Consider the following 72089-nt stretch of genomic DNA (forward strand, 5'->3'; position numbering starts at 1 on the left):
GGGTGGTGGGGTGGAGAGGAGAGAAGGCAAAGTAAGTATTGGTGGTGACAATGAAAGGAACATTGGCGTTACAATTGACTGACAGCACATTGTGTTAATTCGATAGCCCCACAATATCTGTAGTAACTGTTATCCAAAGATTCAGGTTACTGCTTCAGTCAACATTTCTCTGCCCAATACCAAGCCTCCCAGCGATGCAAGTGGAAAGTCTAGCCCTCGATAACTAAAGACAGATTGTTTGGAGTGAAAGAATATTCCATTTTAATCGAGCACACTCAGAATTTCCTCCGTCCATTCCCAGATTCTTTGTGCATCCCCTAAATTACCCAAAATGTCCAAAGTCTGCAGCAGTGTCTGCACTCACTGCTGGAACTAGTATCAGCACTTCACTGCTTGCCAGTGTTTGATTTTGGTCACATGCAACATTACAGCTTATTTTGAAATGAACAATAGCGCAGAGATTTGTGTTCGTAGTGCTCCCCTTCTTCATCTATATTAGAGAAAACGCTCTTGGCAGACACTTCAAACGTGTTCCTGTTACCTTGGTGGCAGCCTTGCTCCCTCCCTGACTACTCTGGCGACATCAGTTCCAGGAAGACTCCCTACAGACTTGGGGCGAGAACAGGAAGTGAAGAAAACTGCTGACCTGCTGTGGGCTACTCGGGCACTGACTGACCCTGGGGACGCACATAGTGGGAGGCAGATTTCCCAGCCTGAGTCAGCAGCTGAAGTCACAAAGCAACAGAGCCCATGTGCAGATAGCCAGGGATACTCCCTGTGATCCACACCGCCAGGGCACTCAGACAGAGATGGAGGCTCCACTGGGGAGTCTCCGTGACATTAATCAAACTGATTTTTATTTATATATTCAAGTTTGAGAAGTGCCCTGAGTTTAATTGCCCTTTGTAGTCACACAGTCGGGGAAATGCAGACACTTACTACAATGCCGTACTGCCCCCAGGCGATGGTATTGGCCCGTGTTGCTGGTCCCCGGATGTCTCCCAGCCTTTTCATCCAGCGCCTGGGCTTCTTGTAGTTTGGGACTTTATTAACGAATTTCAGCTTTGGCTTCTCCGGAATGATCACATCTGAGAAAACAAAGCCACAACCGTCCAGCAGCTCACTGCGTCCCAATAATCAGCAGCCCCTGTCCCCTTCCACATCTCCACGACTCTTGTGTTATGGTCAGTGAGAATTAGAAATATTTACCAGAGAACCCACTTTCCTTCCTTCCTTCCTCCCTCCCTCCCTCCCACACTGTGTCCAGGAGTAATTCCCTATAAACTGGGAACAAGAACAGGAAGAAAAGATAACTTCAGACCTGCTGTGGGCTGCTCAGGGGCTGATTGACACCATTTTTTTTAAATAGTGTCAGCTTTGGCTCAGTTGGTAACACCCTCGCCTCGGAGTCACAAAAATCTAGGTGCAGTACTGAAGGAGTGGTGCACTGTCAGAGATGCCGTCTTTCGGATGAGTCATTAAACCGAGGCCCCGTCTGCCCTCTCAGGTGGACTTAAAAGATCCCATGGTGCGATTTCGAAGAAGAGCAGGGGAATTAGCCCCTATGTCCTGGCCAATATTTATCCCTCAATCCACATCACTAAAAAAGCATTGCTGTTTGTGGGAGCTTGATGTGTGCAAAGACAGCCCCTCCGACAGAGCAGCACTCCTTCAGTACTGCACTCGAGTGCCAGCCTACATTATGCGCTCAAGTGGAGCGGGAGTGGGACTTGAACCCACGACCTTCTTTCAACAATTTATTGAAGGCAAGTCGTGTTTAACCAACTTGATCCGAGTTTTTTGATGAGGTAACAGAGAGGGTTGCGGTTGACGTGGTGTACATGGATTTCCAAAAGACGTTCTACAAAGTGCCACATAATAGGCTTGTCAGCAAAGTTGAAGGCCATGGAATAAAAGGGACAGTGGCAGCATGGATACGGGATTGGCTCAGTGACAGGAAACAGAGAGTAGTGGTGAATGGTTGTTTTTCGGACTGGAGGAAGGTATACAGTGGTGTTCCCCAGGGGTCGGTACTGGGACCATTGCTTTTCTTGATATATATTAATGACTTGGACTTGTGGGCACAATTTCAAAATTTGCAGATGACACAAAACTTGGAAGTATAGTGTACAGTGAGGAGGATAGGGATCGACTTCAAGAGGACAGAGACACGCTGGTGAAATGGGCGGACACATGGCAGATTAAATTTAACACAGAAAAGTGTGAAGTGATACATTTTGGAAGAAAGAATGAGGAGAGGAAATATAAATTAAAGGGTACAAGTGCACAAATCATTGAAGATGGCAGGGCAGGTTGAGAAAGCAGTTAAAAAAGCTTATGGAATCCTGCATTTCATCAACAGTGGTATAGAGTACAAAAGTGTGGAAATGATGATGAACCTGTATACAACACTGGTTCAGCCTCAACTGGAGTATTGTGTCCAATTCTGGGCACCGCACTTTAGGAAGGATGTGAAGGCCTTAGCGAGGGTGCAGAAAAGATTTACGAGAATGATTCCAGGGATGAGGGACTTCAGTTACGTGGATAGACTGGAGAAGCTGGGGTTGTTCTCCTTAGAGCAGAGAAGGTTGAGAGAAGATTTGATAGAGGTGTTCAAAATCATGAAGAGTTCAGACAGAGTAGATAGAGAGAAACTGTTCCCATTGGCGGAAGGGTCGAGAACCAGAGGATACAGATTTAAGGTGATTGGCGAAAGGCGACATAAGGAAACACTTTTTTACGCAACGAGTGGTTAGGATCTGGAATGCACGGCCTGAAAGGGTGGTGGAGACAGACTCAATCACGGCTTTCCAAAGGGAATTGAGTAAGTACCTGAAAGAAGCAAATTTACAGAGCTACAGGGAACGGGCGAGTTGCTCTTGCAGAGAGCCGGCACAGGCTCGACGGGCCAAATGCCCTCCTTCTGTGTTGCAACCATTCTATGATTCTAACTCAGAGACGAGAGTGCTACCCACTAAGCCATGGTGGATACCTGACACAAATATTAAAGACACTTCGGAGTTGTACTCACGACAAAAGGGCAAGTTTTCATATGCCGTTTGGTCTCTGATCTGAAACTCAGGCCTTACCCAGATCAGGGACTTGACTTGACTGAGGTGTCAACCACTAGAGATTATATGGGGTGTCCAGCATATTCACCTGATGTTTGAAAGGTGGGAACTACCACACCAGCAGACTGGCTTTTGTAGCAGAGGAGCGGTGAGGGATTGTGGCGGAGGTGCGGCGAATGTTTTTGTGATGGAGGAGCGGCGAAAGATCGTGGCGGAGGTGTGGCGAATGTTTGTGGCAGAGGATTGGCGAGTGGCGGAGGTGTGGCGAATTAGGGTATGGGGCCCAGAAGAGCCGAGGGCCCAGGGGCAGCACGGACCAGCCCACACTATGATATGTGTGCGCACTAGGTCCGTGCAGCAGAGCTGGTCTCCAGTCATCCTGGTTAACCCTTGCCACTGGATAAAGGCCTTGCTCTGTCAAGCCCGTGTGGTGGCTGGTGTGCAACGGTCACCACACGTTAAAAAAATCCACGCAGACATCTTCCACCCCCTCAATTGGAGTTCAGGACTGGAACATCGGGTACTTCTTTGAAACATCTGTGAACTCATTGGAAGCAAGTCATCCTCGTTCGAGGGACCGCCTTTGATGATGAGACTGATGCATCCAAGTGAATGCACAGAATCACAGTAAAATAGAGTACAATACACGGAAATAGTGCACGGGATAAAAGCCGTTTGTAGGCTGCATTTCTTACACAGTTTGATGAAACACAGAACTTTTGTTCTAAAACAACCTTACATAGACCTTCACAATACAATGCTGCACATGGATGGTGGAAGTTTTCCATCCATGAAATTCAGATCTCGAACCAGAACTGAAGCTGGGCAACGAGATATACTAAGGGACGTCCTTGAGGGTTAGATGACTTCCTTGCAGTAAATTGACAGACCTCACAACTTGAGGAATTGTGCCAAGTGATAGGAGGATGACAAATATCACATGCCTGTTCAAAGAAAATGAGAAGGTTAGCCAGGAAATGATATGGCAATCGGTCTTACTTCGGTTGTGGATAAACTTCAAGAGTCCATAATATGGGATAAAACTGGAAAGGTAAAACGCTATTTTGGTAGCAATATCTCGCCTGAGTCAGAAGGTTGTGGGTTCAAGTCTCAATCATAAGATTCAGCCTGACACACCAGTGCAGTACTGAGGGAGTGCTGCATTGTCGGAGGTGTTGCCTTTCGAATGAGACGTTAAACTGAGGCCCCAACTCAGGTGGATGTAAAAGATCCCATGGCACTATTTGAAGGAAGGGCAGGGGAGGACTCCCTGCTGACCTAGCCGATATTTATCCCTCAACCAACATCACGAAAACAGATTATCTGGTCATCATCACATTGCTGTTTATGGGATCTTGTACACAAATTTGTTGCAGTATTCCCCACACTACAACAGTGTCTACACTTCAGATGTACTTAATTGGCCATAAAGCACTTAGGGACATCCTTGTGTCGTGAAAGGCATTATATAAATGCAAGTCTTTCTTTCTATTGAAGGATTTTCAACGTACACCTGTAAAGGGCAGATGCGTTTTGACTATTTGAACTGATATTTAAAAGGAAATATCAGAGTGATATATGGTGGATGTGTATATGGATTTTCAGAAAGTGTTTGATAAGGTGATACATAAGAAATTGGTTACAAGACCCAAGGTATTAAAAGGAATGAACCCATGTGGATTGGGAGCTAGCGGGGGACCAGGAAGCAAAGAGTAGGAGTAAATGGACATTTATTTGGGTTAACAGGGTGTTGCCCAGGGATTGGTACTAGGACCACTTCTGGATTCTATTTATATAAAACAATTTGGTCAAAGCCACAAGAGGAATAATATCGATATTTGATGCTACCAAATTAGACAACTGGCAGACGGTGAGGCAGGGTGCGGGAGAACATACGACAGGTTAGTGGAGTGGGCAGGTGCAGATCAATGTTGAGAGTAGCAGCAACAACGTGTATTTATATAGCGACTTTAGCATAGTGAAACGTCCCAAGGCACTTCACAGGAGTATTATGAGACAAAAGATTTTACACCGAACAACATAAGGAGAAATTAGGGCAGATGACCAAAAGCTTGATTTTAAGAACATAAGAATTAGTAGCAGCAATAGGCCATTGGCCCCTCGAGCCTGCTCCACCATTTAATAAGATCATGGCTGATCTGATCTTGGGCTCAGCTCCACTTCCCTTCCCACTCCCCATAACCCTTCACTCCCCTATCGTTAAAAAATCTGTCTACACTGCCTAGTCTACCTGTCTGATACTGCCCAGTCTACCACTGTCTGTCCCTGCCCAGTGTATCTCTGTCTGTCCCTGCCCAATCTATCCGGTCTGATCCTGCCCAATGTATCTCTGTCTGACCCTGCCCAGTGTATCTCTGTCTGTCCCTGCCCAATCTATCCGGTCTGATCCTGCCCAATGTATCTCTGTCTGACCCTGCCCAGTGTATCTCTGTCTGTCCCTGCCCAGTCTATCCGCTGTCTGACGCTTCCCCGTTTAGTCTCTGTCTGACCCTGCCTGCTCCACTTCCCTGCCCACTGCCCATAACCCTTCACTCCCTTATCATTCAAAAATCTGTCTATCTCCACCTTAAATATATTCAATGACCCAGCCTCCACCGTTTGCTGCGGCAGAGAATTCCACAGGTTTACGACCCTGAGAGAATAAATTTCTCCTCATCTCAGTTCCAAATGGGCAACCCCTTATTCTTAAACTATGCCCCCTAGTTCTAGATTTCCCCCACAAGTGGTAACATCCTCTCTGCATCGACCTTGTCGAGCTCCCTCAGTATCTTATATGTTTCGATTCTTCTAAACTCCAATGAGTATAGACCCAACCTGCGCAAAGTTTCTTCAAAAGTCAACCCAATCATCTCAGGAATCAACCAAGTGAACCTTAGCTGAACAGCCTCCAATGCAAGTATATCCTTCCTTAAATAAGGAGGCCAAAACTGTACGCAGTACTCCAGGTGTGGTCTCACCAATGCCCTGTACAGTTGTAGCAGGACTTCTCTGTTTTTATAATCTATCCCCCTTGCAATAAAGGCCAACATTCCATTTGCCTTCCTGATCACTTGCTGTACCTGCATACTAACTGTTGTGTTCCTAACACAGATGAGGCTGCACACGGAGGTTAAAGTAATAGGTCCTTCTGTAAACATAGAAACATAGAAAATAGGTGCAGGAGTAGGCCATTCGGCCCTTCGAGCCTTCACCACCATTCAATAAGATCATGGCTGATCATTCCTTCAGTACCACTTTCCTGCTTTCTCTCCATACCCCTTGATCCCTTTAGCAGTAAGGGCCATATCTAACTCCCTCTTGAATATATCCAATGAACTGGCACCAACAACATTCTCTGAGTGAAGAAGTTTCTCCTCATCTCAGTCCTATAAATGGCCTGCCTCTTATCCTAAGACTGTGTCCCCTGATTCTGGACTTCCCCAACAACGGGAACATTCTTCCCGCATCTAACCTGTCCAGTCCCATCAGAATCTTATATGTTTCTATAAGATCCCCTCTCATCCTTTTAAACTCCAGTGTATAAAGGCCCAGTTGATCCAGTCTCTCCTCATATGTCAGTCCAGCCATCCCTGGAATCAGTCTGGTGAACCTTTGCTGCACTCCCTCAATAGCAAGAACGTCCTTCCTCAGATTAGGAGACCAAAACTGAACACAATATTCCAGGTGAGGCCTCACCAAGGCCCTGTACAACTGCAATAAGACTTCCCTGCTCCTATACTCAAATCCCCTAGCTATGAAGGCCAATATATCATTTGCCTTCTTCACCGCCTGCTATACCTGCATGCCAACTTTCAATTACTGATGAACCATGACACCAGGTCTCGTTGCACCTCCCCTTTTCCTAATCTGCCGCCATTCAGATAATATTCTGCCTTCGTGTTTTTACCCCCAAAGTGGATAACCTCACATTTATCCACATTATACTGCATCTGCCATGCATTTGCCCACTCACCTAACCTGTCCAAGTCACCCTGCAGCCGCTTAAGAGTCCTCCTCATAGTCCACACTGCCACCCAGTTTAGTGTCATCTGCAAACTTGGAGATATTACACTCGATTCCAACCTCTATATCATTAATATATATTGTGAAGAGCTGGGGTCCCAGCACTGAGCCCTGCGGCACTCCACTAGTCACTGCCTGCCATTCTGAAAAGGCCCTGTTTATCCCGACTCTCTGCTTCCTGTCTGCCAACCAGTTCTCTATCCACGTCAGTACATTACCCCCAATACCATGTGCTTTGATTTTTCACACCAATCTCTTGTGTGGGACCTTGTCAAAAGCCTTTTGAAAGTCTAAATACACCACATCCACTGGTTCTCCCTTGTCCACTCTACTAGTTACATCCTCAAAAAATTCCAGAAGATTTGTCAAGTATGATTTCCCTTTCATAAATCCATGCTGACTTGGACCAATCCTGTCACTGCTTTCCAAATGCGTTGCTATTTCATCCTTAATGATTCTGTACTCTGTTTCGATATAGTGCCATGGGATCTTTTACAACCACCTGAGAGGAGAGACAGGGCATCCGATTAACGTCTCATCCACAAGACAGCACGGCACCTCTGATAGTGCAGCACGCTAGTACTCTACAGTGGGACTTGAACTCATGATCTTATGACTCAGATGCAAGAATGCCAACACTATGCCATGGCTGGCCAATGGAAACAGATATCAAGAGCTGCAACCCGGCTGCATTTTTAACTCCTCTAGCGTACAGAACAACTGCAGTGTCCCAAAATACAGCCCAGTTTGGCAGTCAAAGCTGGCAACTTCTGGTCTATGTGGCTCAAAACAACACTCTGTGGTGCACTAACCCACCAAGCTATTGGGAGAGCAGCAGACACACTATTATATCCACAACTCTGGTAAGCAAGCTTTTCTTCCTTCCTGTTTGGTACAACTGTTGCTGCAACTTTAACTACAGCCCTTCCCTACAACAGGCAACAGGATAAAGTGCGGAACAAGGTTGTTTCTAACTCACCATTATAACTGGGAGGATGCCCATATGTCTTCAGTCCAACTGAAAGAACATTTGTATAATTCTGATATGGACCTGTAATGAAAGATGATGTTATTGAGTGTGGAATATTGAATTGTGCTCACTGCGGGCACAGCACAGACTCTGGGACACCCAGCCCACTGTGGGCACAGACCCCGCACCCAGCTCACTGTGGGCACAGACCCCGGGAACACCCAGCTCACTGTGGGCACAGACCCCGCACCCAGCTTACTGTGGGCACAGGCCCCGGGAACACCCAGCTCACTGTGGGCACAGACCCTGGGAACACCCAGCTCACCGTGGGCACAGACCCCGCACCCAGCTCACTGTGGGCACAGACTCCGGGACATCCAGCTCACTGTGGGCACAGACCCCGGGACACCCGGCTCACTGTGCGCACAGACCACGGGGCACCCAGCTCACTGTGGGCACAGGCCCCGGGACACACAGCTCACTGTGGGCACAGAACCCGCACCCAGCTCACTGTGGGCACAGATCCCGGGGAACACCCAGCTCACTGTGGGCACAGACCCCGCACCCAGCTCACTGTAGGCACAGACCCCCGGAACACCCAGCTCACCGTGGGCACAGACCCCGCACCCAGCTCACTGTGGGCACAGACTCCGGGACATCCAGCTCACTGTGGGCACAGGCCCCGGGACACACAGCTCACTGTGGGCACAGATCCCGCACCCAGCTCACTGCGGGAACAGACCCCGGGACACACAGCTCACTGTGGGCACAGTTCCCGCACCCAGCTCACTGCGGGCACAGGCCCCGGGAACACCCAGCTCACTGTGGGCACAGACCCCGCACCCAGCTCACTGTGGGCACAGACCCTGGGAACACCCAGCTCACTGTGGGCACAGACCCCGCACCCAGCTCACTGTGGGCACAGGCCCCGGGGCACACAGCTCACTGTGGGCACAGACCCCGGGAACACCCAGCTCACCGTGGGCACAGACCCCGCACCCAACTCACTGTGGGCACAGACTCCGGGACACCCAGCTCACTGTGGGCACAGACCCCGGGACACCCAGCTCACTGTGCGCACAGACCCCGGGGCACCCAGCTAACTGTGGGCACAGACCTTGGGACACACAGCTCACTGTGGGCACAGACCCCGCACCCAGCTCACTGCGGGCACAGACCCCGGGAACACCCAGTTCACTGTGGGCACAGACCCCGCACCCAGCTCACTGTGGGCACAGACCCCGGGAACATCCAGCTCACTGTGGGCACAGACCCTGCACCCAGCTCACTGTGGGCACAGACCCCGGGATACCCAGCTCACTGTGGGCACAGACCCCGGGACACCCAGCTCACTGTGGGCACAGACCCCGGGAACACCCAGCTCACAGTGGGCACAGACCCTGCACCCAGCTCACTGTGGGCACAGACCCCGCACCCAGCTCACTGTGGGCACAGACCCTGGGACACCCAGCTCACTGTGGGCACAGACCCTGCACCCAGCTCACTGTGGGCACAGACCCCGGGACACCCAGCTCACTGTGGGCACAGACCCCGGGACACCCAGCTCACTGTGGGCACAGACCCTGCACCCAGCTCACTGTGGGCACAGACCCCGCACCCAGCTCACTGTGGGCACAGACCCTGGGACACCCAGCTCACTGTGGGCACAGACCCTGCACCCAGCTCACTGTGGGCACAGACCCCAGGACACCCAGCTCACTGTGGGCACAGACCCTGCACCCAGCTCACTGTGGGCACAGACCCCGGGACACCCAGCTCACTGTGGGCACAGACCCTGCACCCAGCTCATTATGGGCACAGACCCCGGGACACCCAGCTCACTGTGGGCACAGACCCTGCACCCAGCTCACTGTGGGCACAGACCCCTGGACACCCAGCTCACTGTGGGCACAGACCCCGGGAACACCCAGCTCACAGTGGGCACAGGCCCTGCACCCAGCTCACTGTGGGCACAGACCCCGCACCCAGCTCACTGTGGGCACAGACCCTGGGACACCCAGCTCACTGTGGGCACAGACCCTGCACCCAGCTCACTGTGGGCACAGACCCCAGGACACCCAGCTCACTGTGGGCACAGACCCTGCACCCAGCTCACTGTGGGCACAGACCCCGGGACACCCAGCTCACTGTGGGCACAGACCCCGGGACACCCAGCTCACTGTGGGCACAGACCCCGGGAACACCCAGCTCACAGTGGGCACAGACCCTGCACCCAGCTCACTGTGGGCACAGACCCCGCACCCAGCTCACTGTGGGCACAGACTCTGGGACACCCAGCTCACTGTGGGCACAGACCCTGCACCCAGCTCACTGTGGGCACAGACCCCAGGACACCCAGCTCACTGTGGGCACAGGCCCTGCACCCAGCTCACTGTGGGCACAGACCCTGCACCCAGCTCACTGTGGGCACAGACCCTGCACCCAGCTCACTGTGGGCACAGACCCAGCTCACTGTGGGCACAGATCCCGCACCCAGCTCATTGCGGGCACAGACCCCGGGAACACCCAGCTCACTGTGGGCACAGACCCCGGGAACACCCAGCTCACTGTGGGCACAGACCCTGCACCCAGCTCACTGTGGGCACAGACCCCGGGAACACCCAGCTCACTGTGGGCACAGACCCAGCTCACTGTGGGCACAGACCCCGGGAACACCCAGCTCACTGTGGGCACAGACCCTGCACCCAGCTCACTGTGGGCACAGACCCCGGGAACACCCAGCACACTGTGGGCACAGACCCCGCACCCAGCTCACTGCTATCACAGACCCCGAGTCCCTGGCCCACCCTGGCGAGGAGGAGCCGACGGTTCGCGGCCCACCTCACACCGCACCCCGATGCCCCTACCTGCAGCCCCGGGGCCGCCACTCACTCCCCGCAGGACGCGGCCCAGCCGCCACACGAGCAGCGCCATCGCACAGTCACTGAGCCCGGCCCAGCACCGCGCGCGGAGCGGCTCACTCCGTCCACCCGCTCGCCCTCCCCGCACAGCGCCCCCAGCGGGGAGGACCCAGGGGAGAGGAAGCGAAGGGGAAAGGTGGGAGGGAGAGAGAAGGGGGAGTTAGAGAGAAAGGGAGGGCGAGAGAGATGGAGGGAGAGTGAGAAGGGGCAGGGGGGAGGGAGAGAGAAGGGGAAAGGGGGAGAGAGAAGGGGAGAGGGGGAGAGAAGGGGGAGGGGAAGAGAGGAGAGAGAGAGTGGGAAGGGGAGAGAGAGGTAGGGGGGATAGAGAGGGAGAGAGGAGGGGCACTTAGAGAGAAAGAGAGGGAGGGAGAGAGAAAAAGGGATGGAGGGAGAGAGAGAGAGCGGGGAGTGAGGGAGGGAGGGAGAGAGAGAGGGACAGGTAGGCGGAGAGAGGGAGGGCGGGCGGAAACAGAGAGAGTGGGAAAAGAGAGAGGGGTCAGGGGAGAGAGAGGGTGAGAGGGGGAGGGACAGAGAGATGGAGGCGGGAGAGACAGGGGGAGGGAGAGACAGGGGGAGGGGGAGAGAGTGGGATGCGGAGGGAGAGAGCAGGGGAGGGAGAGAGAGGGGGAGGGAGGAGGCGAGGAAGAGAGAGGGAGTGAGAGAGGATCGAAGGGGGAAAGAGGATGGAGGGAGATAGAGGGGGGAGGGGGAGAGAGAGAGGCAAAAGGTGGGAAAGAGAGAGAGAGAGAGAAAGGGAGGGAGGGAGGGAGGTTCAGAGAGAAGGGGAGAGAGGGAGGTTGAGAGAGAGGGGGGAGAGAGGTGGAGAGAAAGGGAGGGAAGGAGGGAGGGGGAGAGAAAGGGAGGGAGGGGGAGAGAAAGGGAGGGAGGGGGAGAGAAAGGGAGGGAGGGGGAGAGAAAGGGAGGGAGGGGGAGAGGGAGGGAGGGGGAGAGGGAGGGAGGGGGAGAGAAAGGGAGGGAGGGAGGGGGAGAGAAAGGGAGGGAGGGAGGGGGAGAGAAAGGGAGGGAGGGAGGGGGAGAGAAAGGGAGGGAGGGAGAGAAAGGGAGGGAGGGGGAGAAAGGGAGGGAGGGGGAGAGAGAGGGAGGGAGGGGGAGAGAGAGAAAGGGAGGGAGGGGGAGAGAGAAAGGGAGGGAGGGGGAGGGAGGGGGAGAGAGAGAGAGGGAGTGAGCAGGAAAGAGAGGGAGGGCGGAAAGAGAGGGAGGGGGAGAGAGAGGGGTGGAGAGAGAGGGAGGGGAGAGAGATGGGAGAAAGGGGAGGGGGGTGAGAGAGAGTGGGGAGAGAGAGAGTGGTGGAGCAGGAGAGAGGGCGAGGGAGAGAGAGAGAAAGGTGGGGGAGGGAGAGAGAGAGCGAGAGGGAGAAAGGGGGGAGGGCGAAGGAGAGAGTGAGTGGGGGGTGGGAGAGAAGGAATGGGAGAGAGAGAGAGGGGGGAGGGGTGGGAGAGAGAGAGAGGGGGGAGGGGTGGGGGGGAGAGAGAGGGAGGGGGAGAAGGAGGAGTGGGGGAGAGGGAGAGAGAAGGGGAGGAAGGGGGAGAGAGAGGGGGAGGGGATAGGAAGCAGTGGGGAGGGAAAGCAATGGGAGAGGGGGAGAGAGATGGAGGAACAATATTATTGCTTCAGACTCTTGAAGAGCAAGTGCAAAATATGCCACACTTTCAAAGGACAAGGTTAGAGTTAAGGGAATTAGATTCATTTAAGGGGAGGCTAGACAAGCATATGAGGGAGAAGGGAATAGAGGGTTACGCTGATAGAATTAGATGAGGAAAGACGGGAGGAGGCTCGAGTGGAGCATAAACGCCGGCATGGACTGGTTGGGCTGAATGACCTGTTTCTGAGTGGTATATCCTGTGTAATCCTATGAAAGCATAACAAAGACAGCTGTCTTCTCAAACCATGAGGAGAGGAAAACTATTGAAAGCTGGGTCTGCCTGCAACAAAAGGATATAAAAATGGCCATTTTATAGAGATATCTGGCTCGGCTCACCAAAATCGGTAACAGAGTCCTCTGCAGCAGAACTAGTTTGCAGTCAGGTGAGCGGGCACCTGTGGTGTCCTATCCCCTTGCCCGAGCTCCTGCACTATTGTGCCTGGTGAGTCACCACGTGCAGATCCATCCTCCAACATCGAAAGTCCGTGTGGTGTCAGTATCTGAGCTGGTGTTTGAGAGATCAAGTGACAGTGCATCTGCTGCTGCACTGCACTCGCTGAGGGCGGGCGGCATTCTCAGGAACTGCAATGAACGAAAGGGACAAAGATGTTTTCTTTTCTCTTCATCCCTCCCAGACCCCTCTTCCCATCTTCATGCCTCCTTTCATTTCACCCCTCTCAGGTACTCTGCCCCCCCCCCGCCACCCCCTCAAATTCCTACCCCAACCCTTCAGCACTCCTCCACCTTCCTACTCTCCTGCTTCTGTCCCAGGCTTGACTCCCTCTTAGATAAGACTACAGCTTCCCTCTATACCTCTCTTGGCATCCTCCGAAGGGGAATGTCTGTTCACAATGTCTTCAATAAGCTTATAGTGGTTGATTGCATCGACATCATAGCCTTCACATTTGACTGATGGGTGATGACACCTTCCACTTACTGAAGCCTATAAGACTTATCTTTTATAAAGACAGGCTTTATTCTATAAGATCTTGTCTTGAACTACATTTTAGAGTTCGGACTTGTGAGACCAACAACACGGACACAGGATGTTTCTTCACTCACCCCCATCCAGAGTTATCTTTACTTAGAACAATCAAAAGAAATACAAGCAATTTATGATAGCATCAAATGCACAATCATTTCTAATGATTTTCCCGCATCATCCTATTCGTAAAGTACCTTATTAAAGTTAAAATTGCCTATTCCCTAAGTGGTGAATAGAAAGCAAAGACACTCACACACAGAGTTAATTCCAGCCGTGGGCAACGATGGGTAATTAACCCCCAGATTCCCTTTGTAACTGACCAGGTTACCAATCTCTTGACTGCAGTATTTGACTTCATGTGTTACAGCCATCTTATACTGTTTTTCTGGATGTCTTTCCACCGTGTACGTAATTATCTAGGTTTAAAACAAAGAGACAATCTCTCACGATGAATAGGTCTTTCATTCTCTTATCTCCTGGACAATCTTTTTCCACAGTTCCCAGACAATTCTTTTGCAGCTGAGGTGTTAGAACTCATGAGAAAGACTGTTGAATTCGTACAGCCTTGTGGGTCACTAAAACAGGTCAGCCCATGGTTTTAGCCACCTTGGAGCAATTTGCAAGCAGTTATTAAAAGAAAAATGTAAAGGAAAAAATGCTGTAGTCTTACAAGCCTCCCCGTCTGACTATACCTTCCACCATTTGCCCCGTGCAGACTGCCACCAACTCACACCTTGGTCTGTCGCCCTACTCCTCTGGCACCTTCTCCTCCTTTGAACATCATAGAATCATAAAAATTTACAGCATGGAAGGAGGCACTTCAGCCCATCATGCCCACGCCGGCCGACAAAGAGCTATCCAGCCTAATCCCACTTTCCAGCTCTTGGTCTGTAGCCCTGTAGGTTACGGCACTTCAAGTGCATATCCAAGTACCCTTTAAATGTGGTGACGGTTTCTGCCTCGACCACCCTTTCAGGCAGTGAGTTCCAGAACCCCACCACCCTCTGGGTGAAGACATTTCCCCTCAAATCCCTTCTAAACCTCCTACCAATTACTTTAAATCTATGCCCCCTGGTTGTTGATCCCTCTGCTGAGGGAAATAGGTACTTCCTAACCTCTCTAGGCCCCTCATAATATTATACACCTCAATAAGGTCTCCCCTCAGCCCCCTCTGTTCCAAAGAAAACAAACCCAGCCTATCCAATCTGTCCTAATAGCTAAAATTCTCCAGTCCAGGCAACATCCTCATAAATCTCCTCTGTACCCTCTCTAGTGCAATCACATCTTTCCTGTAATGTGGTGACCAGAATGGCACGCAGCACTCTAGCTGTGGCCTAACTGTTTTATACAGTTCAAGCATAACCTCCCTGCTCTTGTATTCTATGCCTCAGCTAATAAAGGCAAGTATTCCGTATACCTTCTTAACTACCATATCTACCTGGCCTGGTACCTTCAGGGATCCGTGGATATGCACTCCAAGCTCCCTTTGTTCCATTTAATGTGTATTCCCTTGCCTTGTTGGACTTCCCCAAATGCATTACCTCACACCTGTCTGGATTGAATTCTATTTGCCACTGTTCTGCCCATCTGACCAGTTCATTGATATCTTCCTGCAGTCTACAGCTTTCTTCTTCATTATCAACCACACAGCCGATTTTAGTATCATCTGCAAACTTCTTAATTAGACCCCCTACATTCAAGTCTAAATCATTGATATGTACCACAAAAATCAAGGGACCTAGTACTGAGCCCTGTGGAGCCTCACTGGAAACAGCCTTCCAGTCAAAAAAACACCCATCAACCAGTACCCTTTGCTTCCAATGTTGGATCCGACTTTCCACTTTGCCCTGGATCCCATGGGCTTTTACTTTCGTGACCAGTCTGCCATGTGGGACCATATCAAAAGCCTTGTTAAAATCCATATTCATTACATCAAACACACTACCTGCATAAACCCTCCTTGTTACCTCCTCAAAAAATTCCATCAAGTTAGTCAGAAATGACCTTCCAATAACAAATCCAGATGAGAGAGATGAGGTCATGCATTTGTGCCAATAGTGCCTCTCTGCCATACTTTAGTGCCTCAGCGGGGATTCCAGCCGCTCCTGTTGCCTTGTTATTCTTGAGCTGGTGGATGGCCTTTTCTATCTCGTGCAGGGCTGGGGTTTTGCTGAGATAGTGGCGGGTAGCATGCTGCGGGATGTCTCTGCAAGATCCTGCAAATCCCCTAGCAGGACAGACGCACCAACGTTAGCGTCCTTGATCAGGCCAACATCCCCAGCATCGAAGTACTGACCACACTCAACCAGCTCCGTTGAGCGGGCCACATTGTTCGCATGCCTGACACAAGACTCCCAAAGCAAGCGCTCTATTCGGAACTCCTACACAGCAAGCGAGCCCAAGGAGGAAACATTTCAAGACACTCTCAAAGCCTCCTTGATAAAATGCAACATCCCCAATGACACCTGGGAGTCCCTGGCCAAAGACCGCCCTAAGTGGAGGAAGAGCATCTGGGAGGATGCTGAGCACCTCGAGTCTTGTCGCCGAGAGCATGCAGAAAGCAAGTGCAGGCAGCGGAAGGAGTGTGCGCAAACCAGACTCCCCACTTACCCTTTCCTTCAACGACTGTCTGTCCCACCTGTGACAGAGACTGTCATTCCCGTATTGGACTGTTCAGTCACCTAAGAACTCACTTTTAGAGTGGAAGCAAGATTTCCTCGATTTCGAGGGACTGCCTATGATGATGATGATGATTAACAAATCCATGCTGACTGTCCTTGATAATCCGTGTCTTTCCAAATGAAGATTTATTCTGTCCCTCAGAATTTTTTCCAATAATTTTCCCACCACCGAGGTTAGGCTGACTGGCCTGTAATTATTCGGTCTATCCTTTTCTAAACAAAGGTACCACGTTAGCAATCCTCCAGTCCTCTGGCACCACACATCATCCCTTTTGTCTCTCTAATCTCTCCTGCCTCCCACCCTATCACAGACCTTCCCTTTTGTTCTTTCTTCCCCTCCCCCTTTCAGTGCTTGTTAAGAATGTGCTCTTTCCGAACACTCTCCAGTTCTGATGAAGGGTCGTCGACCCGCAACGTTAACTCTACTTTCTCTCCACAGATGCTGCCTGACCCGCTGAGATTTCCAGCATTATCTATAGAATACTAGTGAAAGAGGTTTTTTTCCGATGGGGGCTCCCGAAAGGAGTGGAATCAGATCAAGGGAGTCATTTTACAGGGTGAGTCATGCAAAATACGCTGCAACTCCTGGGGGTGGAAGGGAAATGGCATATGGCACATAACCCCCAGTCTTCGGGTATAGTAGAACGCATGAACTGGACCCTGAAAGAAAGGCTGAGGAAAGGGGTAGAGAACAACCCAAAATCATGGGACGAAATATTACCGTTGGTACTGATGAACATCTGAGCTATTCGCTCCAAAAGCACCGGGTATTCACCGCACGAGCTAGTCACAGGGTGACCCATGAGGACTCCAACCCATTTGCTGGTCCCAATGCTGACCCCCACCCAAGAAAGGGAGGTAACCAGAGATCGATTTGTCAAAACTTTATGGGATCTGTTGAGAGAACTTCACCTTAATACTGCACATCACATAGGACGAAAATATTTGCAAAATAAGATGAATGTAGAACCTCATAAAACCAAGAATGTGATCAGTTTATTGTCTGGAACTGCGCAGGTGGGTGTTTTTGAGTCCCTCTACAAGGGACCGTTCAGCAAAGCCAGTCTGCTAGTGTAAGCCGCATGATTGCCCAAAAGGATCAAGTGGTTCAGTTATGTATGCAATAAAGGTACAGACTGAGTGCTGTTTTGTTACATTCATAATAAATGGTGAGACTGAGTACTGTGTGTAATGAGCAAGTGTAACCTTAGCTCCTTTATTAAGATTCCAGAGTGCAGGTATCTCGTGGGTGACCTGCTTATATACTGTGCTCCCAAGGGATGCTGGGATCCCTTGGGACTCCAACAGGTGAGCCCCCTGGTGATCAGATGTGATGCAGATTACAAAGGGTTAAATACATAACATCACTCCCCCGTGAAGTCAACAGTACACTTATTTACAAAGTGAGACGATCTGGGGCTTTGCGCTCCCTTTTTGATCGTCTCGATACAAGTGCTGATGTGGTTGGGTTGGTCAATTCTTCACTGGGCTGTTGGGCAACCGGCTTTGCCGGGCTGCTGGGGATGATGAGTTCGGTTTCGTGGTCAACTATGATGTCAGTTGCCACTTGTGTGTGTGTTGGAAGTTCAAAGTTGGTGGCGTTCTCTTCGGGTTGTTCGTAGCTGTTGGTGAACTGCAATTTGATTTGATCCAAATGTTTTCTGTGCGTTTGTCCATTGATCAGTTTGACCTGAAACACCCTCTTTGGCTGTGACCGTGCCAGCGAGCCATTTGGAACCATGTCCATAATTGAGCACAAACACAGGATCATTGATCTCAATATCGCGTGACAAATTTGCACAGCCATGGTACACGCTTTGTTGATGCCGCTTGCCCTCCTCATGATCACGGAGATCAGGGTGGACAAGAGAGAGCCTTGTTTTAAGCGCCCTTTTCATGAGCTGCTCAGCTGGGGAAATCCTGGTGAGTGAGTGGGGTCTGGTGTGGTAGCTGAGCAGCACTTGGGACAACCGGGTCTGCAGTGAGCCTTCTGACAAACATTTCAAGCTGGCCGTTGGATGCGGGCTTGAACGGGGCAGATGTAACATGTTTGATCCCATTGCGGGTCATGAATTCCTTGAATTCAGCACTGGTGAAGCACAGTCCATTGTCGCTGACTAGGACATCAGGCAAGCCGTACATGGCAAACATAGCTCGTAGGCTTTCAATGGTAGTCGTGGATGTGCTTACAGACATTATTGCACATTCAATCCATTTTGAGTAAGTGTCCAACCAAAAACATTTTGCCTAGGTATGGGCCCGCATAGTCTACATGTATCCACGACCAGAGCTTGGGTGGCCATGACCACAAACTTAGCGGTGCCTCTCTGCATTGCTCAACTGAGAGTAAGTGTTGCACTGTCGCACCCATGACTCTAAATCTGAGTCTATAACAGGCCAGCACATGTGAGATCTGGCTATGACTTTCATCATTACGATGCCTGGGTGGGTGTTTGCAGTTTGTAAATAAATGTGTCTCTGCCTTTCTTGGGCAAGACCTCGCGATTGCCCCACAAAAGACAGTCCACCTGCAGGGACAACTTGTCTTTGCATCTGTGGAAAGGCTTAATCGCTTCCTGCATCTTCACTGGGACACTAGACCAGCTCCCATGGAGGACACAGTTTTTTTACCAAGGACAGTAAAGGATCCTGGCTGGTCCAGGTCCTGATCTGGCGGGCCGTAACGAGGGACTTCTCGTTCTCAAATGCCTCCATGACCATGAGCAAATCCGCTGGCTGTGCCAGGAATATACACTTCGAGCGTTTCAACCTGAGCCCCACGCGATCCAACCGACTAAGAACCTGCTTCAGATTCTTCAAGTGATCCATGGTGTCCCGACCTGTAACCAATACGTCGTCCTGGAAGACCACAGTGCAAGGAACTGACTTTAGCAGGCTCTCCATGTTCCGCTGGAAGATTGATCCGGCCGACCGAATCCCAAATGGGCACCGGTTATAGATAAACAGACCTTTGTGTGTGTTGATGCAGGTGAGGCCTTTCGAAGACTCCTCCAGCTCCTGCGTCATGTAGGCCAAGGTCAGGACCAGCTTGGTGAGTGTCTTCCCTCCAGGCAGGGTCGCAAATAGGTCATCTGCCTTGGGTAGCGGGTACTGGTCCAGCAGCGAAAAACGGTTAATTGTTACTTTATAGTCCCCATAAATTCTAACTATACCATCCTCCTTGAGTACCAGGACAACTGGACTGGCCCAGTCATTGAATTCCACCGGCGCGATGAGGCCTTCACATTGCAGTCTGTCCAGCCCGATTTCCACTTTTTCCACGCATCATGTACGGTACCGCCCAAGCCTTGTGGTGGATGGGTCGCGTACCGGGAACCAAATGGATTTGCAATTTCACCCCCCGAATAGCTTCCAATACCTGGCTCGATGGGAACTTGCTGAGAATCTGGGTACATGAGGCGTCGTCAACGGACAAAAGCGCTCAGATGTCGTCCCAGTTCCATCAGATTTTCCCCAGCCAGCTTCTGCCAAACAACGTGGGGCCATCCCCTGGCACAATCCACAGCGGGAGTTCGTGTACTGCTCCATCATAGGAGACTTTGACTTCAGCACTGCCAATTACAGGGATTAGTTCCTTGGTGTAAGTCCTTAGTTTGGTGTGAATGGGGTTGAGCTTGGGCCTGTGTGTCTTCTTTCCCCACAGCCTGTCAAAGGCCTTTTTACTCATTATGGACTGACTTGCCCCCGTGTCCAGTTCCATAGATACTGGAATGCCGTTCAGTTCAACTTTCAACATTATTGGTGGGCATTTTATTGTGAACGAGTGTACCTCATACACTTCTGCCTCCTCAGTTCCAATTCAGTCTGATCCACTGCGGATTGATCTTCCTCTGCAACGTGGTGGTTTTCAGGATTTTCAGGGTTTGCAGCTCGCCTGCACATTCGTTGGAGGTGTCCCATTGTTCTGCAACATTGCACACATAGTGCTTAAAGCGGCATTGATGGGGCCGATGATCACCCCCGCAGCACCAAAAGGGTGTTAACTGCCTCACATTAACAGATGATGGCGGACTCTGGGTCAATTGAGGTCGGGCCACAGCAGCCGGCGTGTACGTTCTGCCATATACATTTCTGCTCAAAACCGACGTTACTTTACGCACAGTACTGGCCGAAACTTCGTTGTTCTGCGTAATCTGCTTGGTGTCGCTGGTGGACATAAATGCCTGGGCTATCATTATGGCTTTACTCAGATTCGGAGTTTCTACAGTCAACAGTTTACGAAGGATTGTCTCATGTCCGATGGCCAGTACAAAAAAGTCTCTGAGCATTTGTTCTAGGAATCCCTCAAACTCACAATGTCCTGCGAGGCGCCTTAGTTCGGCGACATAGCTCGCCACTTCCTGGCCCTCCGATCGTTGACACGTGTAGAACCAATATCTCGCTATCAAAATGCTTTCCTTAGGATTTAGGTGCTCCCGGACCAGTGTACACAATTCTTCGTAGGATTTCTCTGTTGGTTTTGCCGGGGCCAGGAGATTCTTCATGAGGCCATAGGTTGTTGCCCCACAGACAGTTAGGAGGATTGCCCTTCGTTTGGTGGCATTCTCATCCCCTTCTAGCTCATTGGCCACAAAGTATTGGTTGAGTCTCTCCATGAAGGCCTCCCAATCGTCCCCTTCTGAGAACTTCTCCAGGATGCCGATTGTTTTTTACATTTTGACGCGGTTGTTCATTACCTCATCGCCAATTGTTACACTCATAATAAATGGTGAGACTGAGTACTGTGTGTAATGAGCAAGTGTGACCTTTGCTCCTTTATTAAGATTCCAGAGTGAAGGTACCTTGTGGATGGCCTGCTGGGATCCCTTGGGACTCCAACAGGTGGGCCCTCTGGTAGTCAGGTGTGATGCAGGTTACAAAGGGTTAAATACATAACATGTTTAACTAAGCAAGGTACAACCTTGCTTCTGCTTTATTTTGGCCCAAAGTGTCTGACTCACAAAATGGCTGGCCTTTTATATCTGAGCAGCACCATGTGCGTGCTGCTCAGTGGTCTCCAGCAATGACACCATCTGGTGGTTACAAACAGCATGAACATATATGACAATATGCTCCTCTGAGATCTTCTCACAGTCTTTCACAGGTTGAGACAGTCCAGTGCTTTACACTCCCGGGTTGACCGTCAGTTCGATTCTGGCCTTAGGTGAATGTGCGGGGTCTGTTGTGGTTGGTGGCTGGATGGCTGACTTGTTGGGGGTGGCAGCGGCCATGTCAGGAATTGTAAGTCTATTTTTATTGAACAAGTCCGTGATGGAAATTCCGGCTTCACTGATGACCCTTGAGTCCACTGAAGGCTGCTGGTAGGTTGGTTGGTCGCCGACGGTTTCTTCATCCGACTGCTCTGGCTCGTCTGTGTGTCTCAGCTTTGTTTAATCCATGTTTTTCCTGCAAGTTTGCCCATCCTTGAGCTTAACATCAAATACTCTGTTGCCCTCCTTGGCCATGACCATACCAGCGATCCATTTGGGACCCTGATCATAATTCTACACATATACAGGATCATTAACAGAAATCTCGCGTGACGCAGTTGCGCGATCGTGGTACCCTTGTTGACTGTCTTCTGTATTCAACATGATTACTTAAATCCAGGTGTACAAGAGATAACTTGGTCTTAAGACCTCTTTTCATCATGAGTTCAGCAGGCGAGACCTCTGTGAGTATGTAGGGTCATGTCCTGTAACTCAGCAGTATGCAAGACAAAATGACCCTTGCGTTACTCTCCTCATGCTTTGCTTGATAATTTGTACTGCACGTTCTGCTTGCCCATTGGACGCAGACTTGAACGGCGCTGATCTTACATGTTTTATGACATTAAGTTTTACAAACTCCTGAAACTCCTGACTGGTGAAGCACCATTGTCGCACACCACTATGTCAGGCAGATCATGTGTTGCGAACATGACATTGAGATTCTCTATGATTGCTGTGGATGTACTGGATGACATGATTATGCATTCCATCCACTTCAAATAAGCATCCACCACCACTAAAAACATCTTGCCCAGGAAGGGACCTGCAAAATCTACATGGATCCTGGACCAAGGTTTGGATGGCCATGACCACAGACTCAGCGGCGATTCCGCTGGCACTTTGCTGAGCTGCATACAGGTGTTGCACTGATGCACAAATGCTTCCAGTTCAGAATCAATTCCCAGCTTTCCTTGGGAGCATGGTATATAAGCAGGCCACCCACGAGGTACCTGCACTCTGGGGTCTTATTAAAGGAGCTAAGGTCACACTTGCTCATTACACACAGTACTCAGGGGGTTTCATCCTTTACTGTGAACGTATCAATTGGCGACGAGGTAACAAACAACCATGCGAAAATGCAAAAAACAGTTGGTATCCTGGAGAAGTTCTCAGAAGGGGACGATTGGGAGGCCTTCGTGGAAAGACTCGACCAATACTTTGTGGCCAACGAGCTGGAAGGGGACGAAAATGCTGCCAAACGAAGGGCGATCCTCCTAACTGTCTGTGGGGCAACAACCTATGGCCTCATGAAGAATCTCCTGGCTCCGGCAAAACCAACAGAGAAATCCTACGAAGAATTGTGTACGCTGGTCCGGGAGCACCTAAATCCTAAGGAAAGCATTTTGATGGCAAGATATCAGTTGTACACGTGTCAACGGTCGGAGGGCCAGGAAGTGGCAAGCTATGTCGCCGAACTAAGGCGCCTCGCAAGACATTGTGAATTTGAGAGATTCCTAGAACAAATGCTTAGAGGCTTTTTTGTACTGGGCATTGGCCATGAGGTAATCCTTCGCAGACTGTTGTTGTTGAAACTCCGAATCTAAGTAAAGCCATAACGATAGCCCAGGCATTTATGTCCACCAGCGACAACACCAAACAGATTTCACAGAGTAAAGATGTTTCGGCTAGTACTGTGCACAAAGTAATGTCGTCTTCGAGCAGAAATATACATGGCAGAACGTATACGCCGGCTGCTGCTGCCCGACCTCAGATGACCTAGAGTCCGTCATCAATCATTAATGCGAGGCAGTTAACACCTTGTTGGTGTTGTGGAGGTGATCATCGGCCCCATCAATGCCGCTTCAAGCACTATGCATGCATGGATGCAGAACAATGGGACACCTCCAGCGAATGTGCAGGCGAGCTGCAAACCCTGCAAACCACCACGTTGCAGAGGAAGATCGATCCACTGTGGATCAGGCTGAATTGGAGACTCGTACCGAGGAGGTAGAAGTGTTCGGGGTACACACGTTCATCACGAAATGCCCACCAATAATGTTCAAAGTTGAACTGAACGGAATTCCAGTATCTATGGAACTGGACACGGGGGCAAGTCAGTCCATAATGAGTAAAAAGGCCTTTGACAGGCTGTGAGGAAAGAAGACACACAGGCCCAAGCTCAAACCCATTCACACCAAACTAAGGACTTACACCAAGGAACTAATCCTGATAATTGGCAGTGCTGAAGTCAAAGTCTCCTATGATGGAGCAGTACACGAACTCCCGCTGTGGATTGTGTTAGGGGATGGCCCCACGTTGTTTGGCAGAAGCTGGCTGGGGAAAATCTGATGGAACTGGGACGACATCTGAGCGCTTTTGTCCGTTGACGACGCCTCATGTACCCAGGTTCTGAGCAGGTTTCCATCGTTGTTCGAGCCAGGCATTGGAAGCTTCTCGGGGGCGAAAGTGCAGATTCATTTGGTTCCCGATACGCGACCCATCCACCACAAGGCATGGGCGGTACCATATATGATGCATGAGAAAGTGGAAATTGAGCTGGACAGGCTGCAGCGAGAAGGCATCATCGTGCCGGTGGAATTCAACGAGTGGGCCAGTCCAATTGTCCCGGTACTTAAAGAGGACGGCACGGACAGAATTTGTGGGGACTATAAAGTAACGATTAACCGTTTTTCGCTGCAGGACCAGTACCCACTACCCAAGGCAGATGACCTATTTGCGACCCTGGCTGGAAGGAAGACGTTCACCAAGCTGGACCTGACCTCGGCCTACATGACGCAGGAGCTGGAGGAGTCTTCGAAAAGCCTCACCTGCATCAACACGCACAAAGGTCTGTTCATCTATAACAGATGCCCGTTCAGGATTCGGTCGGCCGCGGCAATCTTCCAACGGAACATGGAAAGCCTGCTAAAGTCGGTTCCTCGCACCGTAGTTTTCCAGGATGATATACTGGTTACAGGTCGGTACACCATCGAACACTTGAAGAATCTGGAAGAGGTTCTTAGTCGGTTGGATCGCGTGGGGCTCAGGTTGAAACGCTCGAAGTGTGTTTTCCTGGCGCAGGAGGTCGAGTTCTTGGGAAGAAGAATTGCAGCAAACGGCGTCAGACCCACCGACACCAAGAACACGCCGAGACCACAGAATGTGACGGAGCTGCGGTCGTTCCTGGGACTCGTTAACTATTTCGGTAATTTCCTACCTGGGTTAAGCACCCTGCTAGAAGCCCTACATGCGCTACTGCGCAAGGGAGACGACTGGGTATGGGGGAATTCACAAGAGGCTGCCTTTAAGAAATCCAGAAATCTGTTGTGTTCAAACAAACTGCTTGTCCTGTATGACCCTTGTAAAAGATTAGTGTTAGCTTGCGATGCGTCGTCATACGGGGTCAGGTGTGTGTTACAACAGGCTAACGAATCGGGGATTTTGCAACCGGTCACTTATGCGTCCAGGAGTTTGTCCAAGGCCGAAAGCGCCTACAGCATGATTGAAAAAGAGGCTCTGACGTGCGTTTACAGGGTAAAGAAAATGCCCCAGTACTTATTTGGCCTCAAGTTTGGGCTTGAAGCTGACCACAAGCCGCTCATATCGCTGTTCTCTGAGAGCAAAGGGATTAACACCAATGCCTCTGCCTGCATCCAAAGGTGGGCGGTCACGCTGTAGGCATACAAATATGTAATCCGCCACAGACCGGGCACAGAGAACTATGCAGATGCTCTCAGTCGGCTGCCATTGCCCACCACCGGGGTGGAAATGGCACAGCCAGCGGACTTACTCATGGTAATGGATGAATTCGAAAACGAAAAGTCCCCCGTAACAGCCAGCCAGATCAGGACCTGGACCGTCCTTGGTAAAAAACTGTGTCCTCCATGGGAGTTGGTCCAGCATCCCAGTGGAGATGCAGGAGTCAATTGTTCCACAGGCGCAAAGACGAAATGTCCCTGCAGGCGGACTCTGTGTTGTGGGGCAATCGTGTGGTCTTGCCCAAGAAAGGCAGAGATACGTTCATTTGTGAACTGCACAGCACGCACCCAGGCATTGTAATGATAAACGCAATAGCCAGATCCCATGTGTGGTGGCCCGGCATTGACTCAGATTTAGAGTAATGTGTGCGCCAGTGCAACACTTGCTCTCAGCTGAGCAAAGCACCCAGAGAGGCACCACTAAGTTTGTGGTCGTGGCACTCCAAACCGTGGTCAAGGATCCATGTGGGCCCATTTCTAGGCAAAATGTTTTTGGTTGTCGTGGATGATTACTCAAAATGGATTAAATGTGCAATAATGTCTGGAAGCACATCCACGACCACTATTGAAAGCCTACGAACCATGTTTGCCACGCACGGCCTGCCTGATGTCCTAGTCAGCGACAATGGCCAAGTTTCACCAGTGCTGAATTCAAGGAATTCATGACCCGCAATGGGATCAAACACGTCACATCTGCCCCGTTCAAGCCCGCATCCAACGGCCAGGCAGAAAGCGCAGTTCAGACCATCAAGCAAATCCTGAAACGCGTGTCAGAAGGTTCCCTGCAGGCCCGACTATCCCGTGTGTTGCTCAGCTACCGCACCAGACCCCACTCACTCACTGGAGTTCTCATGAAAAGGGCGCTCAAAACAAGGCTCTCTCTTGTCCACCCTGATCTCCATGATCACATGGAGGGCAGGCGGCATCAACAAATTTGTCACGCGATATTGAGATCAATGATCCTGTGTTTGCACTCAACTATGGACATGGTCCCAAATGTCTCACTGGCACGGTCATAGCCAAAGAGGGGAGTAGCGTGTTTCAGGTCAAATTGCCAACAGACTAACGTGCAGAAAACATTTGGACCAAATCAAATTGCGGTTCACCAACAGCTATGAACAACCCGAAGAAGACACCACTAACTTTGACCCTCCAACACACACAAGTGACAACTGACATCATGGTTGACCATGAAGCCGAACTCATCATCCCCAGCAGCCCAGCAAGGCCGGCTGCCCAACAGCCCAGTGAAAAACGAACCAACTCACCCACATCCGCATTTGTACCGAGACGATCGACAAGGGAGCGAAAAGCCCCAGGTTGTCTCACCTGGTAAATAAGTGTACTATTGACTTCACGGGGGAGTGATGTTATGTATTTAACCCCTTGTAACCTGTATTACACTACCACCAGAGGGCCTACCTGTTGGAATCCCAAGGGATCCCAGTATATAAGCAGGCCACTCACGAGGTACCTGCACTCTGGAGTCTTATTAAAGGAGCTAAGGTCACACTTGCTCATTGTACACAGATCTCAGTTTCATCCTTTACTATGAACGTATCAATCACTCTTCCAGGATGTGTGCTGTGTAACTCACACACAATCTTCTCTCTCCCTTTCTTAGGCATTACAACTCGATTTCCCCACAATATGCAATCTGCTTGAATAGACAGTCCGTCCTTGCGATGAATGTACGGTTTGGCCTCCTCGCACATTTGCTTAGGTATGGCAGACCAATCCCCTTATATTGGATCCTGGCTGTTGTGTATGGAGAAAGAGTCAGACTGAACATTATGAGCTCAAGGTAAAGTGTGACCTTAGTCTTTTGTTGCAGGTCTCCAGAGTGCCTCTCTAACCTGTGAAGCCTCCTTAAATACCTGTGTTCCCAAGGGATTATGGGATCCATTGGGACTCCAGGGGATGAGCCCTCTGGTGGCTGTACAGAGTAAATACAAGTCCACATATATAACAGCACTCCTCCGCCAAAGTCAATAGTGTAACTATTTACAATGTGAGTCGATCTGGGGTCCTTCTTGCCCTGGTTGATCGTCTCGGTGCAAAAGCTGGTGTTGTTGAATCATTTGTTGGGCCCTGGCTGGGCTGCTGTGCAGCTGGCTTTGTTGGGCTGCCTGGTGTGTTGGGTCTGCTGGGCTGTTGTGGATGATGGGTTCTGCTTCGTGGTCATCCATGGTGTGTATGTTGGATCAAAAAAGGTAGGGTCCAAGATAGGTTGCTCAGGATAGTCCGTGAATCTGAGTTTGATTTGGTCCAAGTGTTTCTGGTGAATGAGTCCATTTGAAAGTTTGACCCGAAACACTTGCTCCCCTCTTTGGCCATGACAGTACCGGGAAGCCACTTGGGACCTTGTCCATAATTTAATACAAATACAGGATCATTGATTTCAATCTTGCGTGACACATTTGCGCTATCATGGTATGCACTTTGTTAAAGCCGCCTGCTCTCTATCTGTTCATGTAGATCAGGGTGAACTAACGAGAGCCTTGTCTTAAGTGCTCTTTTCATGAGCAGTTCAGCAGGTGGGATCCCAGTGAGTGAGTGGGGTCTCGTGCGGTAGCGAAGCAGGAGTCGGGATAGGCGAATTTGCAGTGAGCCTTCAGTTATCCTCTTCAAGCCTTGCTTGATGGTTTGCACTGCTCTCTCTGCCTGACCATTGGAAGCTGGTTTAAACGGATGTGACATGTTTGATCCTGTTACGGGTCATGAATTCTTTCAACTCAGCACTGGTAAAACATAGCCCATTGTTGCTCACCAGGACATCGGTTAGGCCGTGTTTGGCAAACATGGCCCGCAGGCTTTCATTATCCGACATTATCTCACATTCAATCCACTTGGAATACGCGTCTACAACCACAAGGAACATTTTACCCAAGAACGGGCCTGCATAGTCGACGTGTACCCTAGACCACGGTTTGGAGGGCCATGACCATAAACTTAGCGGCGCCTCCCTGGGTGCATTGCTTAACTGCGAGCATGTATTACATCTGTGAAGTCCAAATCGATACCGGGCCACCACACGTGGGATCTGGCTATCGCTTTCATCATTATGATGCCTGGGTGGGTACTGTGGAGGTCATTGATGAAGGTGTCTCTGCCCTTCTTGGGAACCACTACTCGATTACCCCACAGAAGGCAGTCTGCCTGCATAGACATTTTATCTTGGCGCCGCTAGAACGGCTTTGTCTCTTCCTGCATTTCCACTGGGACACTGGACCAGCTCCCGTGAAGCACACAGCTTTTGACTAGAGATAATAAGGGGTCCTGGCTTGTCCAGGTTTTGATCTGCCAGGCAGTGACGGGTGATTTCTCACTCTCAAATGCTTCCATAACCATGGCTAGATCTGCGGGCTGCGCTATTTCCACCCCCGCGGTGTGCAATGGCATTCTACTGAGAGCATCGGCGCAGTTTTCTGTGCCTGGCCTGTGGCGGATGGCGTAGTTGTATGCGGACAACGTGAGCGCCCATCTCTGGATACGGTCCAATGCGTTGGTATATATCCCTTTACTCTCAGAAAACAGGGATATAAGTGGCTTATGGTCAGTTTCCAATTCGAATTTTAGCCCAAACAGGTATTGATGCATTTTCTTTACCCCATGGACACACACTAACGCTTCTTTTTCAATCATGCTGTAGGCTCTCTCAACCTTAGACAGACTCCTGGATGCATAAGCAACCGGTTGCAGTTTCCCGAAATCATTAGCTTGGTGCAATACACACCCGACGCCATATGATGACGCATCACATGCTAGTATCAAACGCTTACAACACAAGCAATTTTTTCGCTTTTACAAAAGCATTTTCTTGGCTTTTGCCCCAAACCCATTCGCCCCCTTTTCGTAGTAAGACATGTAGTGATTCTAGCAGTGTGCTGAGACCCGGTAAGAAATTACCAAAGTAGTTCAAGAGTCCCAGAAACGACCGCAGCTCCGTCACGTTCTGTGGCCTCGGTGCGTTCTCGATTGCCTGTGTCTTCGCGTTAGTGGGCCTGATGCCGTCTGCCGCAATCTTCCTTCCCAGGAACTCCACTTCAGGTGCCAGGAAAATGCACTTCTACCGATTTAACCTGAGACCCACGCGGTTGAGTCGACTAAGAACCTCCTCTAAGTTCTGCAGGTGCTCGACTGTGTTCCGACCTGTGACGAAGATGTCGTCCTTGAAGACCACAGTGTGCGGGACTAACTTCAGTAAACTTTCCATGTTTCTGTGGAATATCGCCGCCGCTGATCGGATTCCAAACGGTATAAACAAAAAGACCTTTGTGCGTGTTGATGCAGGTGAGGGCCTTCGATGATTCCTCCAGTTCCTGTGTCATGTAGGCTGAAGTCAGATCCAGCTTTGTGAATGTCTTTCCTCCCGCCAGCGTTGCAAAGAGGTCGTCTGCCTTTGGTAGTGGGTATTGGTCATGCAGAGAGAAACAATTGATAGTTACTTTGTAATCACCACAGATTCTGACGGTGCCGTCTCCCTTGAGGACTGGGACAATAGGACTGACCCACTCGCTGAACTTGATCGGTGAAATGATGCCCTCTCTTTGCAGCTGGTCTAGCTCGATCTCTACCCTTTCTCTCATCATGTGCGATACTGCTCTCGCCTTGTGATGTGTGCGTCGTGCCCCCGGAATTAGGTGGATCTGCACTTTTGCTCCTTGGAATTTCCCGATGCCTGGTTCGAACAGCGAAGGAAATTTGTTTAAGACCTGGGCATACGAAGTGTCGTCAGTGAGTGATAACGCTCAGACGTCGTCCCAGTTCCAGCATATCTTTCCCAGCTCCTGCCGAGCAGCATGGGACCATCGCCCGGTACCACCCAGAGTGGTAGCTTGTGCACCGCTCCATCGTAGGAGACCTTTACGGTAGCACTGCCGATTACAGGAATCAGTTCTTTAGTGTAAGTTCTTAGTTTCGTGCGAACTGGAGTTAAGACTGGCCTTGAAGCCTTGTTGCACCACAACCTTTCGAAAGTCTTTTTGCCCATGGTGGACAGGCTCGCGCCCGTGTCCATCTCCATTGACACCGGGAGTCTATTTAGTTCAATGTTCAGCATTATCGGGGGACAATTCGTGGTGAATGTGTGCACCCCATGTACCTCTGACTCCTCTATCTGAGGCTCTAGTTCATCGTGATCCTCCATGGATCTGTTCTCCTCTGCAGCATGGTAGTTTGCAGGTTTAACAGGCTTTGCAGCTCACCTGCACACTCGTTGGAGGTGTCCCATTGTTCCACAGCCCTTGCAAACGTACCCTTTGAAGCGGCATTAATGGAAACGATGATCACCTCCGCAGCGCCAACAAGGTATTAATGGCCTTGCATTCATCACCCTTGCTGGTGCACTCTGAGTCATCTGCGGACATGCAGCTGCAGGTATGTGTGACCTGCCCTATACGTTACGATTCGAAAACAACACCACTTTGCTCACAGTACTTGTAGCAGCACTTGTGTGCTGAGTGATTTGCTTTATATTGTCACTGGTGGCAATGAACGCCTGGGCTATCGCTGTGGCCTTACTCAAGGTTGGGGTCTCTACAGTCAAAAGTTTACGAAGTATGATTTTGTGGCCAATGCCAAGTACGAAAAAGTCTCTGAGCATATGCTCCAAATGTCCTTCAAATTCGCAATGTTCTGCAAGGCGTCTAAGCTCGGCGACATAACTCGCCACTTCCTTGCCTTTAGACCTTTTGTAGGTATAGAACTGGTATCTCGCCATCAGAACGCTTTCCTTCGGGTTCAAATGCCCTCGGACCAGCGTGCACAAATCGTCGTACGATTTCTCCGTGGGTTTCGCTGGAGTGAGCAGATTCTTCATGAGGCCATACGTTGGTGCCCCACAGACGGTGAGGAGGATCGCCCTTTGTTTGGCAGTGCTCCCTTCCCCATCTAGCTTGTTGGCGACGAAGTATTGGTCGAGTCGCTCCATGAATGTTTCCCAATCATCTCCCTCCAAGAATTTCTCCAGGCTGCCCACTGTTCTCTGCATCTTTGGGTTCGCTATCTGTATCTCATCGCCAGTTGTAGTCAGACTGAACACTGTGAGCTCAAAGTAAAGTGTAACCATAGTCTTTTATTGCAGGTCTCCAGACTGCCTCTCCAACCTGTGAAGCCTCCTTAAATACTTCTGCTCCCGAGGGATTATGGGGATCTTTGGGACTCCAGGGGATGAGCCTTCTGGTGGCTGTACAGAGTAAATACAAGTCCACATATATAACACTGGCTGGTCCAGGTCTTAACTTGTTGAGCCGTGACAAGGGTACCTTCACTCTCAAAAGTATCCATGATTAACATTAAATCTGCTGGTTGTGGTGTTTCCACCTCCAGTGTGGGCAACGGCAACCGACTCAAAGCATCGGCACAATTCTCTGTACCAGTTCTGTGGCGAATGACATAATCAAAGGCAGATAATGTCACGCCCACCTTTGGATGCGGGATGGAGCATTGGTATTGGTACATTTGCTCTCGGAAAAGAACGGCTTGTGATCGGTCTCTAATTCGAACCTCAGACTGAACATGTATTGATGCATCTTTTTAACACCGTACAGACATGCTAAAGCTTCTTTTTCTACCATGCTGTAGGCTTTTTCTGCTTTAGACAAACTTTTGGATGCATACGTGACAGGTTGAAGTTTCCCTGACTCATTGGTTTGTTGGAGTACTCACCCAATTCCATATGACGATGCATCACAGGCCAAAATTAAACATTTACATGGGTCATAATGTACCAGCAGCTTGTTCGAGCAAAGCAGATTGGTGGCTTTCTCGAAGGCTCTGTCTTGCAATGCGCCCCACACCCAGTTGTTGCCTTTTCTCAATAGCATGTGCAGTGGTTCAAGTAAGGTGCTCAATTTAGGTAGGAAGTTACCAAAGTAGTTGAGTAGACCCAGGAACGAATGCAGCTCCATCACGTTCTGCGGCTTGAGTGCATTCTTGATGGCTTTGGTTTTCACGTCAGTAGAACTGATGCCATCAGCGGCAATTTTCCACCCGAGGAATTCGACCTCCGGTACAATGAAGACGCACTTCGGGCGTTTAAGTCTGAGTCCCTCTCTGTCCAAACGCAGTAGAACCTCTTCCAGGTTGTTCAGATGTTCCTTGGACTCACGACCGGTGATCGGGATGTCATCTTGGAACATGACGGTTCTGGGAATGGACTTCAGTCGACTTTCCATATTCCTCTGGAATATTGCTGCAGCCGAGCGAATTCCAAACGGGCACCCGTGGTAAATAAAAAGTCCTTTGTGCGTGTTAATGCACGTAAGCCTCTTTGATGTCTCGACGAACTCCTGCATCATATAGGCCTACGTCAAGTCCAGTTTTGTGAATGACTTCCCTCCGGCTAGTGTCGCAAACAAGTCATCAGCCTTCGGTAATGGGTATTGATCTTGTAAAGTCCTTACTCTACAGCATGAAACCACACGAGGCACATTCTGGGGACAAGGACACTCTGTGACCTGCTCTCTTTATTTACAGGACTCCAAAGACCATGACCCTGCGAGGGACCTCCCTTTTCATACCTGTGTGACCAGGTAAGGAGTGTCTCCCACAAGTTCACCCCTTGTGGTCAAGGTGTGCATCAAGGTTGAGTGTATACAGTAATACAGTGGTGTTACATACATGACAGATCTTGTTTCGAAACCCTGTTGATTGTAGCTTTGCAGTCTCCACAGATTCTGACTGTGACATCACTTTTCAGCACAGGAACAATGGGGCTGGCCCATTTATTAAATTTGACCGGTGATATGATCCTTTCACGCTGGAGTCTGTCCAGTTCAATTTCAACCTTCTCCCTCATTATATACGGCACTGCCCGAGCTTTATGATGGACGGGTCTGGCATCTGAGTCCACGTGGATCTTCACCTTGGCTCCCCTGAAGTTGCCGATACCCGGTTCGAACAGCGAGGGGAACTTGCTCAATACTTGGCCACATGTATCTTCCTCTGATGACAACGCCTTTATGTTGTTCCAGTCGCATCTGATTTTCTCCAACCAGCTCCTGCCGAGCAGCGTTGGGCCATTGCCTGGAACAATCCACAGCGGTAACTCGTGAACCGCACCGTTATACGACACATTAATTTGTGCACTGCCAATCACCTTTATCAGTTCTTTGGTGTGCGTGCGCAGCTTGGCATTAACAGGGCTCAGCCTGGGCCTCACAGTCTTAGTATCCCACAGCTTATTAAATGCCCTCTCATTCATGATCGATTGACTTACCCCTTAGTTCAGTTCCATCGATACCGGTATTCCGTTAAACTTCACATTAATCAAAATTGGTTTACACTTGGTTATGATAGAGTACAGTCCATACAGTTCCTCCTCTGGCATCTCGGATTGCATATCCGGATCCGCGCTAGTCTGGCTCTCATCCTCCATGTGGTGTGTCACAGTTCGCTTGCTCATCTGCGAACACTTGCGCTGGAGATGCCCCACTCTCAGACAGCATTTGCAACTATATTGCTTAAATTGGCACTGCTGGTGCCGATGATTTTCCCACAACGCCAACAAGGAGAAGGTGGATACATTCTCGCTGATGGACTTTGGGCAGCCACAGATTTCGCGAACGCTGCTGGATAGGCCCTGCCATGTGCCGATCTGCCAAACGCCGAATCAATCGCATTTACAGTACTTGCTGAGGTTCAGTTCTTCATCGATATTTGCTTTAGACTTCTGTCCGTTGTCATACATGATTGAGTGATCTGGATGGCCCTGTTTACATCCAAGTCCTCCACCGCCAGAAGTTTGCGCAGGATCACCTCGTGGTTGATACCGATAATAAAGAAGTCCCGCAGCATGTCTGCCAACACCGTCCCGAACTTGCACGGTCCCGCTAGACGTCTCAGGTCGGCAACGAATTCCGCCACGCTCTGGCCCTCCGATTGAACGTGTGTATAAAACCTGTATCTCGAGATGATGATGCCATCGTCTGGCTTAAGATGCTCCCGTACCAATGTACACAACTCCTCGTACGTTTTCTCTGTTGGATCACTAGGTATGAGTAGATTCTTTATCAGACCGTAGATCTTTGAACCGCACACAGTGAGGAACACGGCCCGGCGCCGAACTGCATTGTCGACCCCCTATATTTTGTTGGCCACGAAGTACTGAGTCAAACGGCTCACAAAGTCTGCCCAATCTTCTCCCTCCACGAATCGTCTAAAAATCCAATCGTGCTCATTTTGCAAACAAAGGATCTTGTATTCTCGTCGTCAAATGTTATGTATGCAATAAAGGTACAAACTGAGTACTGTTTAACGAAGCAAAGTACAACTTTGCTTCTGCTTTATTTTGGCCCAAAGTGCCTGACTCACAAAATGGCTGGCCTTTTATACCAGAGCAGCACCATGTGCGTGCTGCTCAGTGGCCTTCAGGAATGACATCATCTGGTGGCTACAAACAGTATGTACATACATGACAGGTTCCATATCAATCAGAGGAAGCGACGCGAAGTAGGGGGAGAGGGAGATTTAAATGAAACGGTGAGGAGTCTCAGGATGTTGAGGGAGGGGGTGGATTGGGAATCTACCTTGTGGGATGAAGACCAAAACAACCTAGTAATCCCAATACCTAAATTGTTGCTTCGGCCCATGTCGTCGCTCCCATCCCCAGTTCGCTGGCAGTCGGTGCCTCACAGGAGAAGCAACCGAACCCCAAAACCTCAGAAGACGTGGTCTCCTCCAGGACCCTGGAAGTGGCCAGGAGATGGCTGGAGGAAAGAGAAGTAAAATATTGAGAGTAATAGTGATGAATGCAAATAATCTATGGTGCGTTGTATGTTACAGGAACATGTGGAGAACACTACTACTCTTAAACGCTGTGGTGCGTAGCCATGGAATAAAACTGTATCAGGAATCTGCGAAACCAAGAGGCAACACCAATGGAAACATTACTAGTTGAGACACGAAGTTTATAAAGATTGATGAGAAACAGCAAACTACGAAAAAGAAAACTCTAAATTGCGTAGGTTGGAACATAATGGTTGCCACCCAAGAGATGGAGGAGGGACAGAGGATTTGCCTAAAGTGCTCAATTGAGAATAGTTGGTTGTCCATCCGAGAGTTAAGATTTGCCTCAGGCCAAGGGACTCAAGCTATGCACTTGAGGAAGGCCGGAGGAATTGATTGCACCATATTACCAGATAGGGTGAGTTATTGTTGGGTGAAATTTCTGGCCAAGGAATCACACCGGGATATAGACATGTAGAAAGTATTTGGACAAGGGACATGACCGACTGTCCTAATTATCCTTGACTGAGAATTCAATTAGTCCGGGAAGGGTGGAAGAATTGCTGGGAGAGAAAGATGGGTGCTCTATTTCCAGATTGCTCTGTGTGTCTTGAAGTATCCAAGGACTCAACATTATGCACACATCATTCATAGCTGCCTCATCGGACGCATTTCGATCTCTTCTAGTGAGGTAGTTTATGGCTCGAGCATGCATTTCCAATTGTTGGACTGTCTCAATCATATGTACCGTGAGTACCACCTCTGCATCTAGCTGTTGTGACCCTATGTTGCTTAATGCCTATTGTACCTTGATCCTCAATTGGTCCAATTGACTGTCTAAATTTACTATATCTCTTATTTGGACACATCCTATGGCCAAATTCCATGTGGTCAAAATATTATTCCACAATGGATTGATGTTGGATCCCGATGAGATAGTTATGTTAAACAATGTCGTTAGATGAAAGAGAATTAATCATCAATATATCCAGCTTGTGGAATAACCACCTGGAATTTGGCCATAGGATGGGTTCAAATGAGAGATATAGTAAATGTAGACAGTGAATTGGGTCAATTGAGGACCAAGGTACAACGGGCATTAAGCAACCAGTGGAACATAGGGTCACAACAGCTAGATACAGAGGTGGTACTCACGATACATATGATCGAAATAGTCCAACAATTGGAAATGCACGTTTGAACCATAAATTACCTCACTTGAGGAGATCGAAACGCGTCCGATGAGGCGGCTATGAATGATGCGTGCGTAATGTTGAGTTCTTGGATACTTCAAGACACCCAGAGCAATCTGGGTAAGATAGCTAAGGGAAGGGTCCCAATGTGGGTATTGGACGAACACCTACAGGCAGCCCAATGGTACGAGTCTAACCTCATGACATAACAGTTAAGAAACCTTGCAGTTTTGCATGAAGCCTCTCACCAATGGAATAGTTATATAGATGCTAATACTGACCGAACCATGGGTCCTGACAAGGGTACACACGGTGACTAATAATTGGTTTTAGCCGAGATGGAATTGTGTTCAAGTACACAAACCCACCTAAGTATGTGATAAAACACAATGGGGGGAAAATTGCAGTTGGAGGCTTCCTTCATAGGAACGCCTTCGACCCGAAAAAAATCTACAAAAATATCTGGTGATCCCGGAGGAACGTGGTAATTCCTGTCGGAGGCCTCGATTCGCTGTGCAGCGCATGGGGAGATATCTTTCACATACGTACGTACAAGCTGGAGTTATGTGGGCCTGGACCACCAATCACCATGTAGTATTCTCATTGATAAAAATGGGAGCTCTGTTTGTACGAACTCCCATTACTATCAATGAGAAAAACCCTAAAACACCGAAACACAGCATAATAAATAAATAAAACACCTCACATATTTAAAATTAATTGGAATTAAATGTATAAATGTTTTAGAAAGAAAATGTATTTTTGGGAATTTTTTGTGTGTTTTAACAGTGTTAAAAATAAATACTTAATGGACAGGGTTTTTAATATAAAAATAAGTTTTAAAATTTAATTTTTATATGTTTTAAAACTCTTACGCTGGTAAAAGTAAGCTATGCACCTGCTTTTACCAGGCATAAAAATTTGAAGGACATTTGCTGGGCATGAGTTGGGCACATAGCCCAATCTGTCCTGCGCAAATGTCCTTCCTGCAGGGATGAGGAGGATCTGTCAAGAGAAATCTTGACAGATTGGAAAAGCTGGTTTTCAGCGCATGTGCATCACGCCCAGAAAACCAGCTTTTGTGAAGCCTTGCCGGGTCCCTGCGCACTTCGTACAGACCCGGCGAGGGCTGAAATTTCGGCCCAATGGGTCATTGCATCCAGTTAATTTGGATCTGTGTAAAGTCCAGGGGCCGACTGCGATGTGCATGTATGACATGCTCATGAACAACGAGACTCTGTGTGGCTTTAATGTTACATGAATTTCTAAATATGAGTGCCAACTAACAGCTGCAAGAAGGCAGGCTTATACCAATGTGATGTACAAAGGCACAGCTATCTATTGTCTAACAACCAACACACACTATCGGTATGGGCAGCGTAATGTTACTACTTGTGATGTAGGGAACGGGACTATATGTATCAAACCTCAACGAGTGCTGAAAATTGACAATAAAACTCTCCTCCCCCTGTTGGTGCAGAAATCTATGTGCATTAAGGCTTCTTCCGTGATAAATTTGGATATGAGCTACCTTGGGTTAACAAAAATTTATCGGAATTGATGATTCAGATTCAAGGTGTGCAGAAAGTGTTCCAGGTGATCAAAGGAAAGAATAAACAAAATGACAAGATAATCCTATCAGTATTGGATGACGCACCCAGCTGGTGGAGTGGGTTACAAAATTTAGGAATCAATAGAATTGAAGTGGCTCCATGGCTGTGATTGTGTTCATGGTTGTTGATGTGGGTACAGGAGGCATGTATTATTTTGCTAATGACGGAATGGATATTGTAAATTCGGGCCCGCAAACAAAAGCGATGGCAGAGGGATTTTAATAAGACAATGTTACGTAGTGATAAGGAGCCATAATGTGTATTTATATGCACCTTAATATGAATTTGTATGTACCCTTCCCATATATAGTGTGTAAAGATTTGGCTGGATTATGTACGTTGTCTCGCATTGCTATGGAAATGTCTACCAATGTAGGTACATGAGAGATATTAAAGGGAGGACTGAAGACATGTGGATGAAGGTCTGTGCTTGAGACTGTTGAGAAAAAGGACAGAAAAAGGAGGGTGTGCAGAGAGCATTGTTTTAAACAAGTACAAAACCTTGGTAATGAATGCACAGTCAGGCAGAGTGAATGCATGATGACAACAGCAAACAACGGAATCGGCCAATCAGCAAAAGGCAGAAGTTATCTCTGGCCAAACAGGAACTGGACACAAGGACGATCATGAGGGAGATGCATGGAAGTCAGTATATGAAGAAAGGACAAAGGCTGCAGGGCATGCATCTTAAGGAGAAACCAAGGGAGGTGTTCAATCGACCAGTCGACTCTCGGAACCTAGACCCAACTCGGACTGATCACTCGAGAAGAACCAGCTAAATTTGGTGCATACTTATTGCAGGGAAGGAATTGTATAATTGTACTCAGCATGTTAAACTAGGGAACTTATATTCTTTTTGATACTTTGAAGGAATTGTAAAATTGTACTCAGCAGTGTTAAACTAGGGAATAGTTTTTTTGATACTTTTAATAAAGTCCATTTTATTGGAAAAATCAAATCTTTATGCCTCAGAGTTCTTATAAATTTTGGTGCGGTCCCCAAACGCTTAATTCAGTGTTGGCACCTAAAGAATTAATAGCAGCGTAAAATCATGACATTGCACACTTACCTGGAGGCACTAAGTGGGCCGTTAAGCATGGGCTCAACATCCAGGACTTAGGCAGCATTTGGAGCTGTGCCATAGACATAGTGGCGCCACCCGGATTGAATTGAAGCATTCATTGGGCAGCTCAACACCGCGTGGCTATAGTCGCTTCTGACGCACTCACTCAGACGGTGAGCATGGCAGACCTTGTAGCAGCAGCTTGTCAGCGTACCCATCGGTTCACGGACGCCGCACTGGATACTCTCCTTGATGCCCTGGAGAGGCGACAGCAGGTGCTGAGGACAGAGGCTGGGAGGAGACCCCAACCTCAAACATACCGAACGTATGGAGGGAAATAGCAGAGCAAGTGTCTGCGAGTGACACGGTCCCAAGGACAGCAATGTAGAAAAAAGTGGAACAACCTGACACGGCTAATGAGGGTGAGTATCTTTAATTTCAAACTTCAACATGCTATGCTCTGACGTCAATGTGCACTTTCTGTTCAATGTAGTTTTTCCGAATCCATGCTCTAAGTGGACGAGGCCACAGTCAAGGTTCCCATTTAGAGCCTCACTGACTGCAAGGGCCTGCATGCGCTGTTAACCTTGCTACTCGGTTCTGCAGACCCACCCCTCATGTTGTTGACTCCTCAGTTTTCATATGCATCTTGAAGCCGGTAGCCTCCCGGTTACTATTAGGTCCTGGCACCCAAATCCAAGCATTGCCACAGCAATTGGTTTTTAACCAATAAGGGAATTAAGGGTTATGGGGAGCGGGTGGGTAAGTGGAGCTGAGTCCACGGTCAGTTCAGCCATGATCTTTTTAAATGGCGGAGCAGTCTCGAGGGGGTAGATGGCCTACTCCTGTTCCTAATTCTTATGTTCTTATGTAAGTCCACTCCGTGAATGGTAGTTACATTGAGCTGTGAAGACTGTCATAGAGTAAAATCTATGAGGGGGATGAAGGGGTTGACTTATGAGGAAAGGTTGAGTAGGTTGGGCATCTATTCTTTGGAATTCAGAAGAATGAGAGGTCATCTTATCGAAATGTATAAGATTATTAGGGAGCTTGACAAGGTGGATGCAGAGAAGATGTTTCCACTGATAGGGGAGACTAGAACTAGAGGGCATGATCTTAGAGGGCATTTAAAACTGAGATGAGGAGAAATTTCTTCTCTCAGAGGGTTGTAAATCTGTGGAATTTGCTGCCTCAGAGAGCTGTGGAAGCTGGGACATTGAATAAATTTAAGACAGAAGTAAACAGTTTCTTAAACAATAAGGGAATAAGGGGTTATGGGGAGCGGGCAGGAAAGTGGACCTGAGTCCATGATCGGATCAGCCATGATCGTATGAAATATCGGAGCAGGCTTGAGGGGCCGTATGGCCTACTCCTGCTCCTATTTCTTATGTAAATGTACTAAACATCAAGCTGTGAAGACTCTCATAGAGTAAAATGTAGTAAAGTATGTAAAGCACTTGGGACACTGATAGAAGACCTCTAACTCCGATGTTCTGTTTAATGTTACAGGCGAAGCTTGCACACAACCAATGGAAGCAAATGCGGACTTGTGGAGGGGATCGGGACCTCCAAGTGCTCAGTCCATTGGAGGAATGGATAGCTTCCCTAATGGGCTTCCAAGTTGATGCGATGGCGGTGGGTGCGGCCGATCCCCCTTGGGTCTGGAGCGCATCATCACCCCCGGCAACCAAATTTTAATTTGACCATTTAAGGTTCACAAGGTGTTTTTTGCTAATTTGTCAGTTCTAGGGGGCACTCGGCTGTATAGTTTGATTAAAAATAGTTGTAGAGCTGTTGCCCTTTACCTTTTGGGGACTCGGCCTGGAGGGTGTTGCACAGGGCAGTCCTGTGCAATAAGTTTACATAAGAACTGTCACGTATGTATATTTGGGTTTACTAGCCACCAGATTGTGCCACTGTCAGAGGTCATTGGGCTGTGCACACATGTGTGCGGCCCAGGTATAAAAGGCCAGCCATCTTGTAATGTAATCACTTTGGGTCCTAATAAAGTGGAGCCAGGTTTGTACTTGTTCGGAGTTTACAGTATTCAGTCTATTGAGTTATTGCATACACAACAAGAACATAAGAAATAGGAGCAGGAGTAGGCCATACTGCCCCTCGAGCCTGCTCCGCCATTGGCTGATCCGATCATGAACTCAGTTCCACTTCCCTGCCCGCTCTCCATAACCCCTTATCGTTTAAGAAACGGTCTATTTCTGTCTTAAATTTATTCAATGTCCCAGCTTCCACAGCTCTCTGAGGCAGCAACCTTGTCAAGCCCCCTCATAATCTTATACGGTTCGATAAGATCATCTCTCATTCTTCTAAGCTCCAATGAGTAGAGGCCCAACCTATTCAACCTTTCCTCATAAGTCAATCCCCTCATCTCTGGAATCAACCTAGTGAACCTTCTCTGAACTGCCTCCAAAACAAGTATATCCTTTCGTAAATATGGAAACCAAAACTGCACGCAGTATTCCAGGTGTGGCCTCACCAATACCCTGTACAACTGTAGCAAGACTTCCCTGCTTTTATACTCCATCCCCTTTGCAATAAAGGCCAAGATTCCATTGGCCTTCCTGATCACTTGCTGTACATGCATACTATCCTTTTGTGTTTCATGCACAAGTGCCCCCAGCACTTTGCAATATTTCTCCATTTAAATAATAACTTGCTCTTTGATTTTTTTCTGCCAAAGTGCATGACCTCACATTTTCCAACATTATACTCCACCTGCCAAATTTTTGCCCACTCACTTAGCCTGTCTATGTCCTTTTGCAGATTTTTTGTGTTCTCCTTATACATTGCTTTTCCTCCCATCTTTGTATCATCGGCAAACTTGGCTACGTTACACTCAGTCCCTTCCACCAAGTCATTAATATAGATTGTAAATAGTTGGGGTCCCAGCACTGATCCCTGTGGCACCCCACTAGTTACTGACTGCTTACTGATTGTCAACCCGAGAATGAACCATTTATCCCTACTGTTTTCTGTTTGTTAATCAATCCTCTATCCATGCTAATATATTACTGTTATGTATGCAATAATGGTTCATACTGAGTACTGTTTAACTAAGCAAGGTACAACCTTGCTTTGCTTTATTTAGGCCCAAAGTGCCTGACTCTCAAAATGGCTGGCTTTTATACCTAAGCAGCATCATGTGCGTACTGCTCACTGGCCTCCAACAATGACACCATCTGGTGGCTACAAACAGCATGTACGTACATGACAATACCCTCCTCTGAGATCTTATCACAGTCTTTCACAGGTTGAGACAGTCCGGTGCTTTGCATTCCCGGGTTGACCGTCTCAGTTCGATTCCAGCCTTGGGTGAGTGTGCGGGGTCTGTTGTGGTTGATGGCTGGATGACTGACTTGTTGGGGGTGGCAATGGCCATGTCAGGAATTGCAAGTCCATTTTTATTGAACAGGTCCGTGATGGAAATTCCGCGTTCACTGATGACCCTTGAGTCCTATGAAGACTGCTGGCAGGTTGGTTGGTCATCGATGGTTCCTTCGTCCGACTGTTCTGGCTCCTCTGTGTGCCTCAGCTTTGTCTGATCCACGTGTTTCCTGTAAGTTTGCCCATTCTTGAGCGTCGAGAGGCGGGAGTTCGGGAGGTGAGTGGCCTACAAAAGGCCCGTCAGTGGGCAGTCCGGGGAGCGTCGAGGAGGTGGGAGTTCGGGAGGTGAGTGGCCTACAAAAGGCCCATCACTGAGCAGACCGGGGAGTTTGAGGAGACTGGAGTTTGGGAGGTGAGCAGCCTACAAAAGGCCCGTCAGTGGGCAGTCCGGGGAGCGTCGACAGGCGGGAGTTCAGGAGACGAGAGGCCTACAAAAGGCCCGTCAGCGAGCAATCCGGGGAGCGTCGAGGAGGCGGGAGTTCGGGAGGCGGAGCGGCTTACAAGAGGCCAGCTGGTGCAACTGCAGCAGGGAGGCAAAAAGAAGTACAAAGAAATCAAAAGGTGATGTCACAGCCAAGGGGGTAAGTGATTGGCTGGTGATTGGTGAGTAGATCTGCTTTTTCTTTTCTTTATCAGTAAGTAACCGTTATCATTGTTGTTGTCAAATTAAGTTTATCTAGGGGTTAAGTCACGGACACGTGTTATGCTCCTCCTGTACTATGTGGGAAGTCAGGGACGCTTCCGGTGTCCCTGACGACTACGTGTGCGGGAAGTGTATCCGCCCCCAGCTCCTGACGGACCGCATTGCGACACTGGACCTGCAGGTGGATGAACTCTGGAGCATCCACGATGCTGAGAATGACGTGAATAGCATGTTTAGTGAGTTGGTCTTACCGCAGGTAAAGGGTACACAGTCAGATAGGGAATGGAAGACCAACAGGAAGAGCAGTGCAAGGAAGGTAGTGCAGGGGTCCCCTGCGGTTATCCCCCTGCAAAACAGATACACCGCTTTGGGTACTGTTGAGGGGGATGACTCATCAGGGGAGGGCAGCAGCAGCCAAGTTCATGGCACCATGGGTGGCTCTGTTGCACAGGAGGGCAGGAAAAAGAATGGGAGAGCTATAGTGATTGGGGATTCGATTGTAAGGGGAATAGATAGGCGTTTCTGCGGCCGCAACCGAGACTCCAGGATGGTATGTTGCCTCCCTGGTGCAAGGGTCAAGGATGTCTCGGAGCGGGTGCAGGACATTCTGAAAAGGGAGGGTGAACAGCCAGTTGTTGTGGTGCATATAGGTATCAATGATATGTGTAAAAAACGGGATGAGGTCCCACAAGACGAATTTAGGGAGCTAGGAGCTAAATTAAAAAGTAGGACCTCAAAAGTAGTAATCTCAGGATTGCTACCAGTGCCATGTGCTAGTCAGAGTAGGAATCGCAGGATAGCTCAGATGAATACGTGGCTTGAGGAGTGGTGCAAATGGGAGCGATTCAAATTCCTGGGACATTGGAACCGGTTCTGGGGGAAGTGGGACCAGTGCAAACTGGACAGTCTGCACCTGGGCAGGAACGGAACCAATGTCCTAGGGGGAGTGTTAGCTAGTGCTGTTGGGGAGGAGTTAAACTAACATGAGAAGGGGTTGGGAACCTCTGCAGGGAGACAGAGGGAAATAAAATGGAGGCAGAAGCAAAAGATAGAAAGGGGAATAGTAAAAGTGGAGGGCAGAGAAACCCAAGGTAAAAAACAAAAAGGGCCACATTTCAGCAAAATTCTAAAGGTGCAAAGTGTTTTAAAAAGACAATTCTGAAGGCTCAGTGCCTCAATGTGAGGAGTATTCGGAATAAGTTCGACGAATTAACTGCGCAGACAGCAGTTAACGGATATGATGGAACTGGCATCACGGAGACATGGCTCCAGGGTGACCAAGACTGGGAACTCAACATCCAGGGGTATTCAACATTTAGAAAGGATAGGCAGAGAGGAAAAGGAGGCGGGGTGGCGTTGCTGGTTAAAGAGGAAATTAATGCAATAGAAAGGAGGGACATTAGCCTGGATGATGTGGAATCGGTATGGGTGGGGCTGCGGAATACCAAAGGGCAGAAAACGCTAGTGGGAGTTGTGTACAGACCACCAAACAGTAGTAGTGAGGTTGGGGACAGCATCAAACAAGAAATAAGGAATGTGTGCAATAAAGGTACAGCAGTTATCATGGGCGACTTTAATCTACATATTGATTGGGCTAACCAAACTGCTGGCAATGCGGTGGAGGAGGATTTCCTGGAGTGTATTAGGGATGGTTTTCTAGACCAATATGTTGAGGAACCAACTAGAGAGCTGGCCATCCTAGACTGGGTGATATGTAATGAGAAGGGACTAATTAGCAATCTTGTTGTGCGAGGCCCCTTGAGGAAGAGTGACCATAATATGGTAGAATTCTTTATTAAGATGGAGAGTGACACAGTTCATTCAGAAACTAGGGTCCTGAACTTAAGGAAAGGTAACTTCGACGGTATGAGGCATGAATTGGCGAGAATAGACTGGCAAATGATACTTAAAGTATTGATGGTGGATGGGCAGTGGCAGACATTTAAAGGTCACATGGATGAACTTCAGCAATTGTACATCCCTGTCTGGAGTAAAAATAAAACGGGGAAGGTGGCTCAACCGTGGCTAACAAGGGAAATTAAAGATAGTGTTAAAACCAAGGAAGAGGCATATAAATTGGATAGAAAAAGCAACAAACCTGAGGACAGGGAGAAATTTAGAATTCAACAGAGGAAGAATAAGGGTTTAATTAAGAGGGGGGGAAATAGAGTACGAGAGGAAGCTTGCAGAGAACATAAAAACTGACTGCAAAAGCTTTTATAAATATGTGAAGAGAAAAAGATTAGTGAAGACAAACATAGGTCCCTTGCAGTCAGATTCAGGTGAATTTATAATGGGGAACAAAGAAATGGCAGACCAATTGAACAAATACTTTGGTTCTGTCTTCGCGAGGGAAGACACAAATAACCTTCCGAATGTACTAGGTGACAGTGGGTCTCGTGACAAGGAGGAACTAAGGATATCATTATTAGGCGGGAAATTGTGTTCTGGAAATTGATGGGATTGAAGGCTGATAAATACCCAGGGCCTGATTGTCTGGATCCCAGAGTACTTAAGGAAGTGGCTCTAGAAATAGTGGATGCATTGGTGATCATTTTCCAACAGTCTATCGACTCTGGATCAGTTCCTATGGACTGGAGGGTAGCAAATGTAGCACCACTTTTTAAAAAAGGAGGGCGAGAGAAAATGGGTAATTAGCCTGACATAGTGGGGAAAATGTTGGAATCAATCATTAAGGATGAAATAGCAGTGCATTTGGAAAGCAATGACATGATCGGTCCAAGTCAGCATGGATTTATGAAAGGGAAATCATGCTTGACGAATCTTCTGCAATTTTTTGAGGATGTAACTAGCAGAGTGAACGAAGGAGAACCAGTGGATGTGGTGTATTTGGACTTTCAAAAGGCTTTTGACAAGGTCCCGCACAGATTGGTGTGCAAAATCAAAGCGCATGGTATTGGGGGTAATGTACTGACGTGGATAGAGAACTGGTTGGGAGGCAGGAAGCAGAGAGTCGGGATAAACGAGTCCTTTTCAGAATGGCAGGCAGTGACTAGTGGAGTGCCGCAGGGCTCAGTGCTGGGACCCCAGCTCTTTACAATATGCATTATCGATTTAGATGAAGGAATTGAGTGTAATATCTCCAAGTTTGCAGATGACACTAAACTGGGTGGTGGTGTGAGCTGTGAGGAGGACGCTAAGAGGCTGCAAGGTGACTTGGACAGGTTAGGCGAGTGGGCAAATGCATGGCAGATGCAGTATAATGTGGATAAATGTGAGGTTATCCATTTTGGGGGCAAAAACACGAAGGCAGAATATTATCTGAATGGCGGCTGATTAGGAAAATGAGACCTGGGAGTCATTGTTCATCAGTCATTGAAAGTTGGCATTCAGGTACAACAGGCGGTGAAGAAGGCAAATGGTATAGAAACATAGAAACCTAGAAAATAGATGCAGGAGTAGGCCATTCGGTCCTTCGAGCCTGCACCGCCATTCAATGAGCTCATGGCTGAACATGCAACTTCAGTACCCCATTCCTGCTTTCTCGCCATACCCCTTGATCCCCCTAGTAGTAAGGACTGCATCCTTTTTGAATATATGTTGGCCTTCATAGCTAGGGGATTTGAGTACAGGATCATGGAGGTCTTACTGCAGTTGTATAGGGCCTTAGTGAGGCCTCACCTGGAATATTGTGTCAGTTTTGGTCTCCTAATCTGAGGAAGGACGTTCTTGCTATTGAGGGAGTGCAGTGAAAGTTCACCAGACTGATTCCCGGGATGGCTGGACTGTCATATGAGGAGAGATTGGATCAACTGGGCCTTTATTCACTGGAGTTTAGAAGGATGAAAGGGGATCTCATAGAAACGAATAAGATTCTGATGGGACTGGACAGGTTAGATACGGGAAGAATATTCCAGATGTTGGGGAAGTCCAGAACCAGGGGACATAGTCTTAGGATAAGGGGTAGGCCATTTAGGACTGAGATGAGGAGAAACTTCTTCACTCAGAGAGTTGTTAACCTGTGGAATTCCCTGCCGCAGAGAGTTGTTGATGCCAGTTCATTGAATATATTCAAGAGGGAGTTAGATATGGCCCTTACGGCTAAGGGTATCAAGGGGTACGGAGAGAAAGCAGGAAAGGGGTACTAAGGGAGTGATCAGCCATGATCTTATTGAATGGTGATGCAGGCTCGAAGGGCCGAATGGCCTACTCCTGCACCTATTTTCTATGTTTCTATGTTTAGTAATGAATATCCTGTTGCCCTCCTTGGCCATGACTGTACCAGCGATCCATTTGGGACCCTGAACACAGTTCAACATATATACAGGATCGGTAACAGAAATCTCGCGTGACACGGTTGCGCAATTGTGGTACCCTTGTTGACTTTGTCTTCTGTATTCAACATGATTATTTAAATCCTGGTGTATTTGAGATAGCTTGGTTTTAAGACTTCTTTTCATCATGAGTTCAGCAGACGAGACCTCTGTGAGTGTGTGGGATCTTGTTGTGTAACACAGCAGTATACAGGACAAGCAGGTCAACAGTGACCCTTGGGTTATTCTCCTCATGCTTTGCTTGATAATTTGTACTGCACCTTCAGCTTGCCCATTGGACGCAGGCCTGAACGGTGCTGACCTTACATGTTTTATGACATTAAGTTTCACAAACTCCTGAAACTCCTGACTGGTGAAGCACGACCCATTGTCGCTCACCACTATGTCAGGCAGACCATGTGTCGCGAACATGACATTGAGATTCTCTATGGTTGCCGTGGACGTGCTGGATGATATGATTATGCATTCTATCCACTTTGAATAAGCGTCCACCACCAGTAAAAACATTTTGCCCAGGAAGAGGCCTGCAAAATATACATGGATCCTGGACCAAGGTTTGGATGGCGCGTCCACAGACTCAGCGGCGATTCCGCTGGTGCTTTGCTGAGCTGCATGCAGGTGTTGCACTGATGCACGCATGCTTCCAGCTCAAAATCAATTCCTGGCCACCATACATGGGACCTGGCAATGGCCTTCATCATCACTATACCCGAATGTGTGCTGTGTAACTCACGCACAAACTTCTCTCTCCCTTTCTTGGGCATTACAATGCGATTGCCCCACAATATGCAATCTGCTTGAATAGAGAGTTCGTCTTTGCAACGAATGTACGGTTTGGCCTCCTCGCACATTTGCTTAGGTATGGCAGACTACTCCCCTTTGAGGATGCAACCCTTTACCACCGATAAAATCGTGTGCTGGCTGGTCCAGGTCTTAATTTGTTGAGCCGTGACAGAGGTTCCTTCACTCCCAAAAGCATCCATGATTAACATTAGATCCGTCGGTTGTGGCATTTCCACCACCGGTGTGAGCAACGGCAACCGGCTCAAAACATCGGCACAATTCTCTGTGCCAGGTCTGTGGCGAATGACATAATCATAGGCAGATAATGTCAGCGCCCACCTTTGGATGCGGGATGAAGCATTGGTATTCTTACCTTTGCTCTCGGAAAACAATGAACTGAGTAGCTTGTGATCAGTCTCTAGTTCGAAGCTCAGACCGAACAGGTATTGATGCATCTTTTTAACACCGTACACACACGCTAAAGCTTCTTTTTCTACCATGTTGTAGGCTCTTTCCGCTTTAGACAAGTTGAAGTTTCCCCGACTCATTGGTTTGTTGGAGTACGCACCCAATTCCATATGACGATGCATCACAGGCCAAAATTAAACATTTACATGGGTCATAATGTACCAGCAGCTTGTTTGAGCAAAGCAGATTGGTGGTTTTCTCAAAAGCTCTGTCTTGCGATGCGCCTCACACCCAGTTGTCGCCTTTTCTCAATAGCATGTGCAGTGGTTCTAGTAAGGTGCTCAATTTCTGTAAGAAGTTACCAAAGTAGTTGAGTAGACCCAGGAACGAACGCAGCTCCGTCACATTCTGCAACTTGGGTGCATTCTTGATGGCCTTGGTTTTCACGTCAGTAGGTCTGATGCCATCAGCAGCGATTTTTCTCGCGAGGAATTTGACCTCCGGTGCCATGAAGACGCACTTCGATCGTTTCAGTCTGAGTCCCACTCTATCCAAACGCAGTAGAACTTCTTCCAGGTTTTTCGGATGTTCCTTGGAGTCACGACCGGTGATCCGAATGTCATCTTGGAACACGACGGTTCTGGAAACGGACTTCAGTAGACTGGAATATTGCTGCAGCCGAATGAATTCCAAAAGGGCACCTGTGGTAAATAAACAGTCCTTTGTGCGTGTTAATGCATGTAAGTCTCTTCCAACTCCTGTGTCATATAGGCCGACATCAAGTCCAGTTTTGTGAACGACTTCCCTCCGGCTAGCGTCGCAAACAAATCATCAGCCTTCGGTAATGGGTACTGATCTTGTTTCGAAACTCTGTTGATTGTAGCCTTGTAGTTGCCACAGATTCTGACTGTGCCATCACCTTTCAGCACAGAAACAATGGGGTTGGCCCATTTATTAAATTCGACCGGTGATATGATTCTTTCCAGTTCAATTTCGACCTTCTCCCTCATCATATACTGCCCGAGCTTTATGATGGACGGGTCTTGCATCTGAGTCCACGTGGATCTGCACCTTGGCTCCCGTGAAATTGCCGATACCCGGTTCGAATAGCGAGGGGAACTTGCTCAATACTTGACCACATGTATCTTCCTCCGATGACAACGCCTTTATGTTGTTCCAGTCTCATCTGATTTTCTCCAACCAGCTCCTGCCGAGCAGCGTTGGACCATTGCGTGGAACAATCCACAGCGGTAACTCGTGAACTGCACCGTTATACGACACATGAATTTGTGCACTGCCAATCACCTTTATCAGTTCTTTGGTGTACGTGCGCAGCTTGGCTTTAACAGGGCATAGCCTGGGCCTCACAGTCTTAGTATCCCACAGCTTATTAAATGCCCTCTCGTTCATGATCGATTGACTCACCCCCGTGTCCAGTTCCATCGATACCAGTATTCCGTTAAATTTCACGTTAATCAAAATTGGTTTACTCTTGGTTACGAAGGAGTACAGTCCATACACTTCCTCCTCTGGCATCTCGGATTGCGTATCCGGACCTGCGCTAGTCTGACTCTCATCCTCCACGTGGTGTGTCGCAGCTCGCTTGCTCATCTGATGACACTTGCCCTGGAGATGCCCCACTCTCAGATAGCCTTTGAAACTATATTGCTTAAATCGTCACTGCTGGTGCCGATGATTTCCCCCACAACGCCAACACAGAGAAGTCAGATACATTCCCGCTGGTGGACTTTGGGCAGCCACAGGTTTTGCAAATGCAGCCGGATAGGCCCTGCCATGTGCCGATCTGCCGAACGCCGAATCAATCGCATTTACAGTACTTGCTGAGGTTCGCTTCTTCCCCGCTATTTGCTTTAGACTCCTTTCCATCGTCATACACGATTGAGTGATCTGGATGGCCCTTTTTAAATCCAACTATTCCACCACCAGAAGTTTGCACAGGATCCTCTCGTGGTTGATATCAGTAACAAAGAAGTCCTGCAGCATGTCTGCCAACACCGTCCCGAACTTGCACGGTCTGGCTAGACGTCTCAGGATGGGCAACGAATTCCGCCGCGCTCTGGCCCTCCGATCGAATGTGTATATAAAACCTGTATCTCAAGAGAATGATGCCGTCGTCTGGCTTGAGGTGCTCCAGTTCCAGCTCCAGTACACAACTCCTCATACATTTTCTCTGTTGGATCACTAGGCATGAGTAGATTCTTTATCAGACCGTAGATCTTTGAACCGCACACAGTGAGGAACACGGCCCAGCGCCGATCTGCATCGTCAACCCCCTTCATTTTGTTGGCCACGAAGTACTGGTTCAAATGGCTCACAAAGTCTGCCCAATCTTCTCCCTCCACGAATTGCTCTAAAAATCCAATTGTGCTCATTTTGCAAACAAAGGTTCTTGTATTCTCATGGCCAAATGTTATGTATGCCATAAAGGTTCTAACTGAGTATTGTTTAACTAAGCAAGGTACAACCTTGCTCTGCTTTATTTAGGCCCAAAGTGCCTGATTCTCAAAATGGCTGGCCTTTATACTTGAGCAGCACCATGTGCGTGCTGCTCAGTGGCCTCCAACAATGACACCATCTAGTGGCTACAAACAGAACGTACATACATGACAATTACCCCCAACCCTGTGAACTTTTATCTTGTGCAGTAACCTTTTATGTGGCACCTTGTCAAATGCCTTCTGGATGTCCAAATACACCACATCCTCTGGTTCCCTTTATCCACCCTGTTTGTTACATACTCAAAGAATTCTCGCAAATTTGTCAAGTTTTTAAGTTGGTTCAGGCTGCCTGCATTTTCTGCGGTCTGGAAGAGTCTATGTTTTTATACAGGGCCCGAATTTGATGAAGGCCTCCACCCGCCCAAAGGACTGCCGATGTCCCTGATGGTTGTTTGGGTGGGGTTTTCATCAGCCAGGTCCCTCGAAGGTCAGCAGGCAGCAAAGCAGCGGCGTATGTCGCCAATCCGGGCGGGAGCCGCTGGGAGCTCTCATTCTCGGCGGCAAATGCGCTTGTCGCCCAAGTGCTGCCGAGGATGGACTCAGGCCCATGGAGGGTCGAACAGCTAAAAATAAAAAGCAGCAAAAAAAATATACATCTGACGACCTTCAGGGGACCCCATACAAGTAAGTCCCTGTAAAGAAATAAATAAAAAAATGTCACTAATCTTTTTCCCCCCGCCATCTTCACACTTACTATTGAGGACAGAGCAGCCTCCACACAGCGGTCCACCACTGTCCTACCGCCGACTTCCGCCCGCACCAATCTGGCATCTCAGTGGACGGGAATCTTATGCGCATTGGCCGCCCGCTGGTGTTGGTTCTCCCCACCTGCCCAAGGCCGCGTCAAAAGTAGCACTGGGCGATTCGAGCAGAGAAATGTCGGCGGCAGGTTCATCAATTTCAGTCCCACAGTGTGTAAGGTTGCATCCCCTCTTCCAATATATGATGGGGCTGCTCGATTTCTGGCTGCAATTCAGTCCCAAGCTCCTAATCTTTGGGTGCCCAGTGTAGAGAGGAACGGGATGATCAGAGGGCCTCCTTGTGGGACTGCTCCTGGGCTTGGCCAAGGTGGCCAAGGGGGTCGAGGGGGTCGTTCAGCCTGACTGCCTGCCTTTCTTCCACAGCTACGTTTGCACCAGGGTGTCCTTAGAGATGGAGCACGTGGTGTCCACGACAGGTGGGCATCGGAGGGAGTGGAGTGCATCATCACCCCCCCCAACTAAATTTTTATTTGATTTATTCGGTTTTTGAGTTGTTATGCCCATTTAACAAGGGAGGCACTTGGTTAATGATATGATTTAAAATAGTTGTAGAGCTGTTGAATTGAGTGGCTTAGCCAGTCATGTGATGTTCCCAAGACTCAATAAAACCCACAGGGTTTGGGTCATCCACGATGAGGCAGGCAGTGGTGAGCCTAGTGGATGAACTGGTAATGTGTACAGTGATTGTTAAATCTTTGTTAATAAACCAACTAGTTCTTAATAGCAATGTTGCTACAAATTCTTAGGCAAAGAACCCATGAAGCAAATACATTACACAGGGTTAATACTGCAGTTACACAGGGTTAATAGTGCAGTTAAACAAAGACCCATAGCTTCAAACCTGAGTGCCACTGATCAAACTTCATTCCTGACATTAGTGTAAAGTGGGATTTGTCAGTTGTACTGAAAACAGGTTTGACTGCCATTAGAAACGGCTTCCTGCTATTTCAGTGGTGATTTGAATTGGCCAATAGCTAACAGTCTATTCTGTAAAAGTGATGGTTTATAAGCAGAGTCAAGCACAACTATTTTCCTGAACCTTTCAAACAGCTAGCACTGCTGCAGAACCTGCAACTCTCAGGTAAGGTTTTAACTTTTCACTTTGTGCCTTGTCGCTCAGCAACAGTAAATATCTGTTAGTCTCCAGCTGTGCGTTCTTTTGTCAGACAGACTAAATCTTGTGCAATTGTAACAAACCTGGCTAATACATCTGAAGTGCGAACCAACTTATTAATGGGGCTAATGGTTGGACTTTTGAAAGGAAGTTGCTAAACCTTTATAAATCACTAGTTGGGCCTCAGCTGGAGTATTCTGTCTAATTCTGGGCACCACACTTTAGGAAGGATGTCAAGGCCTTGGAGAGGATGCACAGGAAATTTACTAGAAAAATGAAACCAAGGATGAGGGACATTAGTTATGTGGATAATTCATCTCCTTAGAGCATAGAGGGTTAAGGGAAGATTTAATTTAAGTGTTCAAAATTATGAAGGATTTTGAGAGTAAATATGGAGAAATGGTTTCCACTGGCAGGGGGTCGGTAACCAGAAGCCACAGATTTAGGATAATTAGTAAAAGAACTAGATGGGAGATGGGGAAAAATGTGTTTACACAGCGACCTATTATGATCTGGAATGCACTGCCTGAAAGGGTGGTGACTTTCACACCCAATTGGGTAAATCATTTAAAAAGGAAAATTGCTGGGCTATGAGGAAAGGGCAGGGGAGTGGGACTAATTGGGGATCACTTTCAAAGAGATAACCCGGGCACGATGGGCCAAATGGCCTCCCCCGGTGCTGTAAGATTCTATGATTCGATGAATAGAACAGTGCAATCTGAAGAGGTTTTACAGTGAGAATGTCTTCAGAGCTCTGAACCCATACGTTGGTGGTCTGTAACTGAGTGTAAGATTCCTGGAATCCCATGTCTATATCCTCTAATACTGCTGCTTCCTCCTCCTGTCGAAGCAGAGGGACACATAAGCTACTGGCTCAGCATTGACAATAATTTATCAAGGTGAATATTGTAAGAATCTGCCCCGACGTGGAGTCAAGATTGACAGGAGTTCTTGTAGTGTATGAAATGATACAATGAACTCCGTACTGTGAGCCAGTGACTAGGTGTAAGCTGGTCATTCTTTAATGGTTTCCAGAAGTGAAGATACAAAGGTGAAGTTCAGGTTATATACCGGGCCCAGCACAAGTGTACCTATGATCCTAGGACCTCCGATGGTAGTGCCCCCTGGTGGTGGGAAGATCTTATGTACATACATTACATCATCCCCCCCGCCATCCCCCCCACCCCCGCCCCCCCCCCCTCACCCCCCAATTCTTGGCACGTCCATATTACAAGTTCAGACGGTCCGGAGCCCTTTGCTCCCTGGTTGACCGTCTCAGTACAATCCCAGTGCTTTCTGAGTCTCTCACGACTTGGGGCTGGGTGTTGACCACAGTGGGTTTTTCTGATGGCTGGACGTGAGTTGTTTGGTTGTCTAAGCTCACGGTGTCTTCTTCCAACTGTTCCGGTTTGTCAGTGTGTTTTAGCTTGATTTGATCAATGTGTTTCCTGGACAACTGCCCATTCTTGAGCTTAACCATATACATCCGGTTACCCTCCTTATCCGTAATATTGCCCGGGAGCCACTTGGGCCCTTGACCATGGTTATGTACGTACACTGGATCATTTACAGATATGTCGCGTGACACTACGGCGCGGTCGTGATACCATTACTGGCGTTGACATCGGGTTTCGACATGATCGTTAAGGTCAGGATGGACTAGAGAGAGCCTGGTTTTGAGGCCTCTCTTCATCAATAGTTCCAGAGGCGGGACCCTGGTGAGCGTGTGTGGCCTTGTCCTGTAACTGAGCAGTATGCGTGACAGGCGTGTCTGCAAGGAACCGTGAGTTACGCATTTCAGGCTGTGCTTGATGGTTTGAACTGCCCGCTTCGCTTGACCATTGGACGCGGGTTTGAATGGGGCTGACCTCATGTGTTTTATGCTGTTACATTTCATGAATTCTTGAAACTCCAGGCTCGTGAAACACGGTCCGTTGTCACTGACAACGATGTCTGGCAGACCATGTGTGACAAACATGGCTCTCAGGTTCTCAATGGTGGCAGTGGAAGTGCTGGGTGACATGATCACACATTCTATCTGTTATAGATGTAAACTTGTATATACTTTGTACAGAGCTCATCCCCTGGAGTCACAAGGGATCCCATAATCCCTTGGGAGCACAGGTACCTAAGGAGGCCTCACAGACTGGAGGGGCACTCTGGAGACCTGCAATAAAAGACTAAGGTCACACTTTACTCCTGAATTATGGACAAGGTCCCAAGTGGCTTCCTGGCACTGTTGTGACCAAAGAGGGGAGCAGGGTGTTTCGGGTCAAACTTTCAAATGGACTCATTCACCAGAAACACTTGGACCAAATCAAACTCAGATTCACGGACTATCCTGAGCAACCCACTTTGGACCCTACCTTCTTTGAACCCCCGAACATACACACCAGTGGCAACCGACACCGTGGTTGGCCACGAAACAGAACCCATCATCCTTAGCAGCCCAGCAGGACTCACCACACCAGGCAGCCCAACAAGGCCAGCTGCACAGCAGCCCAGCGAGGGCCCAACAGATGGTTCACCAATACCAGCATCTGCACCGAGACGATCAACCAGGGAAAGAAGGGCCCCAGATCATCTCACCTTGTAAATAGTTGCACTATTGACTTTGGCGGGGAGTGTTGTTATATATGTAAACTTGTATATACTTTGTACAGCCACCAGAGGGCTCATCCCCTGGAGTCCCAAGGGATCCCATAATCCTTGGGAGCACAGGTACTTAAGGAGGCCTCACAGGCTGGAGGGGCACTCGGGAGACCTGCAATAAAAGACTAAGGTCACACTTTACTTCGAGCTCACAGTATCCAGTCAAACTCTTTATTCATTCATAACACTATCCATTTGGAGTATGCATCAACCACCACAAAAAACATTTTACTGAGGAAGGGGCCCGCAAAGTCGATGTAGATTCTGGACCATGGTTTGGATGGCCATGACCACAGACTGAGTGGAGCTTCCTTTGGGGCATTGCTTAACTGCATGCAAGTGCTGCACTGATGCATGCATGACTCTAAGTCCGAGTCAATGCCAGGCCACCAAACATGGGACCTGGCGATGACCTTCATCATGACAATACCGGGATGCGTACTATGTAACTCCCGTACAAATCTCGCCCTGCCTTTCTTGGCATTACAACACGATTACCCCACAGTAAACAGTCGGATTGGATGGAGAGCTTATGTTTGCAACGGCTGTACGGTTTGGTTTCATCACCCATTTCTTTGGGGATGGTCAACCAGTCCCCGTTAAGAACAGAACATTTTACAACCGATAGGGTTGGATCCTGGCTGGTCCAGGTCTTAACTTGTTGAGCAGTGACAGGCTCTCTCAAAGGCATCCATGACCATGAGTATTTCTGCTGGCATTGGCGTTTCCACCTCCGGTGTGGGCAACAGTAACCGGCTCAATGCATCAGCGCAGTTGTCAGTGCCTGGTCTATGGCGAATGACATTATCATGGCAGATAATGTCAGCACCCACCTCTGGATGTGGGACGATGCGTCGGTATTGATACCTTTATGTTTCGAGAACAATGATATAAGCGGCTTGTGATCGGTTTCCAGCTCAAAGCGAAGCCCAAACAGGTACTGGTGCATTTTTTTTACCCCATAAACATATGTTAACGTCTCTTTCTCTACCATGCCGTAGGCTCTTTCCACCTTGGATAGACTTCGAGACGCATATGCAACTGGTTGTAGTTTGCATGACTCATTGGCTTGCTGGAGTATGCAGCCGACCCCATAGGATGACGCATCACAGGTCAAAACTAGGCGCTTGCATGGGTCATACAGTACCAGTAGCTTGTGGGAACACATCAGATTTCTAGCCTTCTCAAAGGCTCTGTCTTGAAGTTCATCCCACACCCAGTCATCTCCTTTCCTGAGCAGCTTGTGCAAAGGCTCTAATACTGTGCTCAATTTGGGTAAGAAGTTACCGAAGTAGTTGAGAAGATCCAGGAACCAACGCAGCTCCATCACATTCTGGGGCCTGGGCGCATTTTTGATGGCCTCTGTTTTCACGTCTGTAGGCCTGATTCCGTCTGCAGCAATCTTTCGTCCAAGGAATTCAAACTCTGGTGCCATGAAAACGCACTTCGAACGTTTCAGCCCGAGTCCCACTTTGTCCAGACGACGCAGAACCTCTTCCAGATTGTGCAGGTGCCTGACGGTGTCACGACCTGTGACTAGGATGTCGTCTTGGAATACCACGGTCCTGGGGACGGATTTTAATAGGCTCTCCATGTTTCTCTGAAATATGCCTGCCGCCAAACGAATGTCAAAAGGGCACCTGTTGTAAATAAACAGTTCTTTGTGCGTGTTGATGTATGTAAGTTTCTTTGATGATTCAACCAGTTCCTGTGTCATGTAGGCCGACGTTAGATCCAATTTGGTGAACGATTTTCCCCCGGCTAGCGTTGTAAACAGGTCATCAGCTTTTGGTAGCGGGTACTGATCTTGTTTCGAAACTCAGTTGATCGTGACCTTGTAGTCTCCACAAATCCTGACCCTGCCATCGCTCTTTAACACCGGAACAATGGGGATGGCCCATTCATTAAATTCGACCGGTGAGGTGACTCCCTCGCATTGTAGCCTGTCCAATTCGAGCTTGACCTTTTCTCTCATGTGCGGGACCGCCCTGGCTTTGTGATGGATGGGCCTTGCGTCTGGGCCTAGATGAATCTGCACCTTGGCTCCCTTGAAGCAGCCAATTCCCGGTTCAAACATTGAGGGAAATTTGCTCAGCACTTGAGCACACAAATCATCATCCGCTGATTACAAAGCTTTGATATCGTACCATTTCCATTTTATTTTCTTGAACCAACTCCTGCCGAATAACGATAGGCTGTTGCCTGGGATAATCCACAATGGTAGATCATGAACCGATCCCTCGTATGATACTCTTACTGCTGCACTACCGATCACTGGTATGAGCTCTTTGGTGTAGGTATGCAGCTTCGCATTTATCGGGCTCAGCTTGGGTCTCTCTGCCTTGGTCTCCCACAGCTTTTTGAAAGTCCTCTGGCTTATTATCGATTGACCTGCACCCGTGTCTAATTCCATGGATACCGGCACGTCGTTTAATTTTACCTCCATCATTATCGGTTGGATCTTTGTTAGGAATGCACGTATGCTATACTTCCTCCTAGGAGCTCTCAAATGCCTCGGGCTGCATCGCCAGATCCACGCTGAATTGATCATCATCCTCGTGGTATGTCGCAGCTCGCTTGCTCTGTTGCGGACACGTCCACTGAAGATGCCCCGTCTTCGCACACCCTCTGCATACATATTACCTGAAGCGGCACTGATGGGGTTGGTGATTGCCCCCGGAACGCCAACACGTTGAGCTTGGATTTGCACCCAAAGGCGGGCTTTGAACGGCTCCTGTTCTCGCATACACAGTTGAGTAGGCCCTCGATGACGAACTTTAAGTGGCTCCCGTTCTTGCAGACGCAGTCGAGTAGGCCCTGCCATGTGGAGTTCTGCCGGCCGCCGATACAATTTTGTGCACAGTACTTGCCGTGGAGTTCCTGTTTTGTCACGATATCTGCTTCATGCTTTTCTGCATGGACATGCAAGCCTGGCCGATGGTGATTACCTTGCTGAGGTCCGGCGTCTCCGCAGCCAGCAGCTTACTTAAGATCACCTCGTGGTTGACCCCGATCACGAAAAAGTCACGCAGCATGTCTTCCAACGCAGGCCAAAATTTGCAAAGCCCTGCAAGACGTCTCAGGTCGGCAACAAATGCCGCTACGTCTTGGCCTTCTGGACGAACGTGCATATGGAAGCGATATCTGGATATGAGGATTCCTTACGTGGGCTTACAGTGTTCCCGAACTAGAGCACACAGTTCTTTGTAATCCTTTTCTGTAAGAAGAGTGGGTGAGAGCAGATTCTTGATGAGTGCATGGATCGTGGGGCCACAGACGGTGAGAAGAACTGCCCCGCGCTTCTCTGCATCCTTGTCTTTGTTTAGGTCGTTTATCACGAAATACTGGTCAAGACGATCCGTGAAATCTCCACAATCCTCTCCCTCATTGAATCTCTCGAATTCCAACAGTACTCGACCGTGCTGTGCTCGCCATACTTTTGCATGGGTTCGTATTTGCCTCTTCGCTAGTTGTAGTGTATGAAATGATACAATGAACTCTGTACTGTGAGCCAGTGACTAGGTGTAAGCTGGTCAGTCTTTAATGGCTCCCAGAAGTGAAGATACAAAGGTGAAGTTCAGGTTATATACTGGGCCCAGAACGAGTGTACCTATGACCCTAGGACCTCCGATGGTAGTGCCCCCTGTTGGTGGGCAGACCTTATGTACATACATTACAGTTCTGATCAGCAAAAAGGGTGTGAAAATCAATGTGTCTGCTTCATGAACTCTGGGTTTTCCAATCATTAATATCCAGTAACAGGACAGTACAATTACAAAGGAGTAATCATGACAAACTCAGCAAGAGGCTCGAAGGGCAAAATTGTCCTCTTTTATAGCACCATCAGCGCCTCTGGGGAGCGCTAATGGGGCGCAATGAGGTTATCGCCCAGGGGAAGAGGTCGATAGCGCCTCCAGGGAAATTGCCCCGGAGGTTTAGGGGGAATTGTGTCGTTAGCGCTGCTGCCCGCGATTTTCGACCCGGGCTGGCGCACGCACAGCGATGACGTCATAGCCATGTGCACCGACCTCTCATTGCCCCGCACTGACACCTTTGCGTCCCTTGGAGGAAATTGCCCTGCAGATGACGAGGATGGCGCCAGCCGATGTCACTGCCACCTTTGCAGGTCGTGAAGCTGGCGGACATCCGCTGCCAGGGCGCCCCTTAAAGGGTTGCTATATTCTTCTGTTGGCCAGCTCCTTCTGTCGGACTGACAATGGCGGCCCTCACCTCAACTGGGCCACCATCCAGAAGCCTGGCACTCCGTTATGGGTGCCGGGCTGTAGCCCGGCAGAGGGCATCCTGGTGGCCCGGTGGCAGCCGCCAACGGGATAGAAGAGCACGCAGCGCCCCTTCCTTTTAATTGAAGGGGAGGGGCGTTCTGCCGTGTCAGCGCAACATGCAGTCCCCACGTCGCCGCGACGCAACACTGGACTTGTAGAGCTCCGCCTCCATTGAGGGGCGGAAGGGCCGAATTCCTCACTGGGGTGGAACTTCCGGACCGGGCGATAAATGTCCCAGCCCCGGAAGGTTACTGCCTCCAAACGGGGTGCCGGACAATTTCGCTCTCTTTCCTGCTTATATTTTCTGTCTCAACATGTAGTGCAATTATGGAAAAGTCAAAATTGTTTTCTTGTTGCCTGCGAGGGAGGACGAATCTGTCTTATTGTTATCCTATCCTGTAATTGCAGATAGGGTGTATTATCTCATTTTAATCCCTTGGAATTGGAAAGGACCTTTTTGCTGCAATATTTTATCCTAACCCTCCAATTACAGGCTCGTTATTTATTTCCACAGGGTGGAACAGGCTGGAATAGATCTTGCTGCAACCACCAAGAACATATTCAGTATCTTCAAAGACATAGGGCTCAATTTTGCCAAAAGCCATTTTTTGGCGTTTAAACCTATTTTTCTAGTTCCCCACTCTATTTTTTTAAATTGGCACCACACAGCCTCTCCTGTAGCCTCGGGGGATGGAGCCTAATGTCTGCGCCAAAAAAACTATGCCGCCCCTTCTGCGCATGCGCGAAAAAAAAGTAAGTTTTTGACGTGATTCCTATGGGCACGCATGCGCAGTAAGGCTCCTGGTCTGCAATCGGCCATTTTTAAAGAGCCAGTTGTGTGTGTGAGAACTGTAATTATCATTGGAAAAATCAGAGTTGCAATACAAGATGCAACGCGGTGCAAGGACCAAGAATTTCTTACAGGATGAAGTGGAGGTACTAGTTACTGTGATTAAGGGCAGATAGCAGGAGTTGGACACCAGCAGAGGTCACACAAAAGTTCCACCCAAAGAAATGAAGAAATGCAGAAGATTACTGTGCAATGGTGACCACCCCAAGGTATGAAGGTCAGTGTGAAAAGAAGTGGCACAACCTTGGTCAAGTAGTTAGTGTAAGTAATATTTTAATTTTTCAATGGAATTGCAATTGCAAATGTGACTATCTGTATATGTCCCACCCAGCAGAAAGACACCCTCCCTAAAAAGTTATATTTTCATCTTTGCAGAGGAAAGTGGCACACAACAAAGGAAAAAGAACTCGAATAGCAGGTGGCCCGGCAAATCTGCACCCACTGACACCCTTGGAAGAGAGGGATGCTGCTTTGATGGGTCCTGCCTGGAGAAAAGCAACCACCACTGCACAAGCTGGGCCCACATTCGAGGGAGTGGGTAAGTCCTGCAAATTCTAGTCTAGCTTTACTAAATGTTAAGTACTGCACGGGCTAGCCATGTTTCGGTTCATGGGGATGTCTCCGTCAGCTATACTTTGGTTGATGTAGTGTGCCATCATTCATCGTGGTCCTTCAAATGAGCCTGCTGCCTGCGCTGTGTGAGCCTACTCATGCCACCCTGCCCCCTCCTCTGATGCTAACCATTTGTCTGTTCTGTTATATTTTGCAGAACTTGAGGCCAACCCTGACGATGCAGAAGATTCAGACGAGCCTGAAGAGAACATCTTCCAATCCCACCTTCCAGACCAAGAGCACAGGGGTGAGGGTGAGTTCCCCACTGTTGTACTCACTTTGGAGGAGGTGCAGGTGCTGCCATTGAGGTTCTAGCCCCTTCCTTGAGTAGTAGTTTGCATGTTGGTGGGACGTTCCATGGTTTCGCACTGTCGGAGGCTAGGGATTCCAGTGGGGTGCAGTGAGGCACACCGATGGCGCCACTGTCCGAGGTTGCGGGTCCTACTGGGATGCTGCAAGCCACACCCAGGGTGAGGAAAGGAAGGAGAGCGAGATCGAGCAGATGTAGTTCACATGATGGCAATGAGTGCGGAGAGCACTGACCTTAGCCGATCAATCCTGGAAATCAGCAGTGGGATGGGTGATGCGGTATCGGGATTGTCGGGAGAAGTAACAATACTCTCAGGAGAAATGGGAACGCTGTCCGGAAACATGAGGGAGGGAATATCTCAGTCAGCAGAAACATTTGGCGGTGCACATGAGGGAGGGTATGTCGCAGGTAGTTCAAACACTGTCAGTGAACATGAGGGAGGGAATTGACACATTGGACACACAGGTAGTTGACACACTTTTGCTTATTATGAGGGAGGGCATGTCACAGGTAGGTGAGACACTGTTGGCAAACATGAGGGAGGGAATGTTGGAGGTAGTTGAGACACTGTCAGGGCACATGAGGGAGGGAATGTTGGAGTTAGTTGCTGCAATAAGGGAACATGCCCAGACCCTGCGCCCATTGACAGAATCAACTGTCACTCCCACTCCAATCCCGACTGCCACATTACTGGCTGCTCCCTGGCCGCTCCCCCTGCCGGCCCCGACCCCCGGCCATCAAGAAGTGTGCATTACCCGAGATGTTCGAAAGAATAAGCTTGGTACCAACCTGAGGAACTCTTCGGGCAGGGGTGGTGAATTCACCGAAACCAAGCTTAGCAGGCGGTCTTAGAATAAGGTGGAGGAGAGATGGGTGCAGCCTTTCTTTGCTGCTGTTGTTGTTGTTATTGTTATTATTATTGTTGTAACTGTTCTCAAATTAAAAGTTATTTGTAGTTATGTAAATTTACAAGTTTAAAAGTTTTTAAGTGATCTTGGAGTTTGTAAATTATCTTAAAGTTTGCAGTGATCTTAAGTGAAAACTTTAAAGTTTGATGCAAGAATATGTTTATTAAAGTTAAGTACAAACAAATGTTCGTAAAACTTTTGAATAAAATATATTTTAAATTATAACTGAATCATTTCCATTATTTGTTCCTGTTAAGTCCTGACTCTAATGTACTGACTTACACGAGACACACGCTGAAGTCAAGGTCACTCAGGACCTGCACCTTTAATTCCAGCTCTCCCAGTGCTGCACTTGCCTGAGACCTCCCTTTATATACCACAGTGGGACAGGTATGGAGTGTCTCCTGCAAGTGCACCCCTGGTGGTAAGGTATGCTTATTTTTACAGGTCATATCCAGTTACAGTCATGTATAGCATGGTAAGATACCGTTACATACAGTAATGTGAGATACATGACAGTTCCATTATTAACACAACTTTTGAAGTAAACCAGAATCATTTCCATCATGTGTTCCATTAACACAACACAACATTACAGATCAGGTCTAAACGATATATAGGTAAAAAACGGGATGAGGTCCTACAAGACGAATTTAGGGAGCTAGGAGCTAAATTAAAAAATAGGACCTCAAAAGTAATAATCTCAGGATTGCGACCAGTACCACTTGCTAGTCAGAGTAGGAATCGCAGGATAGCTCAGATGAATACGTGGCTTGAGCAGTGGTGCAGAAGGGAGGGATTCAAATTCCTGGGACATTGGAACCGGTTCTGGGGGAGGTGGGACAAGTATAAACTGGACGGTCTGCACCTGGGCAGGACCGGAACCAATGTCCCCGGGGAAGTGTTTGCTAGTGCTGTTGGGGAGGAGTTAAACTAATATGGCAAGGGGATGGGAACCTATGCAGGGAGAGAGAAGGAAATAAAATGGAGGCAGAAGCAAAAGATAGAAAGGAGAATAGTAAAAGTGGAGGGCAGAGAAACCCAAGGCAAAAAATAAAAAGGGCCACATTACAGCAAAATTCTAAAGGGGAAAAGTGTGTTTAAAAAGACAAGCCTGAAGGCTCAGTGCCTCAATGCGAGGAGTATTCGGAAAAAGGTGGACGAATTAACTGCGCAGACAGCAGTTAACGGATATGATGTAATTGGCATCACGGAGACATGGATCCAGGATGACCAAGGCTGGGAACTCAACATCCAGAGGTATTCAACATTTAGGAAGGATAGGCAGAGAGGAAAAGGAGGCGGGGTGATGTTGCTGGTTAAAGAGGAAATTAATGCAATAGTAAGGAGGGACATTAGCCTGGATGATGTAGAATCGGTATGGGTGGAGCTGCGGAATACCAAAGGGCAGAAAACGCTAGTGAGAGTTGTGTACAGACCACCAAACAGTAGTAGTAAGGTTGGGGACAGCATCAAACAAGAAATAAGGGATGTGTGCAATAAAGGTACAGCAGTTATCATGGGCCACTTTAATCTACATATTGATTGGGCTAACCAAATTGGTAGCAATGCGGTGGAGGAGGATTTCCTGGAGTGTATTAGGGATGGTTTTCGAGACCAATATGTCAAGGAACCAACTTGAGAGCTGGCCATCTTAGACTGGGTGATGTGTAATGAGAAGGGACTAATTAGCAATCTTGTTGTGCGAGGCCCCTTGGGGAAGAGTGACCATAATATGGTAGAATTCTTTATTAAGATGGAGAGTGACACAGTTAATCAGAAACTAGGGTCCTGAACTTAAGGAAAGGTGACTTCGACGGTATGAGGCATGAATTGGCTAGAATAGACTGGCAAAGGATACTTAAAGGGTTGATGGTGGATGGGCAGTGGCAGACATTTAAAGATCACATGGATGAACTTCAGCAATTGTACATCCCTGTCTGGAGTAAAAATAAAACGGGGAAGGTGGGTCAACCGTGGCTAACAAAGGGAATTAAGGATAGTGTTAAAACCAAATAAGAGGCATATAAATTGGCTAGAAAAAGCAACAAACCTGAGGACTGGGAGAAATTTAGAATTCAACAGAAGAGGACTAAGGGTTTAATTAAGAGGGGGAAAATAGAGTACAAGAGGAAGCTTGCAGGGAACATAAAAACTGACTGCAAAAACTTCTATAAATATGTGAAGAGAAAAAGATTAGTGAAGACAAACGTAGGTCCCTTCAGTCGGATTCAGGTGAATTTATAATGGGGAACAAAGAAATGGCAGAGCAATTGAACAAATACATCGGTTCTATCTTCACGAAGGAAGACACAAATAACCTTCCAGACGTACTTGGGGACTGAAGGGTATCCTTATTAGGCGGGAAATTGTGTTAGGGAAATGGATGGGATTGAAGGCCGATAAATCCCCGGGACCTGATAGTCTGCATCCCAGTGTACTTAAGGAAGTGGCTCTAGAAATAGACTTTGGATCATTTCCTATGGATTGGAGGGTAGCTAATGTAACACCAGTTTTTAAAAAAGGAAGGAGAGAGAAAATGGGTAATTATAGTTAGCCTGACATCAGTAATGGGGAAAATGTTGGAATCAATCATTAAGGATGAAATAGCAACGCATTTGGAAAGCAGTGACAGGATCGGTCCAAGTCAGCATGGATTTATGAAAGGGAAATCATGCTTGATTAATCTTCTGGAATTTTTTGAGGATGTAACTAGCAGAGTGGGCAAGGGAGAACCAGTGGATGTGGTGTACTTGGACTTTCAAAAGGCTTTTGACATGGTCCCGCACAAGAGATTGTTGTGCAAAATCAAAGCGCATGGTATTGGGGGTAATGTACTGATGTGGATAGGGAACTGGTTGGCAGACAGGAAGCAGACAGTCTGGATAAACGGGTCCTTTTCAGAATGGCAGGCAGTGACTAGTGGAGTGCCGAAGGGCTCAGTGCTGGGACCCCAGCTCTTTACAATATACATTAACGATTTAGATGAAGGAATTGAGTGTAATATCTCCAAGTTTGCAGATGACACTAAACTGGGTGGCGATGTGAGCTGTGAGGAGGACGCTAAGAGGCTGCAAGGTGACTTGGACAGGTTAGGCGAGTGGGCAAATGCATGGCAGATGCAGTATAATGTGGATAAATGTGAGGTTATCCATTTTGGGGCAAAAACACGAAGACAGAATATTATCTGAATAGCGGCAGATTAGGAAAAGGGGAGGTGCAGCGAGACCTGGGTGTCATGGTACATCAGTCATTGAAAGTTGGTGCAGTAGGCGGTGAAGAAGGCAAATGGTATGTTGGCCTTCATAGCTAGGGGATTTGAGTATAGGAGCAGGGAGGTCTTACTGCAGTTGTACACGGCCTTAGTGAGCCTCACCTGGAATATTTTGTTCAGTTTTGGTCTGCTAATCTGAAGAAGGATGTTCTTGCTATTGAGGAGTGCAGCGAAGGTTCACCAGACTGATTCCAGGGATGGCTGGACTGTCATATGAGGAGAGACTGGATCAACTGGGACCTTATTCACTGGAGTTTAGAAGGATGAGAGGGGATCTCATAGAAACATATAAGATTCTGACGGGACTGGACAGGTTAGATGTGGGAAGAATGTTCCCGATGTTGGGGAAGTCCAGAACCAGGGGACATAGTCTTAGGATAAGGGATAGGCCATTTAGGACTGAGATGAGGAGAAACTTCTTCACTCAAGAAAATTGTTAACCTGTGGAATTCCCTGCCGCAGAGAGTTGTTGATGCCAGTTCATTGGCTATATTCAAGAGGGAGTTAGATATGGCCCTTACGGCTAAGGGGATCAAGGGGTATGGAGAGAAAGCAGGAAAGGGGTACTGAGGGAGTGATCAGCCATGATCTTATTGAATGGTGGTGCAGGCTCAAAGGGCAGAATGGCCTACTCCTGCACCTATTTTCTATGTTTCTATGTTTCTATGTAACAGTAAACATGGCCCATGTTGAATAGTTGCCTCTGAGTCTTCAGGCAGCAGAGCATTCACGGATGAGCTGCTGGCACAAGGCTCGAGCAATCGTTAAAGAAGCACGACAGCCCGCCCTCCTCCGCCATCGTGCCCAGATTCAGGTAGTTGCATGGTTTCCTCATCCTCCTCCTCGTAATCTGCGTCTTCCTCATCATTATCATCAGCCACTCTCACCTCAGCTGGGTCTTCTACTACCTGCTGCTGCTGCCTCATGATGGCTAAGTTATGCAGCACACAACAGTGAACTGACTGACAATCTCAGTGGAGTATTGCAAGTAGCCTCCAGAATGGTCCAGGCATCGGAAACACTGTTTCAAGATGCCAATGGTCTTCTCTATTATGCTGCACGTCGCAATGTGCCACATGTTGAATTCCCGGTTATGCATAGGGGCGTCATGAGCCAGGTGGCGAGGCCGTACCCTTTTTCTCCCAATCGCCTGCTCTGCCCTTCTGGTTGCTGCTGAAACATGGCAGATATAACGCTCTCGCATAGGATGAACGCATCATGGGTGCTCCCAAGGTATGTTGCATCAACTGACATGATATGATGCATGTCGCCACACACGAGCTGCACATTAATGGAGTGGAAGCCTTTTCTGTTCCTGTACATCTCGGAATTCTCCAAAGGCTCTCACAAGGCAGCCCTGTACCTTTGGGAAGCCAACAATCCTGGAGAAGCCCACAGCCCTGTCACGCATTGCCTGGGCAGTCATGGGGAACTTTATGTAGTCATTTCTCCGGGCATATAGTGCCACAGTCACCTGCCGAATAGAGACATGTGTTGCATGTTGAGAAATGACACACACATTCCTAGTTGTATCTTGGAAGGATCCAGATGCATAGAATGAAAGTGCAGCTGTAACCTTCACTTCAACTGACAAAGCAGCTCTCCTGATGCTTCTCGGTTGCATGTCTGCTTTTACTAACCCACAGATCTCAGTTACAAATTCTTTGCGGAAATGCAGCCTTCTGACACAGTCTGCATCACTCAGGTGCAGGTACGAATGCCTGCCTCGATATACCTGACGTGGGTAAGGCCTCCTGTCCATCACCCTACGGGCTCTGAGGTTCCTCATGCGATGACGTTGAATCAATTGTCTCCTCCGCAACACCGTCATGCTAAAGGTTTGCACAATGTATGGCATTGTCAGTATTGCCTACATGATTAAATTTTACATTTGCAAGAAGCTCAAAACGGCAGGCAGGCAGGCAGAAGGTTCTTTGTTCTCGCTCCCCACAAGGTCTGTATGGACCACACCCAGGTCTGAGCAGGCACAGTGATCGGGAACCCCCCATCCCCCAGGTTGCATTTGATGCGTAGTGTAGGCTTCTGATGCCTTCCACAGCCCACCATCCACATTGGCTTGATTTGATGATAGTGCAAGCTTCTGACTCCTTCCATAAGCCCCCACCCACCCGGGCTTGGTTTGATGTGTAGTGCAGGCTTCTGATTCCTTCCGTTTGCATTCCACAGCCCCCCCACCTCCCCGGGCTTCTTTTGCAGCCAAGTCCCGAGCCTCTGTGTCCGGGCGCAGGACCGATTCTGCCGGCCAACGACTCTCAAACCCTGTTTGCAGACATTCGGTGGTGGCGCGTCAGTTGAAAAAAAATGAATACTTACAGAATTCCATCAAACTTCCATTTACTGGTTAAAAAATGTCATCTTTATCATGCATATTTAAGTGTCCGTGGCTCCCTCCAAAACTTCGCTGAAAAACAATGGCGTCGTTCTACGCCGATTTGTCAATGTGCACTACTTTTTCTTAACTCACCAGGTTTTGCAAGAGTGGTCACATACACCGAACTAGGAGAAATTTTTTGGGGCAAATTTACAGAATTGACAAAAACTTGCGCAGACATCAGATTACGAAAGAAAACTAACCTAAAAATATCGGAACTAACTGAGTTATGTTGGCGCACATTCCTTGGGGAAATTTACATTTTTTAAACTTAGGCCAAAAAAAGCGGTGCGCGCCAAAAAAACGGCGCAAATCACTGGGGAAAATTGAGCCCATGGAACTGGAAGATAACGTAAAGGTTTATAACTCTTGAGACTAGAACCTACACTTTTTTTGCATACTTAACGCCCACAACGCCCATTTTACTGCTGAAATGATGCATAACGCCCATATATTGCCCATTTTGGCACAAAATGGAAACTGACGGGCTTTTTTAGGAAACTTATCACCAAGTGTTACTTTCCCCATGTGCTTAACGCCGGGAAAAAATATTACCGCCCGCCCACTTTTTTTAGGTGAATCATCAGAATGGGCAAAATCAACAGCCATAATATCGCACGGAATTAATGCCGAGATTCAATAATACTACCCGCCCATTTTTTTTTGTCGTAAATAGGATATTTGGTGAAACTAATGCCCAGGAGATCGGCCACCGTCACTTTCACCACCTCGCACATATATTGCCCACAATATCGCTCGCCCAAAAAAACGCCCATAAAAAGTGGAACTATTCTGAACTAATGACAGCGGTGAGGCTGGCATTTTTAAAATCGCAGGTCGCTTCATTCAAAAGGCTGCTTCAACTTTGGGGGAGTTTGCATTGACTCTGGAGTTCTTCTCAGGTGACGTGAACATCTCAACAGACATATTTTCAGACTCTGGACTCTTGGGGGTTTATTCTAGGTGTATTTTAGTGAGGAAATCATTGCTTCTGATCAATCGCTATTATACTTTCAATGCAATGGGGCCAGCCATTTCTCAGCCTGCATCGATTAATATGCAGATGCTGCAGAGTGCAGATGGCTCAATGAGTGGTGCACAACATTATGTCCCCAATTTAAGATGTGCAAGAATGAGGAGGAGGGCCAGACCATACACACCCCGCATGTACAAGGAAAAGAGGTCTTACCTCGACATCTCTGACCACACCTGCCTTCGGAGACTGTGCTTCCACAAGGTGGTGATCAATGAAATATGTGAGCTCATGAGGCCACATATGCAGCCTGCCATCAGGACATCAGTGTCGGCCGAGGTCAAGGTCACTGCGGTACTGTCTTTCTTTTGGGCCTCCGCGGTCGAGATTTGCCCTTTGTCTCACCATGCAACCCATCACTGCATTAGACAAGTCACGGAGGCCCTGTACGCGAGAAAGATGGACTTTATCAGCTTCCCCATGACCACGGTGTTATGTCTTGAATAAAGAGTCAGACCAGATTCTACAAGCTCAAAGTAAGGTGTGATCATAGTCCTTTATTACAGATCTCAGAGTGCCTCTCCAGCCTCTGAGGCCTCCTTATGTACAGGTGCTCCCAAGGGATTGGGACTCCAGGGGATGCGCCCTCTGGTGGTTAAACATGGTATTTACAGGCTTATATATATAACAACACTCCCCCGCCAAAATCAATAGTGTAACTATTTACAATGTGAGTCGATCTGGGGCCTTTCTTTCCCTGGTTGATCGTCTCGGTGCAAATGCTGGTTTTGGTGAGTCGTTTGTTGGGCTGCTACGGGTGATGGGTTCTGCTTCATGGTCAACCGCTGGGTCGGTTGCCACTTGTGTTGGAGGGTTGAAAAAGGTAGAGTCTATTGTGGGTTGTTCTGGATAGTTCGTGAATCTGAGTTTGGTTCAGTCCAAGTCTTTCCTGCAGGTGAGTCCATTTGAAAGTTTGACCAGAAACACCCTACTCCCCTCTTTGGCCAAGACAGTGCCGGGAAGCCACTTGGAACCTTGTCCATAATTCAACACAAATACAGGATCATTAATCTTGATTTCGCGTGACACATTTGTACGATCATGATATGTATTTTGTTGAAGCCGCCTGCTCTCTACCTGTTCATGTAGATCAGGGAAGACTAATGAGACCTTTGTCTTAAGTGCCCTTTTCATGAGCAGTTCAGCGGGGGGAACCCCAGTGAGCGAGTGGGGTCCTGTGCGGTAACTAAGCAGGACTCAGGATAGGTGAGTCTGCCGTGAGCCTTCAGTTACCCTTTTCAAGCTCTGCTTGGTTGTTTGCACTGCTCGCTTTGCCTGACCATTGGATACTGGTTTAAATGGGGCAGATGTGATATGTTTGATCCCACTGCGGGTCATGAACTCTTTGAACTCGGCACTGGTGAAGCACGGCCCATTGTCACTCACAAGGACGTCAGGCAGGCCGTGCGTGGCAAACATGGCCCGCAGGCTTTCAATGGTGGCAGTGGATGTGCTTGCCGACATTCAATCCATTTGGAGTACGCATCTACAACCACTAGGAACATTTTTCCCAAGAATGGGCCTGCATAGTCGACATGGACCCTGGACTACGGTTTGGAGGGCCAGGACCATAAACTTAGTGGCGCCTCCCTGGGTGTATTGCTTAATTGTGAACATGTATTACATTTGTGCACGCAGGACTTTAAGTCTGCATCGATACCGGGCCACCACATGTGAGATCTGGCTATCGCTTTCATTATTACGATGCCTGGGTAGGTGCTGTGGAAGTCACTAAAGAAGGTGTCCCTGCCCTTTTATGGCACCACTACCCGATTACCCCATAGGAGACAGTCTGCCTGTATAGACATTTCATTTCTGCGCCGCTGGTACGGCTTTATTAGTTCCTGCATCTCTAACAGGACACTAGACCAACTCCCATGGAGCACACAGTTTTTTATTAAAGACAGTAAGGGGTCCTGGCTCATCCAGGTTCTAATCTGTCGGGCGGTAACAGGTGATTGCTCACTCTCAAATGCTTCCATTACCATAACTAAATCTGCAGGTTGTGCCATCTCCACCCCTGTGGTGGGCAATGGCAGCCTAGTGAGAGCATCGGCGCAGTTTTCTGTGCCTGGCCTGTGGCGGATGGCGTAGTTGTATGTGGACATTGTGAGCGCCCATCTCTGGATGCAGGCCGATGCATTCGTATTTATTCCCTTACTTTCAGAAATGAGGGATATAAGTGGCTTATGGTCAGTTTCCAATTCAAATTTGAGCCCAAACAGATATTGATGCATTTTCTTTACAGTAAGGGGTGGTGGATGAAAAACCACAGGAGATACAGAAGCTGGCCGACAACCATGATGTGCAAGGATTCTTCATCGCAGTTAAGGCCACCTACGGGCCACCCCACTGCTGGCCAAGAACGGGGAAACACTCATCAAGGACACTGAGGCAGTCACGGACTGCTGGAGGGAGCACTTCGAAGATCGCCTCAATCGAGACTCTGTCTTTGACTCGAGTGTTCTCGACTCCATTATGCAGCATGCTACCCGCCATCTCAGTGAGACCCTGAGGTAGAAAAAGCCATAAGACAGCTCAAAAACAACAAGGCTACGGGTGCGGACGGAATCCCTGCTGAGGCATTGAAGTATGGCGGAGAGGCACTGTTGGCATGAATACATGACCTCATCTTTCTCATCTGGAGGGAGGAGAGCATGCCGGGAGATCTCAGCGATGCAGTGATCGTGACCATCTTTAAAAAAGGGGACAAGTCCGAATGCGGCAACTACAGAGGAATCTCCCTGCTATCAACCACTGGGAAAGTCGTCGCTAGAGTCCTCCTCAACTGGCTTCTCCCTATGCCTGAGGAGCTCCTCCCGGAGTCACAGTGCGGATTTCGTCCCCTACGGGGCACAACAGACATGATTTTTGCAGCGCGACAACTACAGGAAAAATGCAAAGAACAGCGCCAGCCCTTATATATGGCCTTCTTCGACCTTACAGCCTTTGACACTGTCAACTGTGACG

The 72089-nt window shown here is 48.4% G+C and overlaps 1 protein-coding gene and 1 long non-coding RNA gene across 3 annotated transcripts; one reads left to right on the plus strand and one right to left on the minus strand.

Annotated features, from left to right (window-relative positions):
• Positions 1 to 896: 896 nt before the first annotated feature.
• On the minus strand, positions 897 to 11085 carry mrpl16 (mitochondrial ribosomal protein L16). The gene is made up of 3 exons (XM_070859376.1): positions 10932 to 11085; positions 8074 to 8145; positions 897 to 1088 (listed from the first exon to the last, which is right to left on the minus strand). Exons 1-3 carry the CDS (start codon positions 10996 to 10998, stop codon positions 910 to 912), a joined length of 318 nt encoding a protein of 105 aa, XP_070715477.1. The 5' UTR covers positions 10999 to 11085; the 3' UTR covers positions 897 to 909.
• Positions 11086 to 12586: 1501 nt separating this feature from the next.
• LOC139228191 (uncharacterized) lies at positions 12587 to 35588 on the plus strand. Of its 2 annotated transcripts, XR_011587520.1 has the most exons (4): positions 12587 to 12667; positions 16754 to 16871; positions 26907 to 27086; positions 35069 to 35588. It is a non-coding gene; the product is annotated as an uncharacterized lncRNA (long non-coding RNA). The 2 variants fall into 2 exon arrangements; XR_011587519.1 differs by lacking the exon at positions 26907 to 27086.
• The last annotated feature ends 36501 nt before the right edge of the window (positions 35589 to 72089 follow it).

The sequence above is a fragment of the Pristiophorus japonicus genome, chromosome 17 (genome assembly GCF_044704955.1).
Source record: "Pristiophorus japonicus isolate sPriJap1 chromosome 17, sPriJap1.hap1, whole genome shotgun sequence".
Taxonomy (NCBI): Eukaryota; Metazoa; Chordata; class Chondrichthyes; family Pristiophoridae; genus Pristiophorus; species Pristiophorus japonicus.

Excerpts from the sequence above, each read along its gene's own strand:
- mrpl16 (XM_070859376.1), bottom strand. The coding sequence starts at position 10,998 with ATGGCGCTGCTCGTGTGGCGGCTGGGCCGCGTCCTGCGGGGAGTGAGT. Across the intron at positions 8,146-10,931 it reads TGGCGGCCCCGGGGCTGCAG|GTCCATATCAGAATTATACA; the intron begins GTAGGGGCATCG and ends CTTTCATTACAG. Across the intron at positions 1,089-8,073 it reads GCATCCTCCCAGTTATAATG|ATGTGATCATTCCGGAGAAG; the intron begins GTGAGTTAGAAA and ends TTGTTTTCTCAG.